The sequence below is a fragment of the Heterocephalus glaber genome, unplaced genomic scaffold (assembly GCF_053883595.1).
Source record: "Heterocephalus glaber isolate CG9 unplaced genomic scaffold, H.glaber_assembly_v1.0 deba00001504, whole genome shotgun sequence".
Taxonomy (NCBI): domain Eukaryota; kingdom Metazoa; phylum Chordata; class Mammalia; order Rodentia; family Bathyergidae; genus Heterocephalus; species Heterocephalus glaber.
Window position 1 is genome coordinate 64,989,987 of NW_028258324.1, and position 72,089 is coordinate 65,062,075.

The following is a 72,089-nucleotide window of genomic DNA, read 5'->3' on the forward strand; positions in this document are numbered from 1 at the left end:
CTATGCCATCAGAAGCACTTATAAAATACAACATATTTTTAGAGGAATGAGACTCTGGAAACCAAAAAGCTGTTTTTCAACATTAAACTCTAAGAGCTGTGGTTGATTTTAATCCAATAGTTATTTGTGTGTCTGTGTATGTGTGTACTTTTGCATGTGTATATGTAATCCATCAGCTGTTTGTGATAACACATTCACTTGTAAAGTACATATTCATCATTATATTTTAATTGAGTATAGTTGAAAATTTTAAATTTCACAGTTCTTTAAACAAGAAAAGCATATTGATTTTGATATGATAGAGGATATAATTAGATAAAGGACATAATTAGAATGTTGTGTAGTTGTATCATGCAATTCTCATCTAAGGAAATTATCTTTACTCAGGTATTTTTTTCTTAAAATGATTTCTAAGCTTAGGTCAATTTTTATCTGGGGCTATGTAAGTGGCATAAGAATTATCTAGGAACTCTGTGAAACTAAATTTTGGAGCTTTGCTGCAGAATTTTTTGTTAATCTCAATGTTGATTACAGAATGTGTTGCTTGTAAAAAAAATTCAAATTAATCCTTACAATTTGTGTGCTTTTCTGTATGTACATTATACTTAAATTTCACATAAAATATAAAGGATCTTTATACAGGAACACATAATTTAGGAGGAAATAAAGGAAAATATCAGTGGGTAGACAATTTTTTTTGAAACACGTTCTTCCCATTTTGTCCAGGCTGCTTAGTCTGCCAGACTCAAGTGATTCGCCCGCCTCAGCTTTCCAGATAGCTTGGACTACAGGTGTATACCACCAGTCCCGGGTAAGTAGAACAAAAATTTTAACCAGCACATAATAAATAATAGCCATAAAGGAAAATTATAAACTCTACTACATTAAGATAATTTGTTTCATAAGAATATCCCATTAATAGAAAGTCTTTTTCATAAACTAGAAGATATTTGCCATACATATGTCCAGTGAACACTCATTAAAATATATAAAGAATCTCCGCAAATCAATAAGAAAAAGAGAAATGATCCAAAAGTGAAAAATATAAACTGAATATAAAATTCACTAAACAAGATATACAAATGAGTAATAAACATATGAAAATATGCACGATTGCATTAGTTATTGGAAATACAAAAGTTAAAAATTAAAATTTTTTGGTTTTGTTAGCAATACACACTTGAATGGCTAAAATTTAAAAACTGAGACCATATTAGGAGCTAGGAAGGTTTCTAGGAGCTAGAATGCTCATACAGTGTTGTGCAAGTATACATTGGTACAAGCGTTTTGGAAAACTACTTGGCAGTATCCACCATATCTGAAGATATGCATATTTATGATGAAGGAATCCCACTTTATCCATTACCAATAAGATAAATTCAGCATCTGTGATACATTCATGCAATAGCATATAATACAGTTACAAAAAAAGCTAGACTACTTAAGTTTTGTACAACAATATGAATGAATCTTGAAACTCACAATGTAATGTTGAGTTAAAGAAAACAGACACAGAATACATATACAGTGGTTTAAAATCAGACAGAATGAACTGGGCGTGGTGCTGCATGCCTATTATCTCAAAACTCTGAAAATCTGAGACAGGAAGATCATAAATTTGAGTCCAACCAGGGCACCCTAACAACTAAATTAGATAGTGTCTCAAAATTATATGTAAAAAAATGTAATGAGGACGTGCCTCATTGAAAAGGCCCTGGTTCAGTGGCCCCTACCCCCGGGGTGGGTGATAGACGTAACTAATCTTAGGTGTTTGAAATCAGGACAGTGGTTACCATAGGAGGTAGGGATAACAGCTAGAAGGCAAAATCAGGAAGCTTCCTGGGGAGGGATGATCTTTTATTTGTTGGGATAATATTGACTGCATAGGTATATTTACACTGTGAGAATTAATCTGGCTATAAATTTGTACTTTGTGTATGTACTTCAGCATTAATACTCTGGTTTCAAGTTCCACCCATTCTTCTGAAAATAATATAGTTTCATTTTTCTTCGTGGCTAAATAATATTTTATTGTGTAAATACATTTTTTATCCATTCATCAGCTGATGAATGTTTAGATTGTTTCCAGAGTTCAGTTCTTGTGAATAGCACTGATATAAACATAGGTATGCATGTATTAAAATTAATGAAAAAATCCAAGAAACTCTGTGAGCCTATAATAGCATTCAAAGATGAAAATTACTAAAAATTATATATGGTACCTTTTAAACTAATAGATTGAGCATACCTTATTGCTTTATCAGGAATATCCTGACTTGATTATTAATTGCCTTCACTTTTGTTATCAAATTGTTGCAGTGTGGCTGATAAATTATATATTACAGTACTAATAAACCAGATCTTTACTCTGTATTTGTGAATTGGTAAAGAAAGAGAAAGAATTAAGCATTTATCCTACCTTTTCAAGACAACTTAGATGAAAAGGCAGAAGTTTATTTTACAGAGGAATTTCATTAGAAATGGAGATGACATAGAAATAGAAAATTATTTGTCTTACAAACCTTAATCAATGTATTGACTCCAATAGTTTATAAGTGGTTTGGACTATTATGCATATGGCTGGTGGGCAACATGATATTTCTATAGTTCCAAAACACCACCTCAATGACTACTCTTTTTTTTTTGGTACCAGGGATTGAACTCAGGACCTTGTGCCTTCATGGCAGGTGGCAGAACCACTGAGCTAAATTCCTGGCCCTGACTACTCCTTTTTGTCACTATATATATATACATATATATATATACACACATATATATATGTGTATGTATATATATGTATGTATATGTGTATATATATATATAAATATAACTGAAAAAATTGAGGTATGATTGGCATCATCCTAAGCCAAGTGACAATGTTAGCATTTAAACTAAGGGCAAATTAGTTTTCAGTTATGCTGTCGTATCCATGCTGTATATTAGAATATATTTAACCTGATTCTATGTAATTATTAGGTTTAAATTTCAATTTACTTGAAATAAAGGTATTGAGAAATAAGCTGAATTAAAGAACTAGAAAAATCTAGAAAATGGGGCAAACTGTTGGAAAATCAGGCTAGTGGGAAAATGTAGCTTGATTGGAAATAACCACCAAATGAAATGTAGAGACTAGTTTCAACAAGCCAGCTGTGGAGATTTTTAAATGCTTGAAGAAATTTACACATATACTGTGTAGTAGATGACATGAAAATTTACTGTTACCAGGAAGTGGTTTGTTAACTGAAAAAGAGAATTAGGTTACAGAGCAACAAATACGAAATGATCTCTTAAAAATGGTATGTCTGGGTGAATATCTTTGTGTTTATCTGTATAAATGAAGAATATCTAGAAGGATGTGTACACATTCAACAGTGTTGTAGAGCAGTGATGTTATAGGCAGAAAGAATATGCACTTGGATCTATAAATAAGGTATATTTTAGATGTTTGCATTTTCCAACTTTAGGCAGTGCATATATGCAATGATTATAATAGAAAGTTAATTTCAATTTAAAAATGGTATTTGTAAATAAATGATTCATAAAAGAGAGGTAAATAACACTGTCTAATTTTATATTTTCTTGTAAGTAACAGCCTTGACTAAATGATAGAACCCAGAATTTAGTAGACTATTTTAATATTTCAACCTAATAATATTTGTGATACTTACGGATTATATTTTTCTTTTTTGACCAGTTCAGCCACTATTATGGCAAGTATTATGTCTGCACTATTTAATATTTATTTCTTTGTAAATTAGTTGTTATACAAAATATGCTCCTTTCATGATCAATTTTTGATGCTTCATTACATAATAATGAATCGGAAGTAAAAAGTTCAAATAAAATACCTAAATACTGATATTTCTCCCAGGGCACACAGAATGTTTTAATTGAGAAAAATCCAAACAGTCATACATATCAGTCATAACAATAATACTCCCAAATATTCCCTTATACAATTGAAATCTTAGAAATGAAAAAAATGTAATATAATGAACTATTTAATAAATTTTTCTATTTTTTCTGAGAATTTCCAGAGGAGTGTTGGAATATATAAAACATGAAGGATAATATAATATAAAATTAAAGTAGGAATGAAATTTTTAAAAAGTCAAAGGTAAGGAAAAATACACACAAATAAGCACTAAAAATGTTAGCATATATACATATATAAATGTTACACATAATATACAGCTTTAAATGTCCACTACATAATTAACAATACCCATAAAATATATTATCCAATTGCTCTTAATTCTAAAATTACATTGGAATGGCTTCAGAGGACGTTGTTAAAAAGAAACTTAAGTCGTGAAGAACAATCTCCATGACATTAGCACACATATTCTATCCTCTCACTTTCACATTATTCTGATCTTTCTAAATTGAAAGCGCTTCCTTCGAAGTGCTCAGAATTTCACAACTTAATTTCAGTTTTTCCAAAGAGCCAATTTCTAGTTCATTCAATGTTCTTTTGAGCAACTGCAAGGTTATTAATGCTATTCATATGAATTACAAGAAATCAGAAAACTTGAAATTAAATTTTCTAGTCTATTAAAGAACTCCATGATTTAAAAAGTCCATGATGAATACAATTATAAACATGAATGAAATCCCATTAGCAATCATCAGGACTTATTTGAGTGTGTGTACATACTCTAATTTTCTAAAAAACCCCACATATTTTATGTGGAAGATTGATTTTATTCAGTACAGTTGTGGAGTTGTGAACATTTGTGCATTTCAATCAAGATATAGATATAAATATTTACTATTGTTGTTGGTATTAAATTTTGCACTATGTTTGCTATTTTGTTGCTGGGTGCTGAGGATCGGGTGGTGAGTGTGCTTTGGAACTGTTGAATCTTGATGTTTATTCAAGAAATATATTTGGATGTTCAGTCAGTGAGTGAACGCCCTAACTGTGGTATTATTGTTTTAGGCTAATAGTTTGACAACATACTGTCAAAACGGGAGTGCTGGTGAAGGAATATTCTGATGTTGTATGTTGTTAATGATGCAGAAACTCATCCCTGACTCCTACATTAATTTAGCATTTGCCTTTGACATTTAGAGTGTGAAATGGGAGCTTATCTTTAATTCCCACCAGTGGCTGGTCTATAAAGCTGACATTTACTTTTTCTGCTTTAACTAAATCAGAGCAATGCTACTCTTTGATAAACAAGTTTGAATTTGGAAGAATAATCTTCCTCAAAGTTAGGAAATAACTCACTCATTCACTGAGAGTATTAAAAAAATGAACCAAAAGACAGACAGGAAGCTAAGAGTTTGTCAGTTTTCTCAAAGCTGAGATTTTCTAACCTCTTTTAATAATTGTTTTCTATTTTGGAAGTGTCATTGTATTTTAATATTACCATGTCGTATTTTCTAACAGCCATATAGAAATAAGAAACAAACATTTCTACATTCTAGCACCCTTATCATAGAATATAGGGAAAGTGGATGTGGGAGAGAAGCAGAGAATAATGGAAAGGACAAGTGACAGTAGCATCAAACATTTGCAGTAAGCTAGCAATTTATTGGAAAAAAGTATAAATAATTGTCCCAGGATTGGACCGCTATGTTATTAACTTGAACATGTTGATTGACAGACCAATCATGTGTAAACACAGGTGGCTACATGGCCCCTTACACCCTTGTGTCAACAGCATACATTTTGGCAGTCTCTGTGCGAGGAGCCACGTAGGACTTAGCCATGGAAGCACCTGCATTTGAGTAGGGCTTCCCCATGGAATAAGGATAGCTCCTCTCAGGCCCAACATCTGAAAAAGATAAATGCCGAGAAATCAAAAGTAAGTATGACTCAATAAATTTTACAAAATTTAAGAAAAAACACAATTTGGTATGGCTTTTCCCAAAAAGGGGTGAAATAAACATTTTAAGGATTTAGGAATCCTAGAAGAAAATCTAAAATTTTCATGCTAAAGGTTATCTTTAGACTGAAAATTTATCCAAGTAACTTTTTTCTTTCTTTCTTTCTCTTTCTTTCTTTCTCTCTTTCTCTCTTTCTTTCTTTGCTGATGAGAGGAGTCATTATTGTTTTTAGAATGAAAGTTTAAGAAATTCAATATAACACATTAATTTCTTTTTTTTTTTCTTTTGGGACCGGGGATTGAACTCGGAACCTTGCGGTTACAAAGCAGGTGGTGGAACCACTGTGCTAAATCCCTGGGCCCTAAATTCTTTATTTATAACTATTTGACTGGATGTCAGTCCACTTCTCTATTTGTACCTGAATTTAGTTGGCTGGGTGAAGTTAGGTGTACAAAAAATTATGATATATCAACACCTCAACTCTCCAAATTATTGAATCTGTTGTTTCAAAATATTTTAAGATAAATACTTGTTTCATATATAATACACTTTTTTGTGTTTATTAAAAGAAAGTTTTTTGATTTTATTTGTTTGTTTCTTCTTTCTAAGAGAGAAACTTCTTTTTTTCTATGACTTGTACTCTGAATAACATTTTGGCCGTTCTTTTAAAATCTTGATACATGGTATATTAACCACTGTTATTCTCTAATTATTTTGACATGAAATTTATTTTATTTTTGACAATGAATTGGGAAAAGTATGCTTATATTTTCTTTATTAATATCTACTTGTATTACATTAAAATTAAAAAATAACTTAAATACCATTACACATTTAATATTGGACAAAATTATAGCTTTGGATTTTTTTTTTACCAGTATACCACTAACTTTGTAGTAAAATTTGAGTATCACAATTCAGTTATCTTTGACCAACTGGAATTTTTACACTTGATCTTAGCCAAAATGCTGAGAAGCAATTACCAACTGGAATTTTTAATGGCAATAGGTTGAAATTTCAATATTTTAGCATTCATCATAATGAGATGTTTTACCACTGGCCTTGATAGTGGATGCAAGGAAATGTGTTATTTTATTTTGTACTTACCTTTAAAGGGATACAAGCAACAGGTGAGGACAGCTCCAGCCAAAAAGCAACCTAGAGATCCAGCCATTCCAAGCCAGCAAGACCAACCAAACTTATATTGGATGCCAATAAATATGTTATGAAAATTCAGAGAAGTACGTTCCACATAAACATCAACAGCATACCACACAGAACCAATGATTCCTGGGACACCTGAATGAAAGAAAGGATTTTGAGGTAATATTGAAAATTTTCCAAATTTAAATCCAAGGAAACCTGCTTACTTCCCAAAATGTATCATTTAAAGAGTTAATAATGATATTATAGATTCACAGGCAACTCAATTTTTGGATAATTCTTCTATCTTTGTCTTTTATCTTTCATCTCCTGTGTTTTCCAAAGTTTGTTTCAATTTATACATAAGAGGAAATACAAAAATGAAATAATGCAGTGCTCACTGGGTTGTGTGAACCTAAAATGTTCACTAGATTTTCTTTAATTTTCCTATCTTTCCAAAGCTATATTAGTATGGATCGCTTTAATGACAAAGATATGTTTGAGAAATGTGTCTACAGGAGACTTCAGCACTGTGTGAAAGTCATGGAGTGTACGTACCCAAAACTAGGTGGGAGAGTCCACCACAAACCTATGCTATATAGCATGTGTACATGGCATAGCCTACTGCTCCTATGGCCATGATGAATACAGAAATCTAAAAATAAACCAAGCACAAGAGAAAGGCATGAAATGAAGAAATGCAGTAAACATAAACGGTATTAGGCTGCTCTCAGTGAAACATGCCATATTGTTTTGCAATGAATAAATTTTATAAGTAGAGGGAATGTACTCTAAAATAATGATAAAAAGTATAATATAGCAAATGAATAAGCCATTAGCATAGCTGTTAATTATCATTATCAAGTAGTGCAGTAGGTTTTTTTTTTTTTTTACATCGGTATCACAACAACACGTGAGGAATGCCTTGTGTTATTATGTTACCACTGCTACAGGGTCACTGGGTAATAAATTTTTAGCTTCATTATAACTATAAGGGGCCACTGTCATGGCCTGTCTTTGGGTAAAATTTTGTTATGCAGCTCATAACTGAATTGTATAAAGAAAGTATTTAAAAAATAATAAGAAGAGCAAGGTCCTGAATTCAATCCCCGGTACCTATAAATAAATAAATAAATAAATAGAAGAAAATCTGAAAGAACAAACAATCACACATAATTTAGAGCAAATATTCATTCAAGACTGATTTTTCAATATCTGAAACAAATAACTTAGTTTAATAATTCTTTATTTTTAATAAATCCTTATCTACCACTTCTACACCACATAAAAATGGACCAAGAAATGTTAATGTATTGAGTAAAATTTAATTTCCATAGGTAGCCTCTCTGGCTAGTTTGAAGTGATACCATTGGCTTCCTCTTACTTTAAGCATTTTAGTTGTATGGCAAGGCCTAAAAGCAAGAACAAAAATGGTAACATGGGATGGGGAAACAGAACCTATGGTAAAAGGTATTTCTAAAATTTATACCTTCAAAATTAAGTTTTACATATTTTTCTGGGGAGTCTGTAATGACTATGTAAATAACTATTTCTAATTGTTTAATGCAAGTAATTTAAGAACGAAACTCATGAGTCTGTAACCTTTAGAAACAGATACAAATTGCCAAACCTTTCCTATAACGCTATTACCCACTGGTTTAAGTAGGAAATTCTTGTTTGGAAACTTCAATGCAGACAGCAGACTTTTTTAAATACATTGATGTTGCGTACTCATTCTGAATAGTGATTTCAAAGCCTTCAGCATCCCGCCTGTTTAGTTAGTCATGTCTTCTGTCATTCCTACAGAAATTTGTATCAGTGACTTTCGTTTTTCCAAAAGATTGCTTTGTCATTTTATTTTAAAATGGGCTACCTGGTGATGCCTCAGACCATTCTGGAACAAAATTACAGTCTTAAACAACACTTAAATTTGATAAATAAAACAAACCGTTATATACAAAAAGATTGTGTTCTAAGGAGAATGAATATGGAAATGAATGTTTTGGAAGAATTACTAAATTCTTGTGACTTTTAAATACAACCTGAGCTCAGAGCCTAAACTCGAATTTCTGTGTAAAAACACCAGGGAAGCCCCATTCTTTTTTTTTTTTTTTTGTACCGGGGATCGAACTCCGTTCCTTGCACTTGTGCAGCAGGAGGCGAAACCACTGAGCTAAATCCCTGGCCCCAGCCTCATTCGGAGGAGGTTAAGTATGGGCCTTCTGCTAAGAGCTTCCTCTGCCTACACTGACTTTTCACAGGAGTATACCAAGGTAGACATTACTGTCCAAAATTTTGCAGATCTGGAAAAGAAACAAAGATAAAACTATATCTTCATGTATTCTTAGTTCCAAAGTCCTATCCATATTCATTAGCCCACACTGACCGGTCAATTTCTCACTTACATTTCATTGCTAAATTCTTACCATATAAGAAGATGGCTTTCTCTCTGGAGTTATGTCCTTTTGGTTTATTATCTTCCTTTACTTTGATCTCTTCAGCAGTATAATCCCTCACAATTTGCATTAAGATCCAATAATATACATTGTAATAGAGGAAGACTACTTTTTGAAGTTGAAGACTGATATGAGTGAAAAATCAATTTTGCTCTTTTACAAATAAACACCATATAAATAAAATACCTCTTGAATCACTTGTTATACTTGATTTTTGGCTTCTGAATTTTATTTCTTTATTTACTTTTTCAGTTCAGATGGTAATATCATCTGTTTTTGTTATGTTTATGATAAAATGCATTAGCATAACAGAAAACTTTATTGCATGACTTGGCTAATTTAACTTATTACTTAAAAAGAAAAAAATTTTGGTAGGGGTAAGGAAGTGACATCTTACTTTAGGATTTTACTCTAGGAATTCTCAAATAATACATAATTCTAAAAACTGAAAACATATAGCTTTTTAAGTGCCAACACAATAATGTAAGAACTTCAACCTACCCTAATCTGGTATGTTAACAAAAGACTAATTATCTCATTCTAAAGGTAAAGAAAGTAGGTTTGTTAGGAGGTGTGAACAAAATATAAGGTGGAGGTTTAAACTTTTAAAAGATTACTATAGTAAAGGGCTTTGCCATTAGTTGTCCTTAAAATCCTGTTTCACTTCAAACACACATACCTCATCTTTCTTGTCCCTTCCAGAAGAAGGTTTTGGAATTCCTCTTTTCTGTCTAATTGTGATTTCATGGCTGCTTTGATGTCCAGATTCAATTCAAAACATTTACCTTTTATGATCATTTTGACTGGTGGCAGGAGCCAGAAATCACACGGTGTCAGATCCAGTGGAAAAAGTGGATGAGCACTCACTGTAAGGTTTTTATTTAACAGCAATTCCTGTAAATGTTTTGAGTGGGTTCAGGATATGAAAGCAACCAGGAAAACACACTCACAAGAAAAGATTTTGAGAGTTGCCCCAGACAGTGGCAAGAATGAGGGATGCATGTGTTAAAAGTGAGGGGGAGCTTTTTAAGAAATATTAAGGGCAATGGGTCTTTTACTGCAATAATATTTTTTAAAATTCAAGCATTCAACGTATTGCTTGTTAATATTATGTAGATGTGCTCTTTATTTCTTTAATCTGGAAAAGCCACCTATAGCCCTCAAATGGACTTCCCTAGAACAGCATCCTTCTGTTGTACCCCAAGTCCTCAGGTGAGTATCCCCATTCTCATTACTACCCCCATTCCATACCTGCTACTAGTAATGTGGTCCCAGCAACAAAGCAGATGCGGACTTTAATGAACGGCTCGTCCGGAAGGAATTTCACGCAGTTTAGACCAAGGAGCAAGGTGACAAATCCAAAACCAGCTAAAATATCTGCAGTAATCATCAATGCTCGAGTGACCACTAGCTTCACTGTGTGATCAGGACACGTGGTTACAGCAAAGTCAGGGGAGAGAAACAGGTTAAATCCCAGAGGTGTATCAAATACAGGCAACTATGCACATAGTAACACAAACCCCTGATAAATGTCACATTTTACATTTGCATAAACTTGGATATGAATACCTCTGATTTTTTCATAAAATTCAAAACTATTACAAAGTTATTGACATCATATATTATTTGCAGAGTGATCTGGGATCTCCTTGCTTTTTAAATAATTTTTCCTCAGTAGTGAGGCAAAATTAGGACTTATTTTGGTAATACACTATTTGCAGAAATGCAGTCAATTTCCTTATTTGAAATATAAAATATCTGTATAACATATCTGAGAGAACAAATCTATGCATAAAATTCCCCCACCTTGCAAATATAATACATATGCATGTATATATTCTTATTTGTGTATATATATATTAAAATATATTTGTCCTTAACATTCAATTTGTAATATTTTAAAAGTTGGCATTGTTTCAAAAAAGTTCAATATTCTGAATATGAGTCATTTTTTTTCCTAGAAATTGAGGAAAGAGACAAATATAAAACTTATTAAGCAATAACAGTGTTCTCTATTTCAGCATACTCTCTTGATAACCAAATGGTGTACCCAACTGGGCCACCTGGTCAATTTTCCAAGCCATGAGCACCTCCTTTGGAATTTCTCATTTTCCCCTTTGGGATCTGGGACTACCCAGGCCAAGAGCACTATCAGGACAGGGTAGTCTGAATGCATCCAGATCTTCATGTGCCCTATTTCTCCTTCATGTCGAGACTCTCCCATCCTCTTCCCCACAATTAGGGGCTCTGCAGAGCTCCAAGATTCATACCTACAGGGTTGCTCAGGGGCCTGGTTCTTGGAGGGCAGCCCTGACAGGGGATTCTGTTTTCAGGATCGGATCATGTGACACTTGGCCACCAGAATGGGGTTATTAGACTGATTTGGGGAGACTCAAATTATCCTTATCAGTAGGATCCTGCAAAACTAATTCATCTGGGGACACACAGCCTAGGTCTACATGGCAGTAGAAAGAGTTCTCCAAGTGTACTTATTTGAAAGTAACAAATCCCAAAAGAAGGTTCTATTTCTTCCTAGGCAAGACCTTAACCTAGAGAATATAGATATGGGATTTCCCTAGAATACATTTTTATCCCAGTTGTCTTTAAACATGTGACATAAGTTTTAAGAAAAAGTAATGGATCTTGTATATTATTTAAATGTCATAAATGACAACAAAGGAAATAATATAAGATAGCATAGACAAAATATAAACAGTAGTTAGGCCTGTACAGGGCAATTTTATTTTGTTCTCGTATAAATGTACATAATCACATTTAAAAGTGTTAAACATTTAATCTTCTGGGATTTTTTTTTCCTTAGCTCTGGTCATGCCTTGAATCTTTGGAATAGGCAGAGTGTCCATATGAATCTCTATTCTTATTCATTAAATCATGTTTCTTTGTGAGAAGAACTAGTGTAATATAAAAAAGGAAAGGGAAAAGAATTAAGATAATTTCGTGGAAATGAAAAATTAGTGAAAGGCCTTATGAATTGTGTTAAGCTGTTTCAGACTCCTAACTCCTAAATAGTAGCTGAATGTATTTTACAGCATTCCTTGTTTAAATGAATTTCCCTAGATTGAAACAGCTCTCCAGGGGGAAAGCCACATTGTAATTACTTCTCGTACTTCTTAAGAAAAGATTTTTCTATGTGGTACCATCACCCATCATTTACCTTGAAGAGGACTAAAACCACTTTGCTTTAATAACAGGACTGTTGTTATCTCTTGGCAGAGTTGAATGTTATAAATAAATAAATAATAAATAAATAAATGATACAGAAAAGGATTGAGAGAATCAAAGATTTTAAGAGATTCTTTTATTCACAGAAGCATGGATCTTGTAAATACTTAACTAAGATTTAAAGCTACAAGTAAGTCAAGAAAGAACCTGGCTTTAATATTACTGCTAACAATGTGTTGCATGTGTTGAGTTTTTCATCCATCCATTCAATTCCCATATTCTGTGTCTGTCTTTGTTCTCCTTCTATCTCTGTCCCCCTACCTCTACCTCTCTTTTTCCTACAATCTTCAATGGAAATAACAGCAAACTTTCCATTTGAGCCAAGTCATTGCTGAGAGACATTTCAGAAAGGCCCTTCATCTTACTTGTCAATTCTAATCATAAAACCATGACACACAATGAATATATTTCAATTTTTAAAAAGTATTTACTATATGTCTACTATGCATAAGGTGCTATGTCAGGTCCTTTGGTGAATAGCTCAGAAAAGATATTTCTATTCTCAAGGAACTTACAAATATATGGGAAAAGGTAAAAATATACTAAAATATTTTTCAACTTATGTATCATAAATTCAGTTTCTAATAGAAGCATTCCCAACTGCACAAACTTAATAGAATAGTACAGAAAACAAAGCCACACGATGGAAATCTGAGGCCAGCTTCCTTGGGAATCCCCTTCCTGCAGTCGGGGAGGGCTGAGGGATACATACAGGGGTGTTCCGCATATATAGAGTCGTATTCCTCACAGGTACGAATGCCGTCAAAAGCATTGGTGACACACTCCCACCAGAGGCCTCGGCATTTTGTGCTCACCTGGGGGTTGGAAAAGAGACTGTGTGAAGCAACTCAAGCAGACACTTCAGTTCCCCTCGATCAAAGGGCCAACTTGGCTTTCCTGGTTGATAGAGGACCGTGATTACAAGAATGATCAGAATTTGATTTAAAAGTATTTTAAAAGATTTGCTCTTAAGTATTGACAAATGAAGCCTGTCCAGATGAGGGGGCAAAGAATCCATTTCTTGATGTATGTGTGTGTGTGCATGCATGCACATGCTTGTGTACATGTGAACAAATAAGTTATAGCTAAAAGGCATAAAATCAGAACTAAATACATTTGAATATCTGTATCTAGTTTCACCATCTAGCCATGGTTTAACATGGAGATAATTCATTTCACTTCCCTGTCCTGACATTTACTCATAAAAATCTATAAAGCCTTAGAAGATAACTATTAATGTCTTGAGTCTATTAGGAACATACATTAATTTTTCTTCATTATAACAGGGTTTAATGTTATTTTATATGATGTTCATAAATTTAAAGTTAGCAAAGAAAGTTAATAAATGAAAAAAATCAACAAATGACTAAAATCCCCAATTTTCCTTTCTCCCTTCTCTACTGACATACAACAAATGCTTAAGCTATGATACATACAAAAACAACTCGAGGATTAATTTCATACAATTTGGCAGCTGTAAACCATTTTTACTTGGAGATAGCATCTAGATAATAAGGGTTCACTTAGAGTTAAAAGTATCAATATATCAAACCTCCCCATTCTTTATACATAAATTGTATATAACAGTAGAATTTTTTTACAACTGCAAACATGTCAATACAAAATAGTTTTACATGTTCTTGACATAGTTCATGTATATGGAGCAGAGCATGATTCTTTCTTAAGTTTCCATGATGGATCCACATTACCTTGGCAACCTGGGAATAGTTGGGTAAAGTTTAAGAATTATACTGGAAAATTGAAAGTTAAATTTCCCACTAAGAAAGAATAAATAACAAAGAAGGCTGGGAAGAGGAATGTAGAGAAAAGGATGCTAAATTGCTGGGAATAGGAAAGGAAAAAACATAAAAACACTGTTTTACACACACATTCATACTAAGAAATACAGAGTCACGTGGAAGATGCCGAATCACCCCACTGCAGACAGGCAGGTGTGCCCACACCCTACCGAGGTCCCCAGTCCCGCGGAACATGCCCAATCAGCCCCCTGCAGACAGGCAGGTCTGTGCACGCCCTACCGAGGTCCTGAGACACACGGAAGACACCAAATCACCCTACTGCGGACAGGTAGCCACCTGATTCCACATTACCAAGGCACAGAAGACACCAGACCACCAGACCAAGGTACTGAGTCCCACTGTTCCCAGCCCAGAGGTAGGGGCTTCTGAGCTGTCGTCCCACTGCTCCTGGTCCAGAGGAAGGGGCTTCCCGGTCACCATCCCTCCTGCTGCTCCCAGCCCAGAGGAAAGAGCTTTTGGGCCACCTTCTGTACTGCTGCTCCTGGCCCAGAGGAAGGGGCTTCTGAGCCACCATCCCACTGCTCCTGGTCCAGAGGAAGGGGTTTCCCGGCCACCATCCCTCCGGCTGCTCCCAGCCCACAGGAAAGGGCTTTTGGGTCACCATTCCTACCACTGCTCCCGGCCCCTATCCCACCTCACCCAGTTCAGAGGAGGTAATCCATGCAGGCGCTAACAGCCTCCCGCCCCAGTCGAAATGAGAAAACACATAAATAAGTCTCAAAACCAGACTTCCAGATCACCTACAGCAACCCCAAAGGGAAATGAGATGGAACCCTCTGATACTCAACCACCTGCACCCACTGAACTGGCAACAAAAGGGGATCTGGAAAAAATGAAATCAGAAATAATTTCTCAGATAACAGGAGAAATTGTGCCCCTAGTGCAAGACATGACTAATAAATCTAGAGAGGACCTGAGGAACACGATGGAATCCCAACATAAGAAACAAATGGAATCCATAAAACAGATGCAAATAGATTTCCAGGACATGAAAAACTCCATTGAAAGCCTACAGAGCAGAATGAGCTAGTGTGAGGACAGAATTTCAGATATAGAAGATAAGATTGCAATTAGTGACCAGGAAAAGAAAAATTGCTTCAAAATTATAAGGGAACATGAGAAATCAATCCAGCAGCTGCTAGATGATGCAAAAAAGAATAACATAAGGCTGATTGGGCTCAATGAAGAAACAGGAGAGAGTGCAGATGACATAAAAAATCTCTTCACAGAAATAATGGCAGAAAACTTCCCAAGCAGGTAAAAAGAGCTTGACATACAGATAAGTGAGGCATATAGGACTTCAAATAGCCTTGATAAAAAAAAATCTACACATAGGCATATAATTGTTAAGATTCCAGAAACACAACAGAAGAACAAAGTTCTCCAAACAGTCAGAGAAAAGAAACAAATCACATACAAAGGAAAGCCATCAGAATCACAGCAGACTTCTCAACACAAACCACCAAGGAAAGAAGAGCTTGGAGTGACATATTCCAAGCCCTAAAAGAAAACAGCCTCCAACCCAGATTGATGTACCCTGCAAAACTATCTTTCAAAATTGATGGAGAAATAAGATACTTTCATGACAAAGAGCACCTTAGGAACTTCGTGAATACCAAACCAGCACTCCAAAGAACTTTACACAATATCTTAGGAACAGACATTGAGGATCACAACCCCAGGAAGCAAAGCAGAATGAACCCATCTGGCATGACAAGAAATTAAATGTAAAGGGGGAGAACCCAACAAAAGAAAAAGTCATGGCAATGACAAGTCAATACGTTTCAGTTATAACCATCAATGTTAATGGTCTCAATTCACCAATCAAATGAAATAGACTGGCAGAATGGGTCAAGAAGCAAAATCCAACAATATGCTGCATACAAGAAACACACTTCATTCAAAAGGAAACTCATAGACTTAAAGTTAAAGGGTGGAAAACAATACTCCATGCAACGGGAACTCGAAAAAAAGCAGGAGTAGCTATCCTCTTTGCAGATCAAGTAGATTTCAAACCAACACTGATGAAGAGAGAAGAAGAAGGACACTACATCCTTGTAAAGGGAAGAATCCAAGAGGAAGAGATGACAATCATAAATATCTATGCACCAAACACTAGTGCACCCAACTATATAAAACAAATACTAACAGACATAAACAGTCATTTATGCACTAATACAATTGTAGTGGGGGACCTCAACACCCCACTGTCACAAATAGATAGATCAACTAGACAAAAAAAAGTAATGAAATACAGAACTCAATCGAAATCTTGAACAAATGAACTTAACAGATGTTTACAGAGTCTTCCACCCCACAAAATCAGAATACACATTCTTCTCAGCTGCACATGGGTCATTCTCCAAAATAGACCACATACTCACACATAGAACATGTTTAGGTAAGTGCAAAGGAATTGAAGTTATCCCCTGTATATTATCAGACCATAGTGTGATGAAATTGGAGATCCATAGCAAAAGAAACTCAAAAAGTTTCATAAACACGTGGAAATTGAACAACACACTTCTGAATAACCAATAGTTCAATGAGGAAATTAAAGAAGAAATCAGACAGTTCCTTCAATTAAATGACAATGACAATGCAACATATCAAAATCTATGGGACACAATGAAAGCAGTCTTACGAGGGAAATTCATAGCAGTGAATATACATATTAGGAAAATGGAACGAGCCCAATTAAACAACCTGATGCTGAACCTCAAGCTTCTAGAAAAAGAAGAGCAGGACAACCCCAAAACTCATACCAGGGAGGAAATTATAAAGATCAGAGAGAAATCAATGCAATGGAGACTAAGAGAATGATACAAAAAATCAATGAAGCCAAGAGTTGGTTCTTTGAAAGAATCAACAAAATTGACAAACCCTTAGCCAATCTTGTCAGAAAAAGGAAAGAAAAGGCCCAAATCCATGCAATTAGGAATGAAAAGGGTGAAACTACAACAGACCCAGCAGAAATCCAGAGGATCATCAATACCTACTTCCAGAACCTATATGCCAATAAGATGGACAACACAGAAGAAATGGACAGATTCCTAGATACATATGAATTACCAAAGTTGAATGAAGAAGACCTAAAAATTCTGAACAACCTAATATCAACCAATGAAATTGAAAATGTAATTAAAAACTTATCAACTAAGAAAAGCCCGGGCCCTGATGGCTTCACTGCTGAATTCTACAAGACATTTAGAGAGGAACTGCTGCCACTACTGTTTAAACTCTTCAACAAAATTGAAAGGGAAACAATACTCCCCAATTCATTCCTGGAAGCAAGTATCACCTTGATCCCCAAAGCAGGGAAAGACACAACTGAAAAAGAGAACTATAGGCCAATCTCACTAATGAACATAGATGCAAAAATCCTTAATAAGATACTGGCAAACAGAATGCAGAAGATCATCAAGAAGATCATACACCCTGATCAAATGGGATTCATCCCAGGGATGCAGGGATGGTTCAATATACGAAAATCAATTAATGTAATACACTATATCAATAGAGCCAAGGACAAAAACCATATGATTATCTCCATAGATGCAGAAAAAGCATTTGACAAAATCCAACATGCATTTATGATTAAAAACCCTACAAAAAATTGGAATAGATGGTCTCTACCTCAAACTGATAGAAGCCATCTATGAAAAACCAACAGCCAATATCATACTAAATGGTCAAAAACTGAAATCCTTCACACTAAAATCAGGAACAAGACAAGGATGTCCACTATCACCACTCTTGTTCAATACAGTTCTGGAAACATTAGCCAGGGCAATTAGACAAGAGAAAGAAATAAAAGGAATAAAGATAGGAAATGAAGAAGTCAAATTGTCATTATTTGCAGATGACATGATACTCTATATAGAAGACCCCAAGAACTCCACCAAAAGTCTTCTAGACTTAATAACCAAATTCAGTCAAGTAGCTGGTTGCAAGGTCAACACAGAAAAATCAATAGCTTTCCTCTACACCAATGACAGACTCACTGAGAGAGAAATAGGGCAAATAATTCCTTTCACAATAACATCCAAAAAACTGAAATACCTAGGAATCAACCCAATGAAAGAAATCAAAGACCTCTTCTCTGAAAACTATAGCGCTCTGAAAAGAGAGATTGAAGATGATATCAGAAAATGGACAGACATCCCCTGCTCCTGGGTAAGAAGGATTAATATAGTGAAAATGGCCATACTTCCAAAACTGCTATATAGATTTAATGCAATACCAATTGAGATCCCAGCCACATACTTCACGGACCTTGAGAAAACAATCCAGAAATTCATTTGGAACAAGAAGAGACCCAGAATAGCAAAAGCAATTCTAGGTAACAGAGACATGGCAGGGGGTATCACAATCCCCAACCTGCAACTATACTACAAAGACAGCATGGTACTGGCAAAGAAACAGATCTGGGGACCAGTGGAACAAATTAGAAGATGCAGAAACAATGCCAGACACACTCAGCCATCTCATCTTCGATAAAGGAGCCAAACACCCTCACTGGAGGAAAGATAGCCTCTTTAATAAATGGTGGTGGAAAAATTGGGCTTCAACTTGCCAAAGATTAAAACTAGACCTGTATCTCTCACCATGCACTAAACTAAAATCAAAATGGATTAAAGATCTAAATATTAAAATAGAAACTCTGAACCAGTTGGAACAGAGGTTAGGTAGAACCCTTGAAGACATTGGTGTAGGAAAAGATTTTATGAACGAAACCTCAGTTGCCCGTGAACTAGCACAAACAATCAACAAATAGGATCTCTTCTTATTAAAAAGCTTCTGCACAACAAGAGAAACCACCAGCAGTGTGAAGAGACAATCCACAATGTGGGAAAAAAATCTTCACCTGCTCTTCCTCAGACAAAGGTCTACTATCTGAAATCTATAAAGAACTTAAAAAGATCAGACCTCCCAAATTTAAAGACCCAATCTGAAAATGGGCATCTGAAATGAACAGACATTTCTCAGACAAAGAAGTAGAAATAGCAAATAAATACATGGAAAAATGTTCAATATCACTGGTCATTCGAGAGATGCAAATGAAAACAACACTGAGATTCCACTTCACTCCAGAAAGAATGGCTGCTATCATGGAATCAACCAATAACAAATGCTGGTGGGGCTGTGGGGAAAGAGGAACCCTGCTCCACTGCTGGTGGGAGTGTAGACTGGTGCAAGCACTGTGGAAATCAGTATGAAGATACCTCAAAGAACTAGGACTGGAAGTCCCATTTGACCCCACTATTCCACTGCTGGGGATCTTCCCCAAAGAATTAAAAGAATCATACCACAGTGATATATGTGCACCCATGTTCATAGCAGCCGAGTTTGTAATAGCTAAAACTTGGAAACAGCCCAAATGCCCATCAACTGGAGACTGGATAAAGAAAATGTGGTTTTTTTTATAAAATGCAGTACTACTCATCCATAAAAAATGAGAAATTAGAGACATTTATAGCTAAGTGGATGCACATTCAGGCAATACTCTTAAGTGAAATAAATAGGATACTCATGTGTAAATACCAAATAGTTTCTCTGGTGTGAGAAACTGAAAGTGTAAATAGGACTAAATGTATAATAGGTCATGTGAAATAGGAAGAAAAGGGGCAAAGGGGAAGGAAGTGGGAGGGCTAGGGGAAAGGATAGAAGGGAATGGGATTAATATGAGAAAATGGAAAAATAGGAACAAAATCTTTGTAAATAGGGAGGAATGGAGGGGTTGAAGGGAGGGCTGGGCAAGGGTGAAAAACAAGAACCAAGAGAGACTATGTAAAGGTGCAAATTTCCAATGATGAATGTCATTATATTGTATACCTAAAATGTACCAATTATTAGAATGAATAATCAATAATGTAAAATAGGAATAAAAGGTCCAAAGGGGTAGGGGTAGTGGGAGGCACAGGGGAAAGGAAAGAAGGGAAAGGAAAAAATGATGAGAAATGGAAAAAATGGAAATAAAGTCTTTGTAAATAGGGAAGGGTGGAGGGCGTGAAGGGAGGGCTAGGAATGGGGAAGAAATAAGAACAAGATACGTTATATAAAGGTACAATTCCCAATGAGAAATGTAATTGTGTTGTATACCTACAATGTACCAATAAAAGAATTTAATACAAAAAAAAAAAAAAGAAATACATGCACTATGCAATTCTCAGCCCCATATTCTGCATTGAAACCACACTGGGGACCAGGTAGAATTCTCCTTGCAGCAATTCCTTTGCAGTTTTGTATGTGGTACCTTTATGTATAGAGCACTTATAACTGTTAATAATTAGTGATTCTGCATTAAGTCTGTATTTTGAAACAGTCACTACTTAGACATATAATTATTTCATTAATTATTTAAAAGATCTTATGAGATATTATTATGGTAATCCATTTTGCAAATAAGGAAATAGAGAGACAGAGTGAAGGTGGCAATGTGAATACAGAGATAGAGATTGGAGTCATGCGGCCAGAAGAAATGCCTTAAGGTATTAGAAGCTGGAAATAATGAGAAGCAAATTCTCCCCTGGAACCTTCAGAAGCAGAATAGTTTTGCTGAGATCTTGATTTCAAACTTCAGGCCTCCAGAACTATGAGAGAACAACTTCCTCTTGGACGACTCCACCCAGTTTGTAGCTCACTTGTCACAGCACGCCCAGGAAACCAATGTAGTATAGACACTAGGTATGGAGCTGTTACACCATGGAAGAGAGCAAGCCTTTTCACAGCCTATTGCTCTTGAGACCCTCAGTCAACAAAAACACTGGATCCAGTCAATCTTCACTGGAGCTCCATGCTGTGGATCTGAAATCATTCCACTATAATCATACCATTGTCTACAATTTCCCATTGCCTAAGACAGCCACTAAAACATTTTTGTTATATATAGTGATTTTTACATTATTTAGAAAGTGGCCTGAGATTATACACAAAATATCTTACTCTACATGAATAAGAGTATTTCTGCCTTGCCAAAATAATCCAGAAATGTTGTCAATTCTAAGGCTATTGATCATTTACCTGCAATGACCATATTTAGAAAAGCAATGAGATCATTAGAGGAAACAAGGAATCCAATTTCATTAGCTATTAATGCTCAGGGGCACACCATTAAGTTGTTTGGTATTCACCCTCAGTTAAGGTACGTGAGAATAGTGGTAATTAACCAAAGTTCTCCATTAATACAGCACTTACCAGAGACACCCTTAAAGGTGCCTTTGTGCACAAAAGGCAAGGTTGAAAAATTTTATATTATTATATTTAGAAAAGCCCTCCTTGCTATAATATACAGTCTCCAGTTAACCTAATCCTCTTCTATAAAATGACTTATTAGAAATTCTCTAAAAGGCAAACAAATGTAAGTTCTTCAGGTTTTAAAACAAAATTCTTAAAAAGGAGGCTGAAGTTAAAATATTATGGCTAACATTTCTAAAAGGGCAAAACATGCAAAATGTTAATTAATAACTGTTATCTTAGAGGGTCATCTGAAACTGAAGATTCCAAATTTGAGCTTCTTCCTTTTAATGTTCATTTCTGTGTTTTATAGATAACACACAAAATATTGCAAAAAGGCATTTATATATTACTAGTATATATTATTTCAATAAATATTATTCTACCAGTCTTTCCATTCTCTCAACCTGGAATTAATCTCTGCCTACCCTGAGATTCCACAACAATTTGTCTATCTATCATTTTACAATAATTATTGTATTATATTTTGGAGTCCATTTAATACTTCTGTCCATCATATTGGAAACTACATTAATTGAATGCTTTTCATGTACTAATGGACATGCCAACTAAATGGTGTGAACTGAGACAAACTTGGACCTTGCTTCAATAATCCTGTATGCACAGTTTATTTAAGAAAAAAACTTATCAGTTTTTTTTCTAATTCACAAACACGCATATTAACTCTCATTTGAGCTTTGGAGAAGAAAACGGGTACTGATAATGGTTATTAATATACTGTAGGCACAATTGTTGCTTCTTATGTCCTTTCAACTAGAACAGCTACATCCAGGAGTTAAAAAAACTACTCAGACTGAAGAGCATAGGCTAATTTGGTGTTATCGTGGACCCAGTCTAACTGTTTGGCTCTGGAAAGCACTTTCTACAGCACTAAGGAGTAGCAGGATAATGTTAAAAAGCTGTAGGACATCACATTGATGATGACTGTTCCCAGTTGAGTTACAGTGTCATAAATCCCTTCCTTGATCCTGGGACTTACTATTCTGAACTCCTCGGCAGTCTCCCAAAGACTTCTCCAAGTGATGGACCTTATGTTAAGTGAAATACGGCAGGCACCGAAAGACATATACTGGATGATCTCAAGAGACAAGTACATTTTTCTTTTCTCAATCATGTGTGGAATCTACAGAGCAGGTCTCATTGAAGTGGAGTGTAGCATGGTGGTTATCAGAGTCTGGGGAGAAGTGGCTGGGGAGGAGGGACATGGAAGGGCTTATCAATGGATACTGAGTAACACCTAGATAGGCACAAGAAGTTCCAGTGTGCTGCTGCATGGTTGGGCCATTATAGGCTGTGATAATGTACTGAACAACTCAAAAAGCGAGGAGAGAGGATCTTGACTGCTTCATCAAAAAGAACTGCAGGGAAGGTTATGTTTAACCTGATATAAACATTGCACAATGTATACATGTACCCAAACAGCATAGGGAATCTTATTCATATGTATGCTTTTTATGTTTTTGTATCATTTAAAGTTGATTTAATATAAATGAAATAAGTGCATAAAAGGAGTTCTTTTTTCTATTTTTGGAGAGTTTTTCTTTTGTCGTCACTTCTGAAATACAAGCACCAATGCACAATTTGCCTGCCTTGTCTTTTTATATATCTTTTGAGAATTAGAGACACTCAAAAATATTTCATAAATATCACTTTTCCAGTTATACTGAAGTTTTATGTGTATTTCTTACATATTTACATGTAAGTAGAGATATATAAATAAATGTAATAAATGTAAATATATGTAATGTATATATGTACACACTGATATATAGATGTAAAAGAATGTATAAATTATACAAGTAATATAATTATGCATATGATATAATACATGCAGGTCTATAAATATATTAAATGTACACGGTTGCATATTTATATATAATTACATGTAAATGTATAATATAATATAAAGTATACACAATAAAGGCAGTAAATATTTATTGTTAGTTGACAAGTATCAAGCAAGAGTTTCTTTATAAATATGCATTAGGTTATAAATGTGTAACTATGAATAATGCACAAACCTAAAATAAATGTACTAAGCCATTAAGATACATTATTTTAAAAAGCACTTTGCTTGTACATATTAATACTTATAATTTTTACAAGACTTTACCATCCTTGTACTAACATATTTTCACATTGAAATAATTGTGGATACACAATTTATGTGTAGCCAGTACTTACTCATACACATTTATTACGATGCAAATGTTTTAGTGACATATTGGTAAATAGTATGCTTTTACTACTAAAAATGGAAATATTTTAATTTTAAAGTACATTTGAATTTTTATAATCTGGATTCTGAAATTTTTATTTTTGTATTTTTATTTTATGGTTTTACCATCTCATGCTCTAAAATAACTCAAGACAGGACATAGTGTAGATTAGAGACCAAGACTAAAATAATCACAATAGAAATTCTCTTATCCTATATTTATAAGACAGGAAAGATAGTCATGAGTTTATTTACTAAAATTTATTTGTTTTAGTTCTGCTTGGTTACTTAGGGTGAAGATATAAGGAATGGGGTAATTCAGAGAATAAAGTATAATTTTTGTGACCTTTGCAGTTGTATGACCTGATTTATGCATCCGAGCTATCTAAATATTTCAATTTTAGTTTTTCTTTTTTAATTTATCTGAGTTACCTACATTAGAGTTCTTTCCTATAAAATTATGGCATCACAACTTGGAATGATATTTTTCCAGTGGCAGAGATCACATTTATGTTGAGTGACTGATTGTAAAAAATTATGTTATTTTTCCTTTCCTTTCCAAAATTTCTTTCTCTTTAAAGCGCCAATCAGAAAAGCCCTATTATCTAGATATATTAACACCTTTCGTCAACCTGATTAGACATCTCCTGAGATGACGTCTTTACTCCTGTGTCATTAAAAAGATGAGCCAAGTACATATATTGAAAACTGTTACATCTTATCAAGGCATAAGATCTTGCTTTTACAAAAAGGAAGTATTTGTTTCTCTACAGATATATTTTTCATTTAGGGTTGAACGTGAAACTTTTAAAGATCATCTTATTCCAGATTTCATTCATTCATTCTTGCAATGATATTGGAAGTATACGAATGGTGCTCCGTCAGTCTCTAAGCACAATGCATCATGAACACCTGCAGTGTGAACACCAGTGCTAGAGCTGCAGGAAATCAGAAGCTGAGTGTGAGAGTATGTGCATTCTTAAATGTCTGCCAGAAAGGAAAACTGGTATATGAATAATCAGGGCGCATCCCAGGTATAATAACTTTAATATGTACTTTATGTCTGAAAGAATTATAACATCATTAATGCAAATAGAAGTTCTAAGAGAGAACCTGATTAGGAGGATAAAATAAATTCCAATGTGAGCAACCTTCTTTTGAAGTAATAAAATTTTAATTACAACAGTGTTGGAAGTGTAGCAGTTTCACTGGAGATAATTAAGAAAAAAATTAACTTAAAATGGAATCATTTTTGTCCAATACTTTTTCCTTCCAATAATGGAAATACCAGCAACTTTGTGAAGAAAATGTTTTGTCTATCCCAGTGTGGATAATTAAGAATTACATGTCTTTTTTTTTTTTTTTTTGGTACCAGGGATTGAACTTGGGTCCCTGCGTTTGTGCAGCAGGCAGCGAAACCACTGAGCTAAATCCCCGGCCCAAGAATTATATATCTTATAATATATTTAACACTTTAACAATGCTATTCGTTATTTTTTGTTGCTGTTAAACACAAGTTTTTGACAGCTAAGGTTTGCTGTTGGACTCTATTGTGTGCCTAATTCCCCTGGCTTTAAAAAAAAAAAAAATGTCATAAATGAAGGACAGGCAAATCACAGTGCAACAAACTAACCAAAATTTCTCCAAGAAGATCAATAGTGAAAATAGGAAAAGAACTTAAATCTGATATCTCTTTGTTCAGTGAAGAACACTAAACAAAATGATATCCCCCACTCCAGAAGAAACACAAAACAATGATCTGTAAACCAATCATAATATATCTGACCTTTATTGGCCCATTTGTATTTATCTGGTGCTGTGGTAAATGCTCTAGATATACAAGCACATTTAATCCTCAGGAGAAATTTATGATGTATGTATTATTATTCTCCCTCTGCAGAAGAGGAAATGTGGTAAGATAGCAATTGAAAAGTCTGCCTAAATCACACAGCTACTACCTGCCAGGGCAGGACTTAACCACAGCTCACTCTGACATCAAATCTAAGCTGTGTACCTTCCCACTGGAAAGAACTGTGTACTGCTCTGGGTGTTGTATAATAAGCAAAGCCAGGAAAAATGCAAAAATCCACAGTGAAATGATCGAGGGATGTTGTTCCACGATGACCTCACTATGAAAGCTAATATTCCCCCATTTATACTCAAGGTTTGGGATTCCACCATCCATCCAGTTGCCCCACAATGGAAAGGCAGATTTCAACCCTGTCATCTGCATTGTCATCCTCTTTTTTCCCACAAGTGGTTAATTATCAACCTCATCAATTAGAGTTCTTCATATCCTTACATATACTTTCTGCCACTATACTTCAAAATACCATTGTTTTCCCCCTGGTCTATGGCAAACATCTCCTAACTGGTCTCCTTGTACTTCATTGTATGCTTTCCAAACATGTTTCACAAAGCAGCCATAATGACTAATATTTGTAAAATGCAAGTGGGTGTTTGCTTAAAGTAAAGCATCCATGCTCATGGAATAAGATCTGCATTTTATATGATGCCCAACACCCTTGAGTACATAGATCCTTTATTCTCCATTAGAAACCCTTACTAGAGTGAAATATATACAGTGTCACACATATACAGTGTTTTCACATCAGCATCTCTGTCCATACCATTTCTTTCGCCAATGATACTCTACCTCTCCTGACATACTTTTCTGGTTTCAAGTCTTAGTTTACATACCCCTTCTTTCTGAGTATAGTTCTCTGATGATCAGGAACTGAGCAAGCTTCCCTTGCAAGGGCTATTCATCAGCATAGCATTGGCTGCACCATACTTTAACTATCAGTTCACCATCTGTGTCCTTCACTATCTGGGACTAAGGATGCTCCAGGTCTCATTACCTTGTCCCTGCTGTAGTGTGAAGCCTATTGCAGATACTAAATGGTATTTATTAGATGAAAGAGGATATAAAGAATGCAAGGAGAAAGTAAATAGGGAGGAATATAACGAGATGAAGGAGAAAGGAGAAGAGGATTAGAAAGGAGAGGGAAGGATAGAAAGGAAGAGAAAAAAGAAAGCAGAAGGACTTAAAAGAGAAAGGAAGAGAGGCACTATAAAATGGAACACGAATAGGAGGGATGGTGGAAAGAAGAAAGAATAAATGGAGCAATGGCAAAATAAATAATATACACACTCAACTCCTAACAGTAGTTTCTGGGGAAGCTCTGGATACTATTGGTCTCTTATTCATCTATGTGGGGTTGTAGATGTTAAAGAAATCAAAAATTAGTAAAGACCATAGAAACAATTGAGTTCCACTCTATTTAGAATTGGAGGGAAGTAAGCAGAAGATAAAGGACACAATTTCCTCCATAAAAGTCAGCTCATATGGGTTACAATGTGAACACATGCTTGGGAAATCACAAAGCAATTTCTCTTCGCCCACGTTGAGTCAGTGACAACAAGAGCACTGGGTGGCTTCAGGTCTGTGATTCTTGATTTAGGGCTCAACACAAAGCATTTCTTTTTGTCCTAAAAGTTTTATTTAATACAAAGAACTTTACTCTTCAAGGCAAGTATACTGTAGTAAGATCAAAGAATACTCATGTTCTTTCTCCAGTTTGTTTTGTGTTATTTATCTTAATCTGCTACGAAGCCCTGAGTTTTTTCCCTTAGTATATATTTTTGACACATTTTCCTCTCATCTGGAAGGGTCCTACTGTCATTTCTACCCCCAGAAATCCATTGTATTATTTGGAAGCTTTGTTCCAATATCTTTCTTTTCAGGAGACCTGCTTCAGTGTCCCTAACGGGAAATAAATTGTCTTACTCCCCCTTATCCCAGTGCATTTTTTTCTCAGAACTGATGGATGTCTTCCATTATAAGACTATGTCTTTTTATTTTCTCATTCCACTCACATTTCTGAAAGTAGGACATATTCTTACTTTATCTTTGCTCCCCTAGTAAGATTATCACAACATATTTTATGACATATTTAAGTTGAATTGAACCATAAAATACATTTCCACCTCACATGTTTATGTCATCTTAAAATATTGTTAGAGCTATAAATCCATAACCTCTTCTACATTTTCCAATTTTCATGAATTTGCTTTTTTAAAAAACACTTTTGCTGTGCTTACTTTTGGCCAACGTTTGTTAAAAATGAGCTGATAACAGGGTCAAAACTGATATATAAGGGGAGAAAGCAATTTAATTGTGTCAGTGAGTCTCAGACCCTTCAACTTTATGGGTAAAAGGATGACTTTGTATCCTAGCTAACTGAAGGACCAATCACAAGGAGTGCTCAACATATACAGTGAATGTTTAAAGTTTTAAAAATGATCACAATAAAAGGCACATTGCCATTAACACCACTCAAAATACCTCTTGCTTTGAATTGTTGTTGTCGTCACTTTCTGTTGCAGTTGTGGAAGTCTTCATTCTTGTCTTTATGAATTGTGATTAAAAAAATATGGTCAATACTCACCTGAGTGTCATCTAACAGAAAGGCAGAAAAACATCACAGTGCATCCTCATCTACTTTATTCACTGTATATGGCTCCGTGAGACTGTGGCTCTTCTTCAAACTCAAAATAACCATGACAAGTAAATGTTTAAAATTGATTCAGGACATCAAGGCAGCCACGACAACACAACCAAAGACACACACACACAAAATAATTTCCAAAACTGCTTCAAAAAAGGAAGAGAAAAATGGGATATGTGTTGGAAGTGAGGGGGCGTAGTTTGAAGAGAATTAATGGCAGTGGTCTTTGGCTGCCAAACAACAATATATTGCTAAAGTTTAAACATTTTATGTTTATTTGTCTATTTTTTGATCTCTCCTCATATTATGAATAATTCCTTTCCCTTAAAAATATTAGCAAAGAAATTGCTGAAAGAGAAGAGGGCATCCCTTGATACAGGGTTCCTTTTTCATATGGTACTTACGTGGAGGATGCATTTCAATTATGGGAATCAAGAAAGAGCTAAGATTAACTCGTGTCCAAGGTTAGCAAAGATTAATTAAGGTGAATAACCTGGACTGATTATTCCCATTCATTTTAACTAGGTGTGTTCTTTACAAGGCATATGGCAAATTGTGTGAAAGAAAGCACTTTAAATGCCAGGGCTCCTGATCTCTCTCTCAACATGTGTTGACCGACCCTTCCTCAAACTCTATTTTTGACCAAGTGAAGTTAGAAATTCCATCGTCTTGGTCAGAAAGACTTTAAAATTGTTGCAGAAAATAATTTTATTGATGACTTTGGTTCAGACTTTAAATTTTTTAAATACAATTTTAACATGCTCCAGTCCATCGTCTTGTTCATTGAGGTCACCTACTCCTGGAAGACTGGAAAACACCAACCAAATGGCAGAAGAATTTTGTCTGCACTTTTCCCTGAGGTCTGTTTGAGAGGCATTTTTCTTGTCATTCACTGCTCATATGCGTAGCCAGATAAAGTACATCACTGGACTCAATTTAAAGCAGACCTTCTTTACAATAGTTCAATTCCTTCACAGTTGTTAGAAATATAATTTTATAACATTAAGAAGGTATTTTTAACTCCACTGGTTTTGGAATGTCAAGTAAAAGTCAGAAGAGACTTGAAAAGCAAGGAAAAATAAACAGCAAAAGTCATGAACAGCATAGTAGAAAGATTATTACTTTCCATTTTTAAGTTCAACTAGAGAGTCTAGTAAATAAAATTAGATGAAAAATATGTAAGTTTGTTTTTTAGTAACTTTTCCAAACTTCATAAACATGACATTATAGCATTTGTTAGAATAAATTGTTCCCTTCCAGATATACATAAAATTGTGTTGTTACAACTCTTTATATAGAGTTCTTGACATATTGTTTCTTTTTCTTACCTACATTTTCCTAAACTTTACTAATGAATTGTAGCTGATTGTTAAAAATTGATTTTTTTTGCTTAATTTAAACTTCCTCAGATTTCTGTGGCCACATGAAATACTTTTGTACTGCAAATACACTTTTTTTATCTAGTTCAATGAGAAAAATAAAATTCTCCACTGTGAACATACTCACTCATCCCTTGCATAGCAATTCCCAAGTGTAACTCATTTTTAATAGAAAATTTCTTAAATCTATGTCTGTCCCCTATACACTGGTATGAAGTGGAGTTTTCTTCTGAATGTATTCTTCTGTTGGAAGTTCATTAAAATGACACTGTTCTGTTGCATACTAATTGGATAGGTTTTATATGTCTTGAGATCAGTTACTCAGTGTCTTGGATTATGAGCACTCCTTTTGGAAAGTCTATCGCAGTAAGATTAAAAATTTATCTTAGAAAAAGTTGTTATTGGAATAGTGTTCAGTTTGGTATGTGTAATGACGGAAGAGGTGAATTAATGGATAATTATATAATAACCCTTGTGTAAACTTATTCTTAAAAAAGAAGGAATATTCAGTTACCTCATCTGAAAAGTGGAGTGTATGGTTAGTTATTGATTAGTGTGAGGATTAAATAAGCTGAGGGTGTAAAGATTCATGAGTAGTAGATTGGCCCATATTGGCTACCTTTCTATCATTTATCCTAGGAAGCATGCTAACTGAAAAATGCCTTATAGCAGTGGGGCTGAGAGAAAATTTAGACTGGGTCCAAAAAGGAGAGGTATTATTAATTTCTTACCTCCAGGGAGTCATCAGCATTCACCATCCAGCAGTCTGTCCAAGTGGCCAAAATCAAAAACCCAGTGGAGAAAAAGGCAAAGAAGCAGGCAGCATACGGCAGAAGGTCCCTTACGGTGGGAAGCAGCCTGTCCAGAAGGGACACACGGGCAGTCAACAGGCCTGGGCCCACACTGGCAGCTGTAATGCTATGGGTGCTTCTGGTACCTGGAGATGAGAAAGTACAGGTCTTTTATTTTTCCTCACACCCCACTGCATGCTCCTAAGTAGCAGTAAGAATAATAAACAGGCTATCACCCACAGAGGATCCTGGAAGTCATTATTCAAAACAATCAGTGTCCGATCAGAATCCTGGTCAGTGAAAGAACTGCATACAGTTTGGGTCGGGGAGAGAAAGAACCTGGTAACCTTTGCTGCCCAGACTGGGGAGTTGTGTGAGAGGATGGGCAGCAGAGGCATGGGCAGTGCCAAGGTGGAGGGAAGGAGGGAGTGCCCCACCTCAGCAAGAGCCTGTGAATGATCCTTGCTGTGCCCTCAGGGAAAGGGAGCTGTTCTCCTCCCCTTCAGAAGAAGGCTTCCCGGTTGGCTGGGTGCTAGCTTATTGTTAGGGCTATTTTAATATTTGCTGACCAACTTAGACGGACAGACCACAGGTGAAATTATGCTAAGCAGGTACTGGCTCAAGGGAGTTTGCATTCCAAAGTGTGGGGCAGAGCCGCTCCACCAAGGACTTCTAGCACCTGCTCAGGAGGCAGCAGGGAGGGTCAAGGACCTTAACTTTTTAGCATCAGAGACTGGGAATGAGAACGTGTTTAAAAAATAATTTTATTTTTGCTTTGTGCAGTAGTACACACGTGTAATCCCAGAAACAAGGAAGACCGCTGCAGGAGTATTGCTGGTTCCAGGCCAGGCTGGGGCAATTAGAGAGATTCTGTCTTAAAATAAAAAATATAAAGGACTGGGGGGATATAGCTCAGTTGTAGAAAGCCCCTGGGTCCCATTCTCTAGTACCAAAAATAATTAAATTTCTTTGTAATTAAAATTAAAAAGCACACACACACACACACACACACACACACACCACATGCAACAAACAAAACAACATAAAACAAAACCCCAACATTTTTCAACAATTCAGTCATTCTATAACAGATACAAAATTTAGAGTATTTTACAATGCTTCTTTTCTTAATACGGATATAAATGCTTTTCTTGGGTGTCTGTGTGCATATTTTCAGTGGGTTATTAATGCCTTATTTTACAATATATTTGTAAAACTTTTCTAAATGGTTTATAGATATGATATCATTTAATCTTCATAAGCATCAAAAGGAGATATTAATTTCCCATTTTACAGAAACTGCAGCCCAAAGGTACTCTGCCTATAAACTTCAGAAGGAGAGTTTACATCCAGTGTTGTTGGGATAAAAAGGTTCACTTATAAATTACTACAGTTTTCAGGAGAACTAAAAATAAAACTAATTATTCTGGCAATCTCACTGCTGAGTATATATTTAACAGAAATAAAATCAGTATGTACAAGAGACATCTAAGCACCCTTGTTTATTGCAGTGCGGTTCACAATAGGCAAGACATGGAAACAGCTATGTCCACCCGCTGATGTATGGATAAAGGAAACATGGTATCTATATACAATGGAATACGACTCAGTCAGGAACGTGATGAGATCCTATCATTTGCACAACATGAATAAAATTGAAGGACATAACATAATGTGAAATGTATCAGGCCCAGAAAAGACAAATGACCTCACTGCACACATTTTAGTAGAATCTATGAAAAGTTGATCGTGAAGAATTATAAAGTAGAATGGTGTTTAGCCGGGGCTGGGAAATGTAAGGGGTGTGGGGTAGGGAAGAGTTTAGGCAATGAGTACAAACTTACAGATTGTAGTACCAGTCTGGAATTCAATCACATAGGTGACTAGAATTAACAGTCATGTGTTGCTGCTTTGATGACTCATAGTGACTCTTTCCTTGTTCCCTAAAGTCTAAAATGCTAACAGGGGAGCAGACCAATTCCAAAACACAAGCCCATTACAGGAAAGTCCCAGGTTGAGCTGCTAGGTTACTCCCCAAGGGCCTTTCTCAGAGTACTCTTTTCACTAACTGTGCACCCTAGGGTGGTGGTTCTTAATCCTGAGTGCACACTGGAATTGCCAAGGTTTACAAATACAGACCGGAGAATTCCACATCCAGAGAACTGGATTCAGGAAACTGGGAGTGAAGGCCAAGAATTCATATTTTATACATATTAGACATAAACTTCTTTTTCTGAGACAGATGGCCAAGTTTTGAGATACTAGTTCAAAAAAAAGAAGTGAAAAAACAGCACAGTACTACAAATAAAGCTGTAAGAAAGGAGATATTAATATTGCATCTTGAACGCTGACTTTTCCCTAACGAGTATTGTTAATAAATATAAAGTTTCTCTCAAAGGTTTCTGGATGAAGAACTTGATCCTCAATGCTGAAATGTTGAGAGGCGGGGTCTAGAAAGAAAACTGGATCATGAAGGCACTGTCCTCATCAATCGATTAATTCATTGATGAGTTCACAGTTGAATGAGCTTATTATGGGTTGGGCCAGTTGGAGGAAGTAGTTCACTGGGAACATATCTTTGAAGAGTATATTCTTTCTCCAGCCCCTTCTCTGTTTTCTGGCTTCTGCCTCTGCTTTATGTCTTCCAGACACCAGCAATGGAGTAATTTTCTTCCACCATGTCCTTCTATCATGATGTTTCTGCCTTGGAACCAGCCAGACATAGACTGAGCCAAAATATATGTTTCTTCTTTCTTTCTTTTTTTTTTTTTTTGCTTAAATTCTTTTATTGGTACATTTTAGGTATACAGTATGTTTACATTTATCATTGGGTGCTTGTACCTGTACATGATGTACCTTGGTTCTTATTTTTTTCCCCATTACCTATGCACCCTTCACCGGCTCCACCTTCCCTATTTACATAGACTTCGTTTCCATTTATTTTTCTTTTCTCATAATTTTTCCTTTCCCCATCTCCTCCCACCACCCCTACCCCTTTGAACCTTTTCCTATTTCAAAGTATCAGTTATTAGTTATTAATCCTTTTAATCCTTATTTACATTCTCAGTTTCTCACACTAGAGAAACTATTCGGTATTTACACACGTGTGTCCTATTTATTTCACTTAAGAGTATAGCCTCTATGTGCATCCATTTAGGTATAAATGACTCTAGTTTCTCATTCTTTATGGCTGAGTAGTACGCCATTTCATAAAAAAACCACATCTTCTTTATCCAGTTTCCAGTTGATGGGCACTTGGGCTGTTTCCAAGTGTTAGCTATTACGAACTGTGCCCCTATAAACATAGGTGCACATATATCTCTGTGGTATGATTCTTTTAATTCTTTGGGGAAGAAAGCCAGCAGGGGAATAGCTGGGTCAAATGGGACCTCCAGCCCTAGTTCTTTGAGGTATCTCCATACTGATTTCCACAGTGGTTGCACCAGTCTACACTCCCACCAACAATGGAGAAGGATTCCTTTCTCTCCACACCCCCGCCAGCATTTGTTATTGGTTGATTTCTTCATAGCAGCCACTCTTTCTGGGGGGAGGTGGAATTGCAGTGTTGTTTTCATCTGCATCTCTCGAATGACCAGGGATGTTGAACATTTTTTCATATATTTATTTGGTGTTTTTACTTCTCTCTCTGAGAAATGTCTATTCATTTCAGATGCCCATTTTTGAATTGGGTCTTTGAATTTGGGGGGGTCTGATTTTTTTCAATTCTTTCTATATTCTAGATAGTAGTCCTTTTTCTGAGGTACAGCTGCTAAAAATTTTTTCCCACATTATAGGTTGTCTGTTAGCTCTGTCGGTGGTTTCTCTGGCAGTGCAGAAGCTTTTTAATAAGATGAAATCCCAGTTGTTAATTCTTTCTGCTAGTTCCTGTGCTATTGAGGTTTTGTTCATAAAGTCTTTTCCTATGCCAATATCTTCAAGAGGTCTAACTAACTTATCTTCCAGCAAGTTTAGTGTTTCTGTCTTAATATTTAAATCTTTAATCCACTTCAATCTTAGTTTAGTGCATGGTGATACATATGTCTTTTCTTGTAATTCATGTCAGGTATTTTGTCCCCGCAATGGAAAGATAACTAATATAAGTACCAATAGCAGGTCTTTAATCCAAATGTCAGAACCTAATAGATAGGAGTAAGGAAGGGAAAAACATTGAAGATTCCCATATACAAATGCATACATGGATACATGTATTTCAGGAAATCAGAGAGTTTGACATTAAAAAGGTTAGACTCTCCAGTATTTTGCTCCTGGTATTTACTCAGGATTGTGTTCTAGAACTACCACTGAACTCAAGGGCCAATTCCTGAATTTAAATTTATCATGCTTAGAGCAAAAGATAAAATGGTCATGCTTACATGTTAATTTCTGTAGTCAAGTCCTCTGAATGGAGAGTCATGCAGAATGACGTAGGAGCAAAGACTTTCTGTCTGGGACATGAGCGCAATTTTAAGGAAGAGAGAAATGAGCGGCGAGCTGTGAGGATGGAGGGTGTAGATGCAGAGTAAGTCCTGAATCTGTCGTGACAAGTTGTTCTCTCACTCTGCCCTGCTCTAGACTCGATTATCTAGCCTTATGAGCTCAATCGCAGTTCAGTTTCATTTCACCCAGCAGGCAATGATGGACAACCTGCTCTGACACTGGGGCTGTGCTAGATCCTGGGGACATGGAGACTGTAAAAGATGGGGGCCTGGTTTTGGTCTTTGAGAAGTTTACTCATCAGTGGGTGGACCAGACCTAGGCACTGAGAGGAAGTGAAGAGTTCCATTCAGGTAACTCTGACAGCAGCTTTAAGCACTAGAAAAACCCTCGGAAACAGTAAGTAGTCACATTAGAGGGAAAGATGCAGTTTTCCAGTTTATTGCAAGCACTAAATATAATTATCACTAAGTGCATGGCACAATAGGGTTTACAAAATATTTTCAAATCCATTATCTCATGCTCTACAAAGGCAGACATCTTTGTTTTGTTCAGCAGTCGATCCCATATGCTTAAAAATCTACCTGGCAATGGAAAACTCTCAACAGATATATATTTAGTTTAATCCTCAGAACCCCTGAATTTTACAGAAGATACAGCAATATTATATTCTAATTTTACATCCAAGTTCCCCAGAATACACACTAGACTGGCAGAATTGCCCTGATTATATTTGCAACTTCAGAGCTGTATATTCTACAAGATCTTGAAGACAAACATTTTAGTCAGTCTACTATGTTCACACTTGCCCAGTATTTGCATGATTCCTGGCTGAGGTTTTAGAGCCAGCTGGTGATCAGGTGAAGGACACCATCAGCCTTACCACCCTGAACCACTAGGAAAGAAGTAATTGTAGAACTGGAAATGCTGCAATTGTCTTTTCAGCCTGCAGGTGGAAGCAGCCCTGCAGTTTCAGTTGGGCAAAGCAACACTGCTCTTCTGTGTGAGAGAGCGCTATTTTTGCTGGTCTCAAAAAACGTTTCTTCTATATTCATTACAATAATGCAGGTCCTTAGAAAGAGAAAACTAATTTAAATTGCATCATAAATAATCTTCTTTTTGAAATGCCCAAGGATCATTGGAAAAATCTACACAATAAAATCAGTGGCTGTTGTCAAAGCCCATGCTGGCTATGACAAATGGCAAAATAAATCACTGGTTAAAGGTTTAGACCTCAGAGTCAGAGAGATCTGAGTTCAGGCTAGGGCAGTTATTACATGTCAGATTTAAAGAAGCCATTTAATATTACTGAGGCAGCTTCCTTGTCAATAAAACGAGAATTATGTACTTTGTCTCCTGACAGCTGTGAGAAATAACTAACATTTTAATGGTTTTAATACAGTGCATAGAATATAATGAACAATCAATAAGTTATAGCTATTGTAATTTGAATATTATAACCTTGTTCTTTCACATATGCGTCTGAAAAGGTATGTAGTATATATGTATCTCTATCCGCTCTAACAACAGTAAAATTGAACACTTAGGAAACAAAAGGTACAATTACAAAGCTAATTTAGTTTTTATCTCTATGGTTCTTTTAAATCTCTTTGCTTTTGTCTAAGCCTTCTCCCGACTGTATATAAAATCTATGATATGCTTTGTGATACTTATATCATTTTCAGGTAATATAAAATCTCTTAATGATTTCAAGACACAAGACATGGTGTTGTTCCAGAGACCTAGATATTTATATTTGTGTGTTCAGGTCAATCACTCCGTGGCCACTCCCCGGTGGTGTGGGCCTCAGAGCAGTGCATCCACCACCATGATCTCAATCCATATCTCTCCGAATCCAAGGACACAATGCCAGGCTTTTAGAGTAGATGAGTTGAAATCTTTTGGCTGCAGCTTTTTTTTAAAGCCAAACATTTATTGATATATTTTTAGATATACACAATGATAACACGCTCCTCATAGGGAATTTGTACCTGTACATGACCTATCTTGCTTCTTCTTTCTTTCCTATTCTCCTCCCTCCCTTCAACCCCTCTTCCCCTCCTTATTTACAAAAGCTTTGTTTTCATTTTTTCCTTCCAATCTTTCTTATTTCTTTGTCCCTTCTTTCCTTTCTCCCTCCCCCCTCCTTTGCTCCCCTTCTCATTTGAACATTTTCTTTCCATTTCCCAATATCTATAATATATTTTAGTCCTTATTTTCACTTTTAGTTTGTTACACCAGAGAAACAACGTGGTATTCAAACATGTGTGTCTGATTTATTTCACTTAAGGGCATGGTCTCAAGGTGCATCCATTTAGCTAGGCATGTCTTGAGCTTATTCTTCTTTACGGCAGAGTAGCACTCCATTGTTTAAAACAAACACATCTTCTTTATTCCTTTTTATGGGCATTTGGGCTGGTTCCAAGATTTAGCTATTACAAACTGTGCTGCTATAAACATGGGTGTGCATATGTTGCTGTCATATGATGTTTTTAATTCTTTTGGGAAGATACCAAAAAGGGAAATAGTTGGGTTGAATGAAACCTCTAGTTTTAGTTTTTTGAGGAATCTCCACTCTGATTTCCACAGTGGCTACACCAGTCTACACTCCCACCAACAGTTGAGAAGGGTTCATTTCTCCCCAAAGCCCTAGCAGCATTTGCTATTGGTTTATTTCTTGACAGCAGTCATTCTTTCTGGAGTGAGGTGGAATCTCAGATTTCTTTTAATATACATCTCTTGCATGGCCAGTGATGTTGAACATTTTTTCATATATTTATTTTCTGTTTCTACTTTTTTATCTGACAAGTGTCTATTCATTTCAGATGTCCCTTTTTAGATAGGGTCTTTAAACTTGGGGAAGTCCGATTTTTTTGAGTCCTTTATATATTATAGATAGTAGTCCTTTGTCTGAAGAACAGCTGGCAAAAATATTTTCCCACACTGTGAGTTGTCTCTTAATTCTGCTGGTGGTTTCTCTTGCTGTGCAAAAGGTTTTTTTATAAGATGAGATCCCAGTTATTAATTCTTTGTGATAGCTCCTGTGTGATAGGGGTTTGTTCATAAAGTCTTTGCCTGTACCAGTGTCTTCGAGAGTTCTATCTATTCTCTCTTCAAGTAGATTTGGTGTTTCTGTTTTAATATTTATGCCTTTGATCCATTTTGATTTTAGTTTAGTGCACGGTGAAAGATATGTTTCTTATTTTAATCCTTGGCAAGTGGAAACCTAGTTTTTCCAGAAACACTTATCACAGAGGCTTTCTTCCAGTGAAGACATTTGGCTCCTTTGTCAAAAATAAGGTGGCTGAGTACGTCTGGAGTTGTTTCTGCATCTTCTAATTTGTTCCATTGATACTTCGGTTTGTTTTTTCACCAATATCATGCTGTTTTTATCACTGTAGGCTTGTAGTTTAATTTCAAGTCAGGGATTATGATGCCCCCTGCTTTGCCTTTGTTGCCCAGAATTGCCTTTGTTATTCTAGGTCTCTTCTGGTTCCAAATGAATTTTAAGATTTTTTCTTTAATTCTGTGAGATATGCTGTTGGAATTTTGATCAGGATTGCATTAAATCTGTATGACAACTTTGGAAATATGGCATTTTCACTGTATTGGTTCTTCCTAACAAAGAACAAGTGATATCTTTCCATTTTCTGATATCCCCTCTTTCAGAGTACTCTAGTTTTCAATGTAGAGGTCTATTACTTCATTAGATTGATTTCTAGGTATTTTATTTTTTTGGATGCCATTGTGAAAGGTGTTATTTCCCTAATTTCTCTCTCAGTGAGTTTGTTATTTGTGTACAAGAAGGCTATTGATTTTTGAGTGTTGACTTTGTATCCTGCTACACTACTGAATTTAGTTATTAAATCTAGAAGTCTTTTGGAGGAGTTTTTGGGGTCTTCTATGATATCTGGAAATAATAATTCAACTCCTTCCTTTCCTTTCCTTATTTCTTTTATTTATTTCTCTTTTAGAATTGCTCTGCCTGATATTTCCAGAACTATATTAAATAAGAGTGGTGACAGTGGACACCATTGTCTTGTTCCTAGTTTTAGAGTGAAAGCTTTCCTTTTTTGTTCATTTCGTATGATGTTGGCTGTTGGTTTGTGTTAGATGGCTTTTTTAAGATTGAGATAAAGACCATCTATTTCAATTTTCTGTAGGATTTTTATCATGAATGGGTGTTGGACTATGCCAATGGCTTATTTTGCATCTATTCACATGATCATATAGTTTTTGTCCTTAGCTCTGTTAATATAATGTATTACATTTATTTATTTGCTCATGTTGAACCAACCTTGTATCCCTGGAATGAATCCCACTTGGTCATGGTTTATAATCTTGATGATTTGCTGCATTCTGTTTGCCAGTATCTTATTGAGGATTTTGGTGTCTATGTTCATTAGGGAGATTGGCCTGTAGTCCTCTTTTCTGGTTGGATCCTTCTCTGGTTTTGGTATCAGGGTAATGCTTGCTTCCAGAAATGAATTTGGTAGTATCGCGCCCCTTTCAATTTAATTAACAAGTTTGAGAAGTAATGACATTAGATCATCTCTAAGTTTTTTGTAGAATTCAGTGTGAATTTGTCAGGACCTAGGCTTTTCTTTGTTGGTAGGTTTTCAATTACACCTTCAATTTAATTGACTGATTGGTTTATTTAGAATTTTATATCTTCTTGGTTCAGCTTTGGTAATTCATATGTATCCAAGAAGTGGTCCATTTCTTCTGTGTTTTCCATCTTATAAAAATGCAGGTTCTCAAAATAGGTATTGACAGTTTTCTGGATTTCTGCAAGATCTGTTGTGACTTTACCCTTTTCATTCCTAATTGCATGGATTTGAGTCTTAGTTTTCCTTTTTTTTGATAAAGTTGGCTAAGGGTTTGTCAGTGTTATTTAATCTTTCAAAGAACCAACTCCATTCACTGATTCTTTGTCTTGTTTTCTTAATCTCCATTCATTAATTTCTGCTCTGATCTTTATGATTTCCTCCCTCATACAAGCTTTGAGCTTGACTTGCTCTTCTTTTTCTAGAAGGTTGAGTTTCAACATTAAGTTGCTCATTCCCGCTCTTTCTGATATGGGTATTCACCTCTATAAATTTCCTTTGTTGGACTGCTTTCATTGCATCTCATAAGTTCTGTTATGTTGTATTGGCATTATTGTTTGATTATAGAAACTGTCTACTCTCTTTTTATTTCATCTGTGACACACTAGTTGTTAAGAAAGGTGTTATTTAATTTCCATGTGTTTATGAAGTTCCTGTGGTTTATTTTGCCATTAATTTCCAATGTCATTGTGCTATGGTCTGATAATATGTGTTGGTTAATTTAAATTCCTTTGCATTTACTTATGCATGATCTCTGTGCAAATATGTGGGCTATTTTGTAGAACACCCCATGTAAAGCAGAGAAGAATGTGTATTCTGATGTGGGGTGAAACACTCTTACTAAGTCCATTTGTTAAAGTTTGGATCAGTTCTAATATTTCATTGTTGGTTTTTTTCAAATGGATCTATTAGTGACAGTGAGATATTAATGTCAACCTTTACAATTTTTTGTATTACTGCTTATTTGATTTTTCATGTCTGGTAATATTTGTTTTATATAGTTGGGTGCACTGGTATTTAGTAGACATATATTTGTAATTGTTATCGCTTCCTCTTGGATTGTTCTCTTTAGAAAGATATAATGACCTCCTTTGTTTCTCTTAATTGGTATTGGCTTAAAATCCACTTTGTCCGCAAATGAAATAACCCTTGCTTTTTTCCGGGTTCCTCTTGGATCCAGTATTATTTTCCATCTTTCGACTTTTAGTATATGAATTTTTTAATTAAATGTTTTTTTTATATGCAGCATATTGTTGAATCTTGGTTCTAAATCCATTCTGCTTGTCTGTTGCTTTTGATTGGTAAACTAAGACTAGTAACATTGATGGTTATAACTGAAATGTATTAACTTGTCCTTATCATATTATTTTCCTGTTGTTGTCTTCCTCTTCTTATTCCTGTGTTTAATTTCTTGCCTTGCCTGGGACATTCTTTCTGTTGGGGTTCATGAAGTTGTAATCTTTGTTATCACTTTCTAGAATATCCTTCAGAATACTTGGAAGTGCTAGTTAGGAGATCATGAATTTCTTCAGGTGTTCTTTGTCCTGGAAATATTTTATTCCTCCATCGATATTTTTGTTTTGTTTTTTATTTTAAATTTTATTTTATTGATACATTGTAGGTATACAATATAATGACATTCATCGTTGGAAATTTGCACCTTTACATGATATATCTTGGTTCTTATTATTTCCCCATTCCCCTGCCCTCCCTTCAACCCCTCCATCCCTCCCTATGTACAAAGACTTTGTTTCCATTTTTTCATTTTCTCATATTAATTCCATCCCCTTCTTTCCTTTCCCCTACCCCTCCCACTTCCTGTTCCCCTTTTCCCCTTTTCTTCCTATTTCACATTATCTATTACACCTTTTAGTCCTTGTTTACACTTTCAGTTTCTCACACTAGAGAAGCTATTCAGTATTTACACGTGTGCCCTATTTATTTCAATTCAGAGTATTGCCTCAATGTGGATTCATTTAGCTATAAATGTCTATAATTTCTCATCTTTTATGGCTGAGTAGTACTCCATTTTATAAAAACAAAACAAAACACATTTTCTTTATCCAGTCTCCAGTTGATGGGCATTTGGGCTGTGTCCAGGTTTTAGCTATTACAAACTGTGCTGCTATGAACATGGGTCCACATATATCACTGTGGTATGATTCTTTTAATTCTTTGGAGAAGATACCCAGCAGGGGAATAGCTGGGTCAAATGGGACTTCCAATCCTAGTTCTTTGAGGTATCTCCATATTGATTTCCACAGTGGTCGCACCAGTCCACACTCCCACCAGCAGTGGAGCAGTGTTCCTCTTTCCCCACAGCCCCACCAGCATTTGTTATTGGTTGATTTCTTCATAGCAGCCACTCTTTCTGGGGTGAGGTAGAATCTCAGCATTGTTTTCATTTGCAACTCTTGAATGACCAGTGAAGCTGAACATTTTTTCATATGTTTATTTGCTATTTCTACTTCTTTGTCAGAGAAATGTCTGTTCATTTCAGATGCCCATTTTCAGATTGGATCTTTAAATTTGGGAGGTGTGATTTTTTTAAGTTCTTTATAGATTCGAGATAGTAGACCTTTGTCTGAGGAACAGCAGGTGAAGATTTTTTCCCACATTGTGGGTTGTCTCTTCACTTTGTTGGTGGTTTCTCTTGCTGTGCAGAAGCTTTTTAGTAAGAAGAGATCCCACTTGTTGATTGTTTGTGCTAGTTCACGGGCAACTGAGGTTTCATTCATAAAATCTTTTCCTACACCAATGTCTCCAAGAGTTCTACCTAACCTCTATTCCAGCTGGTTCAGCGTTTCTGTTTTAATATTTAGATCTTTAATCCATTTCAATTTTATTTTAGTGCATGGTGAGAGATATAGGTCTAGTCTTAATCTTTGGCAAGTTGAAGCCCAATTTTTCTAGCACCATTTATTGAAGAGCCTATCTTTCCTCCAGAGAGGGTATTTGGCTCCTTTGTTGAAGATGAGGTAGCTGAATGTGTCTGAAGTTGTTTCTGCATCTACTAATCTGTTCCACTGGTCCTCAGATCTGTTTCTTTGGCAGTACCATGCTGTTTTTATCACAGTAGCTTTGTAGTATACTTTCAAGTTGGGGGTTGTGATACCCCCTGACACGTCTTTGTTACCTAGAATTGCTTTTGCTATTCTGGGTCTCTTTTTGTTCCAAATGAATTTTTGGATTGTTTTCTCAAGGTCCATGAAGTATGGTCCTGGGATTTAAATTAGGATTGCATTGAATCTATATAACATTTTTGGGAGTATGGCCATTTTCACTATGTTGAACCTTCCTACCCAGGATCAGGGGATGTCTGTCCATTTTCTGATATCATCTGCAATCTCTCTTTTCAGAGTGTTATAATTTTCAAAGAAGAGGTGTTTGATTTCTTTTGTTAGGTTGATTCCTAGGTATTTCAGTTTTTTGGATCCTATTGTGAAAGGAATTATTTGATCTATTTCTCTCTCAGTAAGTCTGTCATTCATGTAGAGAAAAGCTATTGATTTTTATGTGTTGACCTTGTATCCAGGTACTTTATTGAATTTGGTTATTAAGTCTAGAAGACTTTTGGTGGAGTTCTTGGGGTCTTCTATATAGAGTATCATGTCATCTGCAAATGACAATTTGACTTCTTCATTTCCTATCTTTATTCCTTTTATTTCTTTCTCTTGTCTAATTGCCGTGGCTAAAGTTTCCAGAACTATATTGAACAAGAGTGGTGATAGTGGACATCCTTGTCTTGTTCTTGATTTTAGTGTGAAGGATTTCAGTTTTTGACTATTTAGTGTGATATCGGCTATTGGTTTTTCATAGATGGCTTTTATCAGATTGAGGTAGAGGCTGTCTATTCCAAATTTTGTAGCGTTTTTATCATAAATGCCTGCTGGATTTTGTCAAATGCTTTTTCTGCATCTCTGGGGATGATCATGTGGTTTTTGTCCTTGGCTCTATTGATATAGTGTATTGCATTGATTGATTTGAGTATGTTGAACCATTCCTGCATCCCTGGGATGAATCCCACTTGATCAGGGTGTATGATCTTCTTGATGATCTTCTGCATTCTATTTGCCAGTATCTTATTAAGGATTTTTGCATCTATGTTCATTAATGAGATTGGCCTATAGTTCTCTTTTTTGGTTGGATCTTTCTCTGCTTTGTGGATCAAGGTGATGCTTGCTTCCAAGAACGAATTCAGGAGTATTGCTTCTCTTTCAATTTCACTGAAAAGTTTAAACAGTAGTGGCAGCAGTTCCTCTCTAAATGTCTTGTAGAATTCAGCAGTGAAGCCATCAGGACCCGGGCTTTTCTTAGTTGATAAGTTTTTAATTACATTTTCAATTTCATTGATTGATATTGGGTTGTTTAGAATTTGTAGATGTTCTTCGTTCAACTTTGGTAATTCATATGTATCTAGGAATCTGTCCATTTCTTCTGTGTTGTCCATCTTATTGGCATATAGGTTCTTGAAGTAGGTACTGACGATCCTCTGGATTTCTGCTGGGTCCGTTGTAATTTCATTCTTTTCATTTGTAATTGTATGGATTTGGACCTTTTCTTTCCTTTTTCTGGTAAGGTTGGTTAAGGGTTTGTCAATTTTGTTTATTCTTTTGAAGAACCAACTCTTGGCTTCATTGATTTTGTGTATCATTTTCTTAGTCTCCATTGCATGGATTTCTCCTCTGATCTTTATAATTTCCTCCCTTGTATGAGCTCTGAGGTTGTCCTGCTCTTCTTTTTCTAGAAGCTTGAGGTTCAGCATCAGGTTGTTTAATTGGGCTCGTTTTGTTTTCCTAATATATGTATTCACTGCTATAAATTTCCCCAAAAGACTGTTTTCATTGTGTCCCATAGATTCCAATATCTTGTACTGTCATTGTCATTTAATTGTAGGAACTGCCTGATTTCTTCTTTAATTTCCTCATTGAACTATTGGTTATTCAAATATGTGTTGTTCAATTTCCATGTGTCTATGAAATTTTCTGTGGTTTCTTTTGCTATTGATCTCCAATTTCATTGCACTATGTTCTTATAATATACAGGGGATAATTTAAATTCCTTTGCACTTACTTAAACATGTTCTATGAATGCGTATGTGGTCTATTTTGGAGAATGACCTGGGTGAAGCTGAAAAGAATGTGTATTCTAGTTTTGTGGGGTGGAACACTCTGTAAACAGCTGTTAAGTTCATTTGTTCAAGAATTTGAGTTCTAGTATTTTGTTGCTTATTTTTTGTCTAGTTGATCTATCTCTTTGTGACAGTGGGTTATTGAGGTCCCCCACTACTATTGTATTAGTGCTTATATGATTTTTCATGTCCATTAGTATTTGTTTTATATAGTTGGATGCACTAGTGTTTGATGCATAGGTATTTATGATTGTCATCTCTTCCTGTTGGATTGTTCCCTTTACAAGGATATAATATCCTTCTTTGTCTGTCTTAATCAGTGTTGGTTTGAAATCTACTTGATCTGCAAAGAGGATAGCTACTACTGCTTTTTTTCGGATTCCCATCACATGGAGTATTGTTTTCTACCCTTTAACTTTCAGTCTATGAGTTTCCTTTTGAATTAAGTGTGTTTCCTATATGCAGCATATTGTTGGATTTTGCTTCTTAACCCATTCTGCCAGTCTATTTCTTTTGTTTGGTGAATTGAGACCATTAACATTGATGATTATAACTGATACATATGAGTTATGATTGTCATGACTTTTTCTTTTTGTTGGATTCTCCCCCTTTACAGTTAATTTTTTGTCACGCCCCATGGGTTCATCCTGCTGGGCTTCCTGGGGTTGTGATCCTCAGTGTCTCTTCCTAGGATATTGTCTAAAATTTTTTGGAGTGCTGGTTTGATATTCATAAAGTTCCTCAGGTGCTCTTTGTCATGAAAGTATCTTATTTCTCCATCGATTTTGAAAGATAGTTTTGCAGGGTACATCAATCTGGGTTGGAGGCTGTTTTCCTTTAGCAGTTAGAATATATCACTCCAAGCTCTTGCCTTTGCTGTTTGCCTTGAGAAGTCTGCTGTAATTCTAATGGGCGTTCCTTTCAATGTTACTTGTTTCTTTTCTCTAACTGCTTGTATAACTTTGTTCTTCTGTTGGGTTTCTGGAATCTTAACAATTATATGCTTATGTGTACTTTTTTTTTATCAAATGAGGCATACAGATATGTCTCACTTATCTGTATGTCAAGTTCCTTTCCCCTGCTTGGGAAGTTTTCTGCCATCACTTCTGTGAACAGTTTTTTTTAATGTCATCTGCCCTCTCTCCTGTTTCTTCATTGACTCCAATCAGTCTTATGTTATTCTTCTTTGCACCATCTAGCAGCTGCTAGATTGATTTCTCATGGTCCCTTACAGTTTTGAAGCAATTTTCTTTTCCTGGTCACTAATTGCAATCTTATCTTCTATATCTGACATTCTGTCCTCACATTGGCTCATTCTGCTGTGTAGACTTCCAATGGAATTTTTATCTCCTAGATATTTGTTTGAATCTGTTTCTTGGATTCCATTTCTTTCCTATGCTGCATGTTCAGGGTTTCCATCATTTTCCTGAGGTCCTCTATTTTTCTTTATTTGTATCTGGTCTAGAGTCAGTAAGTATGTCCTACTTTATGGTCACCACCTCTGTAGTTATCTGAGGAATTATTTCTGCTTTAATTTTTTTCTAGAGCCTTGTTCATCAGCTTTTTTACTTCCACTGTTACCACTTCAGAGAATCAAGGTGGATTTGGATTCTTCCACCTCATTGCCCCCTGGGTTTGCCTTTGGTAATCTGAAAGACTGGGGGTGGAGTTGCATCTTGTTTAAGTGTCTTCTCATTTTCTGTTTTTTTTTTGTTTAATTCCTGGGTTGATGGTTGTAAATTGCTTATGGTGAGTAGCTTTATTGCTAGTATTTAGAACCCTTAGGAAATAACTTCTCAGAGGTGTCTTCCAGGTGTAGCTGGATTTTGGGTTTTGGGTCTGTTGCAAGATCCTACCTCTTCAATTTATTGGGGATGAGAAGTTTCTGCCTACTTGACCCAGCCTGGCTCTTTAGCACTGACCGATAGAATTTTTAAGACCCTTAGGTAATCTCAGTCTTGGTATACCATGAAGAACATCTGCTTAGCACAATTATGTCATCTTGCCCATAGTACAATAAGCAATAATAATAGCATCAAACACAGCCTAGAAAATTACAAACTGAAGGAAATGTTAATTTGCCACCTTTAACCATATGAACTACAATTGTAGTTATATAATAAAATCTAAAGCTAACCAGAAAATTGTATGCAGTAAATAAGCCCTCAGTATGGTGATTTTTCCTTTAGGGTAGAAGATTTAAAAGGGATTAGGGAGAAAAAATAGAGAAAAGGAAGAAGAGGAAGAGATTAGAAGAAAGGCTGGAGGACAAAGGAAGATCATGCAAACTCTGGGAAACTTGTGAAGAAGAAAGAAGGGAAAGAAAAGATAGAAAAAAAAACAAGAACAGAACAGAAAAACAAAAAACTAGAAACTGTGTTCACACTCATATAAAAACAAGACAAACAAGAAAAGAACAAATAAAAACAAAAAGCTGAAAAGAGGAAAAAGAAGTCCAATTCAAGGCATGTCTCTGGTAGACTACATGGGGAGGCAGAGTCCAGGCCTGAGTTGATTCATCACAGCAAGCCAGGCATAGCTTTATGGTGGGATATTGGATAATCTCAGCAAGCCTATACCTTTATTTCCACTGAAGTTCAGACCATTTTCTGGCTATGAGGCTGGAACTGGATTTGTTGAGCCTGCAACAGTCTATGTGCCTCCTGCTAGTCAGCACCCTGCTGGCTTGAACTCAGCTCCCTGACTTCCTGTTGACTTGAACTTGACACCCTCACCATGACACTAGGAGCCACTAGATGGAGCCAGCCCACACTTGTGCATTTGACCCCTCTCTAAGGTGACTACTGGCCAATTGCTCTCTCCTGGGGGATGTCTGAACCTGAATAACTCACCAGCCACTGTATTCTGGTGCATCTATTGTAAGACCATGGGCCTCACCAACTGCTCCAAAGAGCTGACTACAGTGAGGATCACCCAGGAGGGAACACACCAGACAAATTGAGAAAGTAAAACAGACCTTTATTAGTCTGGCCAGATGGCACCCTCCAAGCACCAAGCTTAGAGAGGCACCCGGCTTAGAGTCTGAGGTCCTTTTATAGGGGGTCACAAGAGGGAACTTGGCAAGCAGCTGTACAGAAGTGAGACATTGGTGGTTAGGGGAGTGTAGCAACCAGTACAGAAGCGAGATGTTCTGCTGTTAGAACATTTGTAAAACAATAGTTGATCAATTGTTGTTTCTAAGAGACTCTCTAAGGGGAGGAGGTTTTTAAGCTTCCTCCTTCTGAGTTCATCTAAAGGTCAGGCAGGTGGGTCAAGCAGCAATATGGAGTCTGTCTTGCTAACAAGGGTCCTTCACTATTGCTCTGTTCCTGTGGTACATTTCTCTACAGAGGCTTCTGGGGTCACCAGTGGTGACTGCATCTGCAGGTTTGAGCTGCCTTTCCCATGCAGTGAGTCTGGGCTCAGGGAGCAAGAGGAGCCTGCCACCTCCCTCCTCTTCCTTGAACTCTCTCTCTTTGCTCTTCCTGTGGGATTCAATTCTCAATTTAGATCCTTCCTGGGTCCTGAAGACCCACTTTTCTTCTTCTCTTCCTCACACTGCTATATTCCAGTGTCAGGACCCCAAATCTCAGAGAGGCTCTTTCTCTACTGCTCACTGCTCCCTGCCTAGGCTTTTTTTTTTTTTTTTTTTTTTGCCAGGCAACAACCCCAGTTCTTTTCCATAGTTACAGGGATGTTGTACACTATATATACCAATTGCTTTTTCTAAACTTTCTTTCCTATATTTTATTTCTTTCTTGGAGTTTTTTTTTTTTCTTGGAGTAGCTCATTCACTAAACCTGGTTTTCTGATAGTCCCTGGAATTTTTGCAACTCCTGACTATAGGTCTCTTACTTCATTTTAAAAGGTAGCATTTATCAAAACTGGAATGAAAATAGTTTCATCCCTTTAAAAAAACATGGGTTTATATAACATTATGTTGAAACTCTTGTGTTTATTCTGGCCAACCTACAATTAGATTTGTTGAATTTACTCCTGGGTAGTGCTGTATGTGATGAACTGTAGTCCATCTAGAAGACAGGGTTCCAGTTAGTGAGACTAGTGAGTAGATTGACAACCATCTTCCATGAGGCATGGCCAAAGGAAGTTAGGATAAAAAGAGTATTTTGGGTTTTTGAAAGGAAACTAAATAAATATGACAATGTGTTGTCAATAAAAGGAGGATGGTCCAAGGGAATGGTCTTTCTAGAAAACTTCAGAGACTATAACTAGATAATATTGTATAAGCAGAGAGAAGCAACTTTGTATTCAATGAATGAAAAACTTTCCCAAAATTAAAAGTGTCTGAAAATTTGATGGGTTTCCTGACACTGAAAAAAAAGTAGAGGTTGAATCACCATTGGTGGAGATGTTATCTAGAGAGATCATGTATGTCTGTGAGGTTAATAACTGACCTCAGCAATTTGGGGAATGTTTGGGAGATAATGGGGCCTGGGAGTATTTATGATCTTAGTTTATCTCTTCCATAGAATTCAAGTTTTACTTAAGCCAAATCTTAATGATGAATCATTCATCAAAATTCACATCTCAAATTCAGCAACAATGCATATGTCATTACTCATTCTGTAATTTATATTATCTAGAAAAACAAGACATTCATCCTGGTGCAGCATAGTGCAGCCATCAAGGGTGCTTTTAGAGAACCAAGATGGAATTAACCTGGTGTTGTGAAATGTCAACTTTTCATTCTCTTTCAGTTGAGAAGTAACTCACAAAACTGTTCTGGCATGAAAATTTTCTCTCAAATACCCTAAATTGTTCTAAATACATCCTTATGCTCATTATTACATTGGAGCTGAAATGAATCCATAGGGCTTACTTTGCATTTTAAGTTGAATTTTTTCATTTGACTCAAACATTCAACTGACAATTATTAAATATTTTTCACCAATTTACATTTCCTTTCTCTTGATTCTCTCCTAATATTTAAGCATTCTCTTATAAAGTCATTGTCAACTTTTCTTTTAAATCATGAAAGTGTAGAGAAGACCAAACTTCTGAATTTTTAATAACTGAGTCTGCTGAAGTAAACTGACAATAACCAATTAACAAACAAAAAGACATATCATATTTATTTGATCATAGTTTTACACGGGAGGCCTTAGAGTCACCACCAAAAGCCTCAGGGAGAGCCATCCATTTTTACCCTTAGGTTAAGGAAGAATGGATACCAGGATGGAAACATGATTGAAAAATCAACAGATGCATGGATAAACAAAATATGACACTTATACACAGTGGAATACTATTCAGCCTCAAAAGAGAAAAAAATCTTGTCATCAGCAGAAAAATAAATGGATCCAGAGATCATTATGTTGAGTGAAATAATCCAGACTCAGTCAAATATGGTATGTTCTCCTCAATATGTAGAATCAGAGATGACAAGAAAGTTGTATTATGGACTGCCAAGTTAGGTAGAAATATTACAGGCAGTCAGATAGGGCTAGGTCCTTGAAGGAGTCAATGCAGATGATCAGAATGCATTACAGCTGTGGTTGGAGGTGCATTTGTGGAAGGTCAGGCCTCAAGAAAAAGATAGAATGACCAGGTCTACATGCTCCAAGGGATAAACAATATGCCACAATTGGTTTTATCTTGCCCAATAAAATCTAGATAGGCATCAGTCACCCAAGTGGGTGACCAGGACTTCCTGACTCAGCTCTTCCAAAAAAGATCCTTATTCTTTGCATATACACCTGCTGTATGACTTGCCTCCTCACTGAATAATTTTACCTAAGTGACTATACTTTTAATCTTATTGGGTGATCATAGCTTTGTCCTATGTTGTACTTACTTCATGATTTTGTACCCACCTCATGGTTTTGCTCTATAAATCTTCTTCTATAAAGTGAGGTCCATGGAAATCCATTTTTCAGGTTCTCTTCTGCCTTTCAGAAGCTATCTCTCTCAATAAATATTTCCTACTCAATCTCCATTGTTCCTCAGAGTTCACTCTTCAATTTTGGGAATACGAACTAGGTGTATCAGACATCTAGCAGGTTAGGAGTTACATTATTTCTGCTATATTATTTGGAAGTCCCCCTGAGATAATTGGGAGGGGTTTGCTTTTATTTCATGGATTCTGAATTGTCACTCATTTAGATAATCAAAACGGTCATATTTTTTGTCAATTATTTAAGAAAGGCATAAAAATTATTCTTTTGTACACATTATTTTTTGTTAAAATGATTATAAATTTAATTGAAATCATGGGAAGATTATGATGTTTCTTTTATGGGGCATTTTTCTTTTGCAGTCAAAGTTTTGTATTCCTGTTTTGTATATGCTGCATTTAGACTTACTAGTTGCTGAATTTATTGGTGTCCCTTGCTTGACCTGTTTGACTTGTTAGAAAATAGCACTAAGGAAAAGTAATGTTAAAGTGTTCCCTAGAGGACTTTTATACTAACCAAAATGTAAATTTATGAAATGCTGTAAAATGGGTCTTTTTATAAACTCTAGTTTATATTTAGGAAATATATGTGCCTATCAATAAATCATGGGATGCCATCTGCCCGTAAAAGACAATAGGTCAGTAGCTATTCTTAAGACATGAGGACAGGGTTCTCTGGGACAGTCTGGCCCAATTCTCCTCTATGCTTCAGAGGGAATGTCGAGCCTGTTCTGCCTCAGTTTCCTTTATGGTCTGATCTGCTAGTGAGGAGGCAAACTTAGCTGTGAGATTCCCCACTCTCAACTTTCCATGCTGAGGGCGATGACTTATGCAGAAGTTGTCTCAATAACTCTTTATGAGTATGAGAAGAAAATATTTCCTTTTACTGATCTCATTTCTGATCATTTCCTGTCACTTGGCACTTTCTAGTTTTTTGAGGCATGTTTTTGCTAAAGATTAGAGAAGGAGGAACCCTGAACTGTCTCAGTCTTTCCCTCCTAACAAAAAACTAAGAACCTTTAAGATGAGCCCATAGAAAATGAGTGTTTGTTAACATCAAAGACAGATAAGTCATCTTAGATGAGGAGCTCATACCTTGTCTCTAGGTCAGAAGAAACATTGGAATTTTGCCCATCCAGGAGAACACACACGAAATCCATGTTCAGTTTAAGCGTTCTGAGTAACAGTTTTTCTCAGGAAACTGAACCTGAGATCCCATGGGAAGAACAAACTTCTGGGTGAGATTAGAAGGATCTATTTTCCCAAGCATAACATTTAAGCGATGAAAACACATTTAGTTTAAGGGAGAATCCTCAAACTTCTGGCTCTCTCCATCTCCCTTCCTAGGTCTGGTTCTCATCATTTATGTGTTTAGGGGAGGGAAATACTTTCACAAATATTTGTGGTTGCTGGACAATGGGTGTAAGTTTTAACCTGAGTGCTTCATGTGTGTGTTGGAGATATAGAGTAATAGAAACTTTAGAACAGAGTTTGAGTAAAACTTAGCCTTGTCTTGCTGCTAAGGAAAATTGCCTAGGTGGTTAGGTAGATAGCACAAACATCTTAGAATTGTCTTCACCCTAGGGGTCAGGGAAAGTCAAGTTTATTATCCAGTTAGCCTCAGATATTAAGAAAAAGGGATAAAAAAATGGCTTTTGATCAAGATAGTTCACTTGGTACTTTAGTGAGAATTGTCTCCTTATTATTTTATAATTGAAGTCAGGAGGCCAAAGGGAGAAAGCAAAGAGACCAAGAGAAAGCAGCATATTTGGTTGCAAACTTAAAAAGAATAGACCCTAAATCTGATTCTTGGGGCTTCAAGAAGAGCTTGATGGCTAAACTCACCTGCTACCACTGTGGAAAGCCAGGCCACCTTAGGAGGGATGGTGATAAAAACTATCAGGACAAGGAGTAAATAAAGTCTAGAGAGGCATCAGTCACCGGATAGGTGAATAGGACCTCCTGACTCAACTCTTCCAAAAAAAGTCCTTGTTCTTTCCATATACACCTGCTATATGACTTGGTTCCACACTGGATCAAAATTACTTAAGCGGCTATATGTGTAATCTTATTGGGTGATCATAATTTTGTCCCATGTTGTATCCTCCTAGTGATTTTGTGCCAACCTCATGGTTTTGCTTTATAAATCATCTTCTGTAAGGTGAGGTCTGTGGCAATCTATTTTCTGGGTTCCCTCTTGCCTCTCAGGAGCTATCTCTCTCAATAAATATTTCCTACTCTTAACCTCCATTGTTCCTCAGAATTCATTCTTCAATTTTGGGAACACAAACTAGGTATATCAAACATCTGGTGGACTGGGAGTTATATCATTTCTCTTATATCATTTGGAGGTCCTATATCAGTTGAAAGGAGACTGTTGTAAGACAAGAGGAAGGGAAGAAGGGGAAGTAGGATAGGGTGTAAAGGTGGGTTGTAGGGATTAGATATAACCAAAATATATTATAATCATTTAGCTCCCCACAGCAAATGTGAAACCAGGGCAAAGGAGGTGAAGAAAGGGTGAAATTGATCAACATATGTTATGCAGTTACAAGTCTGCCAAAAAGAAACTCATTCACCTGTAAAATCCAATATAAATAAGTAAAATAAAAACATTTTTTAAAGTGTAAGATCTACTACTAAAGCTATGAAATGAGGAGATGGGACACAGGAAGGTCTCTGTGCAGCATTCCTTCCTTTTGAGTAAGGGTCACAACTCTTTCTGGAATGGAAGTGTTACGATCTATAACCCAACAAGGTAGGTCAGAGAATTTATGGCCAACTATTACAAAGAAAGGCAGAGAAAATTTAGAGAAATATATTTATGTTTTATGACTAGCTTTAGGCAAGAAGGATTCTGGATGAATAACTGATAATTTGAAATAGGAAGAAAAGGTCCAAAGGAGTAGGGGTGTTGGGAGGGGAAGGGGAAAGGAAAGGAGGGAAAGGAAAAATTACGAGAAAAGAAAAAAAATGGAAACAAAGTCTATGTAAATAGTTAAGGGTGGAGGGGGTGAAGGGCGCACAGGTGATGGGGAAGAAAACAAGAACCAAGATACATCATGTACAGGTACAAGCACCCAATGATAAATGTAAATGTATTATTTTCCTAAAATGTACCAATAAAAGAATTTAAGGGGAAAAAAAAGAAGGATTCTGGATTCCATGACTTCAGAGAAGAGGAATTGTAGCTTCTAGAGTTTGCCTTAGGCAACAGTGAAAGGTAAAAGACAAAAAGGTGGGAGAACATCAGAGAGAAATTTTATTTCTACAGCTGCTGCTGAGACCTTCCCTTGGAAGTATTGATTTCTGGGCACCAACAGAGACTATTTGATTGGTGAATGCTCAGGATATTTTAATTCAGTTGGAAAAAGAAACACTAAAATTGTCAGGATTCACTCTTATAGACTCTTGCATTGTGTCCTTATCACTACACTCATTTCCACTGCAGTCAACTTAACTTAGGCATTCTTAGCTGGTCTGCTCCCATCCAAACACTCTGGAATGACAGGTATGCAAAGACAGTTTCCACCAAAGACAGAGACTGTCTTTTCATTTCTAATTTGTGGAAATAGTATCAAGGGTACAAAAAAATGTTATCAAGAGCCTAGAGGCTGGAGGACAACATATGAGATTATAATGCAATGAAGGATCTGGAATATACAGACTTTAAAATATGTTTAAGATAGAGGAGGATGAAACTATAATAGCAGGTTATGGTGATCTTGAGGAAGTTCCTCAGTCCCAGACGGAATTAACTTGAAGTTTTCACTGGGAGCCCCTGAAGGTTTTAGACAAGAGAAAAATAGTAATCAAAGAGCAGCAGACCAGGTACCATGCTTGTTTACTGGTACCCACAAACATAACTCCTATTTTTCCTAATGTTTAGTTTTTACAACAAGTGACCACACACCAATGAGATGTGGAAAAGTATTAAAAAAACTAGTAAGTCCATTGCACTCAAGTTAAAATGGTTTGACATATCACTTTTCATTTTACAATAGTGTGCAAGAAGTTTTCATTTAGTGGAAACTTACTTCAGGTTTTGGATTTTGATCATTGAAATAGTCTCTCACAATGTTAGGTAGAAGCAGTATGGAGCTGAGTTCCCACTCAACCAAATGAATACAAAGATAAACCATTGATACTGACAATTTACAGTGTACTATGTTGCTAAGTTATACTCTTCTTCAGGTTGGGTATATTAAATGCATTTTTAACTTACAATATTTTCAACATATAATATGGAATCTGCCAAACAATGCGTACACACTTAGTAAAGAAAGCCCTGTACAAATATTTTAGTACTAAATTTATTGAGTCATTATAAGATCAATACAAGTTACCTTTGGACTCTACCATTACAAGAGATGCTCAAAGTGGTGGTCATTAGCTTCCAGACATTTATTAGTGCAGCCAACTTTTGCTTGGGTAACCTTGGTCATTGAGATTGTTGCACATGCACTTTGAATTTCTTCTCTAAGGGCTGGCAATGTGATGGGCTTTCTGTGAAATACCACATCACCTAGGGTCCTCCATGTGAGGCTAATGCCATCTGTTGAAAAGATATCATACTATTTTTTTTAAAGTAGGAAGATATTTATTGATAGGCAAGCTCCTGAGGGGCAGAAGGGGTCTTAAGCTGGTAGCCAAAGACCCCACTTTACAGAGAAGTTTTGTAGGGTGAAACCCACATGGGTACAATGTGGGCCACAGCCATGAACATCCAAAAAGGTTACAACTATAGTCACTTAGGTAATGGCACTCCAATAGGGAAGCAAGTCACATAGCAAGCATTCAAGGATTTTCAGTAAGGGTGGGGGTCAAGGTCTTAACCCAGCCTCTCCAGGAGATATCCCTGACCCCCCCCCCAGGTGATTGATACCTATTTAAAATATCAATCACTGCTATTTATTCCCAGGGAAAGCACAAGGGTGTGTAGTTTCTCTCCTTTTACAATTCTGGCCTTCAATGAATGTGCCTTGGGCCACAATTGTCCTCTGTGGGGAAGGCCCAGCCCTGTATAACTGGCTGTAATATTTATAACTAACTTAGCTGTGTACAATAGCAAGAGCCCCCAGTAACCTTCCAGCAAATCCCCTTGGCTTACATTGGTCTGTCCCCTTTTGTGTGTACAGCCTGGAAGTCTAATTGACGTGGTGCTGTAGTTTGTTTCACCTTTGTCCTGGCCTTCTCGAGGACTTAGCACTATCTGACTGCCTATAATATTTCAACCTAGCTCATCTATCTATAATATTTCTCCTCTGAAGAAGTATCCCAAACTGCCATGAGGGGACAAGAGGTGATGACCGCTTGAGCTATTTCAGGCTGAAGGTAGTCGTAGATGTGGTTGGCAGTCGGGGATACCCTTCAGAAGGTCTATCTAAAGGTTCTCGATAGGCATCACGCATTTCCATCATGGGTAGGTGCATAGCTTTGAATCTGGAGGAGACAAGGCCAGAAAGACAGTTAAGTATACATGGGCCAAACAATAAGATCAACAGAAATATTATGAGTATAGCCAACAGATATTTCCACCAGGAAGAGCTAGTAATAGCCTTCCACAGGGAGGATAAGGAGAAGTCCCAGGGAACTTCAGAATCCATCATAGAAGTAATTTAGCAGTTAGTCCCTACGGGCCGAAAGACAGATGAATCTAGACTAAAACTTTTACATTTATTTCTTGAGAGTTTCAGAATTAAACCTAGGTGAGTTTTCTATATGGTCCAGAGATAAATGAAGGTCAGCTTTACTCTGGAAGGATTCCAGGGAGGGGAGACTCACCATTCTGGAAGCTTTGTCTTGAAATCCAGCAGCCATAGAAGAGGGAAGTGCCTTGAACCAAACACTGTTGAGATCTGTTATTTCTCAGGGTCAGGGGAGTGGAAAAGGGACAGAAGGGTGCCTTTAAGTATGGCACAAGAACTAAACTTTAACCATCTCAGGTGCAGAAGGACATTTAGGATCAGGAGCTTTTCCAGAGTGGATCTGCGATCCTTAGCAAAACATGTCTCCAGAGACAAAAGCTATGATGGACTCCAACTGAATTATCAAGCAGAAAAATCAAACCAATAATCAAAGAACCCAAATGGCTGCTTTTTGCCTCTTGAAAGAGAATAAAGGTGTTTCAATTATATTGTTTAGGGCTTTTTAAAATAAATTATTTTTAATCTATAATATCTAATTCATGACTTAAATACCCTAAAGGCTGTTGAGCAGCTCCCTGATCTTGTAGAAACACTCCCAAAGCCATGTCTCACCTTTTATTACCATACAAACTGAAATGGCATCCTATAGTTAGGCACTTAGAAGTGCTTGTTTGAATTTCTGGAATGTGGTCTAGAAACCAGGTTCCCAGATTAAAATGTGGGTGTCTGTCTTTTGGGTTTCTCTATAAGCTAATAGAGGGGTCATGCAATCTCATTATATCCTGCTATCTGAAGGCCACAAAAGCCTGTAATTTTTAGGAATGTCCTTAGCTGTTTTAGAGTCTTGGGCTGTGGATAGGAAAGAACTGGTTTAATTCTTTCTTCCCCTAGTCTTTGAGTTCCCTTAGATATAATAAGGCCTAAATATTTTACCTCAAGGCTGCAAAGTTGTGCCTTAGATCTAGAAACATTATAACCCCTGTCTATTAGAAACTTTAGCAGAGCCAAAGTCTTGGCTAGAAAGCTCTTCTGAGGAGACACTTAACGTTATACTACCTGCATATTATAAGACTATGACTTTGGAAATAAACTATAGTATTTTCTTTTATCAAATCAGGATCTAGGGATGTCCTCACCTTTTTCTTGATAAATAGTTGACAATTTAAAATAATTGAAGGCCTTAGTTCTCATCTTTCTTAGATCTTCCAGAATACATGCCAGAAAATGTCTTCTATTTTAATCTATCTGATTGACAGGCCAGCAGGGCGTTGTATAGAAATTGTTCATGTTCCAGTAGGAACAAGTTGTTCCCTTGGATGCCTGTCTTTTGAGCTTCCAAAATTAAGATAATATTTGTCTCTATATGTAGTAGCAGCTTGTAATACTACTTGTCTCTCAAGGTTTGATTTAAGAGCAACATTACATCTTTCTAATCTAGTCCATAGGTCTGAGTAAGTTCCTCAATGTACATATCAGGATCATCTGAAAACTTTTAGATCTCATTTGACCTGTCTTAGATCACTGAGAGAAAAAGACACATGAACATAGGTGGTCCCATATTTGCCATTTACTTCTGGGAAGGGATATTGTCTTTCAGGGGTTTGAACAAAATTAGCTATGGGTTCTTTAGAGGTTTTAATTATTGCTGGCATGGAAATTTTACCCTTAGATTTTAAAGGATAAGGGGGAGGGATCTCAGGCTCTAAAGGGCAAGTGGGGAAAAACTTCAAGTTTGCCAGTAGGTGGAGCTTTCACTGGGATTGTCTCAGAAACACAGGGTCCAAAAGTCGAGGGCAGGTTTAATGATAAGGATCTGGGGAGTCTGATCTTCCTGCAGCTTATATTTAAACTTTGGACAGGATTATCTCAATGCAAAAAAAAGATCTGGAGATAAGGTAATTCTGACCATCTTCCCTCTTTTTTACAGTATAATTCTAGTTGTGAAATGGCATCATAATTAATACTTTCTTCTGCATTCCATCCTGGCTCTAGAGGATAGGCAGGCTGTATATGGGTGCAGAAGAATGTTAGGCTGTTCTTCCTCAGTATGTGAGGCTTGCACTTCTGCCAGTGTTTAAGAATATATTCCAAAGCAGTAAGAGACTTTGACTTGGCATTCCCACATTCCGGAAAAAACAAACAGAAACAAGGCATCCCTATGATTCTGATTGATTCTTATGCTCCTAGAGCATCCTCTAGGATCACAGCTCCATGGCAGGTGGCTGCCAACTGGAGAGAGCCCAGAAGGTAAACTGGACTGGAGTAGCCACCCTTTACCAGTGCACAATCTTACCTTCCCCAGGAAACTTGTGTTTTTACTCCCTTACAAATTTCAAAAGCCCAAAATACAATTGATTTTAGTTGTAAAATCATGTCTTTTTGAAGGAAACATTCTTAGCCAAACCAATAATCAAAAGTATCTAAGTCACTGTTTTCTAAATCTTTGAGAGAGAATGAAGCAGATAGATTAAAGGGCTGTGCCTTTTTCCTGCAAAAGAGATCGCTTTTAGAGACAGAAGCAGACCAAAGCCTCAGGGGATCTTCATCCCTGAAGAAAATCGCCAAGACAGCTGTGCTATCTGATCACCTAGGTAACCTCCAGCAGCAAAGCAAAGACTACACATTGTTCAAAGTTCACAAGGCACATTCATCAGGTTTCCACAAGCACATAGAAGAAGAGAAAGGCTAGTTGAGATCCCTTTTATTCCTAGGTAGCAAAGCACAGATGAAAACCATTTCTCTGTCAGCTGTTCCATGTAAGGCCTCCTAGAGAGGTGTGGTCTAGTAGTAAAGCAGCCAAAGAGTTCTAAAGTTGATTCCCAAGAGCTTTGGAGTTTCTAGCCTATTAAAGATTTGTCAGAAAACCTCTACCAAGTTACTGTTCTATCTGTGCCTATCTTACCAGCAGAGAGAGAACAGTCCCGTCCTGTAGCACAACTCTTAATGCAGGCTTGAGAAAGGGCCCTACCAGCATCACTTCAGGTCACTCTGAGACAGAGGATATCTGATGATCACTGAAAGGGTTACCTTTCACCTCGCTGAGGAGTCCAGTTAGGGGACAATAGCTATGTGGAGATTTTTCTACTGATTACCCATTGGGGCTGTCGGGAGCGTTTCCACTGAGGGACCTTCAAGCATCTGTCAGAGAGTAGCCCTGGCCACAACCTCTCAGTTGTGACTCCAGTTTTCACTAGTTCCACACAATCAGAGATCTGTCTCTGGAACGGAATCTAGCCACCTGTTTTGCCAGCATTTAGTCTACAATTTAATAGCCAAAGTGTTTTCTGATACATAGATGATAAGAGCCAGACCTATAGAGAGAGAAAGATTCTCCTTTAAACTAAATGTGTTTTGGTCCCTTAAGTGTTGTGCTTATGGAAATAGTTCCTTCTGGTTTCAACCAGAAGTCGGTTCTTTCCATGGGGCCTCAGCTGCAGTCTCCTGAGGAAGACTGTTGACCAGAGCACTAAGCAGGGACATTGCGTTCGTGTGCTCTCCTGGACAGACAAAACCTTGATGTCTCATCTAACCCAGAGACGGGGTATGTTTCCTGATCTAAAATAACTTCCCTATCTTTGGCATTGGCAAGAACACTTATTTTCTAAGGACTTAACTTAAAGGTTCTTAGGAGAAAGACATTGAGTACTTGAGAGGTCCTTTCTCACTTTACACGCCTTTTTAGGGGAGAGAATAAGATTGGCAGGAGAGATTGGAAATGCGACTGATAGGTCTTCCACTACCTCAGCAGCCATTATGTATAGTAGCTGCCCTCTTCCTATGGTGCCTTGCCCCCTCCCCTGTGTGACGTCGTGCCAAGATGGTTGCTCCCACCAAAGAACAAACCCTTCTTCCCAGCATGCCCCTGGTCCCACCTAGAGAGTAACCTAATACTCGCTCACCTCCTACCACCTAGTGACATCACCAGCTCCTCCACTCCCTGATCACTACCTCACTCAACCCTGCCTCAGCCCCTACAAACCCCACCCCTGTCTCTATAAAAGACTCTCCCTGCCCCGGCCATGTTGCTTTTATCTCTCCTTTGTTCAGAGACAGCCCGGCAGATCTATTCCCCTAATAAAGGCTTGTTGTGGTCTGGTCTTGGTCTTCGGCCCTTTTACCTGACATTTCTGGTGCCGTGACTCAGATGGTAGATGGTCCATTAACGGACGATCCCCCACAGGATGGGGTTGATTGGCTTTTTTGGCCATCTCCATTGGACCAACCCTATCTGCCGTTGCCAGGACCTGCCAGGGCTTTCTATCTTTGCCACTGCTGACACTACACATCCACACTGGTCACCAATCTCTGGGTGAGTAGGCAGTTCAGCCTCCCTCTCGTTGGGTTCTCTGTCTCATTTTCTCTCCCTCTGGGGACTTCTCAGAAATCCAAGTGCTTGGTCAGAGAAACCCCCATGGCCTCTGGGCCCAGGACTGTGCCCCTGAGAGACGTTCCATCGGCCTGGCTCCTCTCGTTCTCTCCCTCTGGGAGACTAACTCGGAGATTGTCAAAGGAGACAAGGATGCTTCTCCCCTTTGCCCCTCTCCCAGGGGGCTGTCTCCTCCTCACCCACCCTAACATGGGAGCCCAACAATCCAAACCCCTTCCCTCAACGCCTCTGGGCTGCCTCCTGGCACAACTTAAACCCCTCGGATTGTTGGGACCAGACTTTAAGCCAAAAAGACTTGTTTTCTATTGTAATCAGGTTTGGCCTCAGTATAAATTAGATAATGGGTTTCAATGGCCTGAAAATGGCACTTTTGATTTTAATATACTGCACAATTTACACAACTTCTGTCAGCGCAATGGCAAATGGTCAGAAATCCCCTACATATAAGCCTTTTTCTACCTATGCTCTCGACCCTCCCTCTGTCAATCCTGTTCTCCTTCTCAAGTACTCCTAGCCCAAGCTTCACAGTCCATCCTTCCCGATTCCACTCTTTCTGATTCTGACTCATTTGATCCAGCTGATCACTCACCATTAACAGTTCCCCCACCTTATAACCCCCCAAATTCTTCTTATGCCTCATCCCGTGCTTCTCCTCCTCCGCCATCTTGTACCTCTCCTTTGTCTCCTTCCTCTCCCCCGCCATCTTGTGACCCTCCTCTGCCATCTTGTGACCCTCCTTTACCTCCTCCTACCCCATCCCCTATACCTCACATCTCCCTGCCCCACACCCGTTCTCACTATCCCACCCTTCCACCATTAGCCCTGGCCACACAGATGCCCCTCCGAGAGGTAGCCGGGACTGAGGGCATTGTTAGAGTACATGTTCCCTTCTCTTTCTCTGACCTTTCTCAAACTGAAAAACGTCTCGGCTCCTTTTTCTCTAATCCCGATGTTTATATCAAAGAATTTTGCTACCTTACTCAGTCTTATGATATGACCTGGTGAGATATTTATACAATTCTTTCAACTACTCTCTCCCCAGAGGAATGCCAGAGGGTCTGGAGGGCAGCCCAGGCAGCAGTGGATGATTTTCTTGCCACAGATCCAACTAAACTAGTGGGTACCTAGGCAGTGCCAGATACTCAACCTGATTGGACTTACCAGGATGGAGACCCAGGCAGAGATCTCCAAGACTACATGATTGTTTGTCTCGGAGAAGGCTTGAAGAGAATTTCACAAAAGACCGTTAATTTTGATAAAATTAGGGAAATAACTCAGGGACCCCAAGAAAATCCAGCACAGTTTCTTTCTAGGTTGGCTGATGCTCTTCAAAAATATACCAAAATTAATCCCACCTCTCAGGCAGGCACGATTGTCATTAACACCCATTTTATTTCACAGTCTGCCCCTGACATCAGGAGAAAACTAAAAAGGGTTGAGGAGGGCCCCCAGGCCACACAAACTGAGCTCCTCAATGTTGCTTTTAAGGTGTTCAGTCACCGTGAGGAACAAGCAAAACAACAAAAAGTGGCCAATTACCAGATGCTGGCAGCAGCCCTACAGGGTAAACCACTGTCCTGCAAAAGGACGTTTACTCGTGATGGGCCTCCTGGGGCCTGTTTTAAGTGTAATCAGACTGGACACTGGGCTAGAGAATGTCCCAATCCCAAGCCACAGCCTGGCCCTTGTCCCGACTGCAAGCAGACGGGTCACTGGAGGGTTGACTGTCCCCTTCGCCAAAGAGGTAAGAGGCCACCCCCTCCTCAAACCCAGTCAGCAGGTGCAGAGATGTCTCTGTCAGAGCTCATTGGCCTGGCGATGGAGGATTGATGGTGCCCAGGGTCATCTACAGCCCCCACGGCCATCACTCTCAATGAGCCCAGGGTAACTGTCAGCATCTCAGGTAGGCCTATTTCATTTTTACTTGATACGGGGGCTAACTATTCGGCCTTACCACAGTACTCAGGCCCTACATGTCCCTCCACGGTAACTATCGTGGGAGTTCAAGGAATACACTCAAGCCCACTAAGTACACCACCCCTAGCTTGTTCTCTGCTGGGCAGTACATTTTCACATAGTTTCTTGGTTATTCCTAGCTGCCCTACCCCCATCTTGGGGAGAGATATTTTAACTAAATTTAGGGCTTCACTCACCCTTCACTCAGCCAATTCAGACCCTACCAGTATTCTGCTGCTCCTGGCTGCCCCCCTGACAGATTCAACTCCCAATCTAACTTCACCCTCTCCTAGGGAGCTTTATATTGACCCCTCAGTCTGGGACACCTCTACCCCTTCTGTGGCTAAACATCACCCTCCCATTCAGATCTCTCTCAAAGATATCACTCAATTTCCAAATGTTCCCCAATACCCTTTAGCCTTAAAACATTTAAAAGGATTAAAGTCTGTAAGTACCAGTCTACTCAACAAGGGACTTCTCAGACCAACTCACTCCCCCTACAACACTCCTATCCTTCCAGTTTTAAAAACAAATGGTTCCTACAGATTAGTACAAGACTTAAGAGCCATCAATTCTGCTGTACTTCCTTTACACCCTGTTGTTCCCAACCCCTACACATTATTGTCCCATATCCCCTCCTCTTCACGTTATTTCACAGTTCTAGACCTCAAAGATGCCTTTTTCACCATCCCCCTACACCCCAGGTCACAAAATCTTTTTGCTTTCACATGGACTGACCCTGATATGGGACACTCTCAACAACTTACTTAGACAGTTCTTCCACAGGGTTTCCGGGATAGTCCACACCTCTTTGGACAGGCCTTGGCTACTGACCTCTTAAAGTTAAACCTGTCTCCCTCTAAGCTGCTCCAATATGTAGATGACTTACTTTTGTGCAGCCCCACCTTCACACTCTCTCAACAACATATGGCCTCATTACTTAATTTCTTATATAAAAAGGGGTACCAAGTCTCTAGGGACAAGGCCCAACTCTCCCAACTCACAGTACAATACCTTGGGGTTAAGATCTCATATCAGCAATGAGAGATCACCTTGGACCATAAACAACTTATTCGGGACCTCCCCATCCCCTCCTCCAAGGCTGAGATCCTGTCTTTCCTGGGGCTCGCAGGCTTTCTCCACTTATGGATAGCAAACTTCAGTCTACTTGCTAAACCCCTGTATGATGCTTCCAAGGGAGACCCAAATGAACCTATAAATAATAGTTCTATCAAGGGACCATTTCTCAGGCTTCAGGCTGCTATCCTTTCTGCCCCAGCACTGGCTCTCCCAGGTATTCAAAAGCCATTCATTCTGTATGTCACTGAATGAACAGGATTGGCTTTGGGAGTTCTGGGACAAAACATAGGATCACACTTTGTTCCAGTTGCCTACCTGTCTAAACAGGTTGATTACACAGTCCGAGGCTGGCCTACATGTTTATGTGCTCTGGCAGCTGCTTCCCTCTTAGCCCAAGAAAGTTCCAAACTTACCTTTGGCCAACCAATGACAGTAAAGTCACCCCATCGCTTACAGGACTTATTCACTCATTATAGCCTCTCACACCTATCCCCCTCTAGGCTACAGCTCTTCCATACCACTTTTATAGAAAACCCGTCTTTCTCTCTTCAGTCCTGCCCCTCCCTTAACCCAGCCACTCTCCTTCCTGAGGCTGTTCAGACACTCTCCCACTCGTGCACAGAAACAATTGAAAACCTCCTTCCCTCCCTCCCTAATGTCTCCTCAGAGGCTATCTCAGACCCAGAATTCACATGGTTTATTGATGGCAGCTCAATTTCCACCCATGTGCCCGGCCAGAAGGGGTCAGGATATGCAATAGTTTCTTTCACACAGACCATTGAGGCTAACACACTCCCACACAACACTACCTCTCAACAAGCAGCATTAATTGCACTCATCCGAGCTCTTACTCTAGCTCACAACAGGTGAGGCAATATTTATACTGACTCCAAATATGCATACCACATCCTACACTCTCATAACTCCACTTGGAGAGAAAGAGGCTTTATGACCACAAAAGGGACACCCATTATTAATGGACGTCTAATACATGCCCTTCTCCAAGCAGCCACCCTCCCAACACAAGTGGGGGTCATTCATTGTAAAGGACATCAATCATCTTCCTCTCCTATAGCTCAGGGAAACAACAGAGCAGATCAAACTGCCCGCAATATGGCACAACAATGTGTTCCCCAAAGCCAAAACCAGTTGTTAATCATTCCACCCTTAAAACCTAACTATTCTCCTCAGGAAAAGTCCAAATACATGGAAAAGGGTGCTACACTAAGAAACGATTGGCTTCTATATCGGGGACGCCATGTCATACCTGATGATCAAATAATTCCTCTCCTCACTGACATACATAACTCACTCCATATAGGAACCCAACCCCTCCTGCACCTTCTCAGGCCTTTACTATACCACCCATCCTTAGAGTCACACACACAGACAATAACACAGGCCTGTCCCATTTGCTCAACCACCAGTCCCCAAGGTGGCTTTCAAACATGCACAAAGACTCACCAGTCCAGGGGACAACTACCAGGGGAAGATTGGCAAATTGATTTCACACATATGCCACCTATAAAAAAGGTTAAATATCTCCTAACCTTGGTAGATACTTTCACGGGGTGGATAGATGGCTTTCGCTGCAGGTCGGAAGGAGCAGCTGCTGTAGTTCATGTGCTCCTAACAGAAATCATTCCTCGATTTGGCCTTCCACATTCCATTCAATCAGACAATGAACCTGCCTTCATCTCTCAGATCACCCGACAGGTAACAGAGACACTCAATATACAGTGGAAACTACACATCCCATATCGACCTCAATCATCAGGCAAGGTAGAACGAGCCAATGGGTTAATTAAAACTCAACTAACTAAACTCTCAATAGAGCTCAAACAAAATTGGATTACCCTCCTCCCTTTAGCTCTCATGAGGCTTCACTCTCGACACCACGAAAACCATTAAATTTGAACCCCTTTGAGTTGAAGTATGGATGACCTCTCTTGTTTTCTAACTTACCAGACCCATCACCAGCACTTGCTGATTGTATCCCAACACTTAATTATGCCCGTCATCTCCTTCAAACCCTGGCTAACCAGACTCTCCCCTTTTCGGACTTGTCAGGTATTCTACATCCTCCTCCTCTTTCTCCAGGTGACCAGGTATATCTCAAGACCCTGTCCCCAAGACCCCTCCAGCCACATTGGGAGGGACCTTTCACTGTTTCATTAATAACTCCTACCGTGGTAAAACTCCAGGAAAGAGTCCCCTGGTTCCATCTTTCCAGGATAAAAAAGGCTCCTCCAGATTCCCAGATGAAACAGCCTGAACAACAATCTAGCACTGCCAGATACTCCTCCATTTTCACAGGACCTACTAAACTCAGATTATTCCATACTCTCACACAGATTCCAGAGGAAAGTTAACCTCTCTCTCTCTCATTGACATCTCTAACCTTATCGGCTCAAAATCCAATTGACTTTCCTAGGTAATACGGATGCACATCCTCTTACAGCAGCAGTTTCGGGCCTTCCTTGAGTGTGCTCTGGAAAACGTCGCTTGGTGCTGCCCACAGGACGACATCCCTGAGACAATCCTCCAGTGGGTAACAGACCTCTGGTTACAGGGAGCACTAGCTGATTTTTCATGTTTTGAGATAGAGCTCTTTTCTTTTCTCCTCATTTGCTGTTTGTACACACACCTTCATCTGCCTCAAGACATTCCCCTTTGTTAAGGGACCCATGGGGTATTGTGATTCCATATACACAGGGTCACCTACAGATATCCTCAGCCTTCTCTTATTAATTCTTTTGGGCCTTCTCTTTGGGATCGGGCTCACTGCCACTGCCCCAAGAGACTGGAAAACCATAGACAAATGTATTCTGGCAGCAATATACTACCTCATCATTACCCTCATTAGTATTATTGGTTGTCTACAGTAATTTATCAAGGGTGACTGACAGCCATCATTAGGGCTCCCTCACAAGTTTTTTCTCATGGTAACCTATTACCTAATTATCGCCCTTCCCAGTATTCTTGTCTTCACAAATACACAAAAATGTTTCTTCACTCCTCTCTTCTTCCCTTTGACAAGACTCTTCACCATTCCATCATACACTACGGGGTCCACATCACAATTCTCCTAAGTGCCCTCATCTCCATCTTCCTCTTTCCTCTACATGCAGTTTCCATGGCCCCACCCTTACCCGTCAACCCTACACACATATACAATGACCTCCAATTGACTCACTCCTCACTTCCACACTATCTAGATAACATGCTCCAGCTAACCCACTCCCTATTAAATCAATTCAACCCATCACTAGCCAGTAACTGTTGGCTCTGTATGTCCCTATCCACTGCTTCTTATACAGCCATCCTGGTACCTACAAAAGTCTGGGCTACAACCAATCTTACTTACCATCCTCAATATAAGATGGGAAGCCCTTTACAGTTATTTAATAAACAGTCCTTCACCAACTTTCACATCACTGATATGACAAGAAGAACACAAACAGGTCGTGCAGCCCAACTCCTTCAATCTTACATGGCTAACCTGTCTCTATATGAGAGTAAGGAAAAGCCTATACTCAGACCTATAGCTGATAACATCATCTTGAGCTTTCAGGCCCCACTTTGCTTTCAGCGTAACTTGTCCATGGGCTCCATGTTGGGACATCTTTTTTCTTGGAAGTGTAATTACATATTACAATTACAGGCCTCATCAGGTCATACTAACTACAAGGTCACCCAAAATGCCCCCTTTGTTCAGCCTGTCCGCTTCACTGGAGCTCCAAAAATTATGACACAGGGTCTTCTCAACAAAGATTCTGGGTTTTGCAATGGTCGGCATATGCCCTGCATGATTATACATCCCTGGACTCCTTGCAACACAGCCCCCTCAGTCTCAGAATGCCTCCTTATTCCAACATTTAACCATTCTCCAGAATGGCTTCTGGTAGATACCAGGAGATTCTTCCTCCAATGGGAAAATAAGACCAACAATGCCCAACAAATCTCATGCCAAAGACCTTTTCAACCCTTAACAGGCGCTGTGCTGGCAGGAACACTAGGAATATGGGAAATGGAGAATAACAAACTCACACATCTTTTCAACATACACAACCAATTCTGTTTACCCAGTCAAGGGATCTTCTTCCTTTGTGGAACTTCAGCCCACCTGTGCCTGCCAACTAACTGGACAGGGACTTGCACTCTAGTTTACCTCAGCCCTAACATTGATATAGCCCCCAACAATCAAACTTTATCAGTGCCAACAAAAACACGGGTCAGACATAAACGAGCTGTCCAATTAATACCCTTACTTGTAGGACTAGGCATCACTGCTGCTTTAGGGACAGGAGTAGGGGGCCTAGCTACCTCACTAACTCAATTCCAAACTCTCTCTAAAGAGCTAAGTGACAGCCTAAAAGAAACAGCTAGATCAATCACAACTTTACAAAACCAAATAGATTCCTTAGCAGCTGTCACTCTCCAAAATAGGAGGGGACTAGATCTCCTTACAGCAGAGAAGGGCGGTATATGTCTTTTCTTAGGAGAGGAATGTTGTTTTTATACAAATCAATCGGGTATAGTACGAGATGCAGCAAAAAGGCTCACTGAAAGGGCCTCAAACATTGATCAACGCATGAACAATTGGGTAAATGAAAATCTCTTTTCCCTAAACAGTTGGCTGCCCTGGCTCCTTCCTCTGATAGGACCATTGGTCACCATCGGCCTTATCTTACTCTTTGGACCCTGTCTGGTTTGCTGTTTTCAAAATTTCTTGCAGGAAGGAATGAGGCCATTCACCAACCAGACAGTCACGGAATTCATCATGGCAGGGTACCAGCCAGTACAACAAATAGAAGAGGTCCCCACTTGCCATAGGCCTCATTAGATCCAGGTCTAGCCCCAATCTTCACCCCTGGTCAGCAAGAAGCAGCTCCAGAAGAAGAGACCTTCGCCCAACTGCCATAAAACAAAAGCCTGGAATGATAGGTCTTCCACTACCTCAGCAGCCATTATGTATAGTAGCTGCCCTCTTCCTATGGTGCCTTGCCCCCTCCCCTGTGTGACATCATGCCAAGATGGTTGCTCCCACCAAAAAACAAACCCTTCTTCCCAGCATGCCCCTGGTCCCACCTAGAGAGTAACCTAATACTCGCTCACCTCCTACCACCTAGTGACATCACCAGCTCCTCCACTCCCTGATCACTACCTCACTCAACCCTGCCTCAGCCCCTACAAACCCCACCCCTGTCTCTATAAAAGACTCTCCCTGCCCCGGCCATGTTGCTTTTGTCTCTCCTTTGTTCAGAGACAGCCTGGCAGATCTATTCCCCTAATAAAGGCTTGTTGTGGCCTGGTCTGGTCTTGGTCTTCGGCCCTTTTACCTGACAGAGACCAGGAAAGGAGGTCTTTTCTTCTCATGCTCTTGGTCAGTTATTGAGACAACTTGTCCCTGAGTTGTCACTCTCAGCCTGGAAAGGCGAGAGTGGGGAATCTCAAGAGCTAAGATTGCCTCCCCACCAGTGGAAGATCATATCAGAAAGGAAACTGAGGCAGAGCTGGCTCAATATTTTCTCTAGAGTATACAGAAGGATTGGGCCAGACTGCTCAGTGAAACCTGTCCCCCAAGTCTTAAGAGTGGCTGCCGGCCTAGTGCCTTATTAATTCACAGCTGGCGTCCTGCATTTTATCAATAAGCACATATATTTTTCAACTATAAACTAGATTTTACAGAGAGACCAATTTTTACTACATTTTCTAATTTACTAATAATTATTGGTAAAGGCCTTCAGATGATGATCTAACATTACTTTTCCTCAGCATTGTCTAACAAGTCAATCAAGCAATCAATATAAAACAGAAACATAAAACCTTGTCTACAAAAGTAAAATATCCCTTTAAAGAAACATCATCATTTTAACAAAATGACAATGTATAAGAACTCAAAGGACAAAGTATTTACAAGAGGCACAAGCAGTGACAAACAAGAAGGACAATTTTGGTTACTTAATATAATTTAGCAATCAATAAAAGTAAATCCTTACCTCCTATCAATTATTATCTCAGTGGGACCTCCAATAATGTCATGGGAAATATGAAATATGAAATGTTATATCTCCCAACCTGTTAACTGTATGATACACCGAGTTCTTATTCTCTAGAAATTGAAGAATGAGTCCTAGGAATGACGGAGGTCAAATGTAGGAAGATGTTTATTGTTAGGAAAGCTCCTAGGGGCAAGAGGGGTCTGAGCCAGTAGCCCCATGCTGGTTTTCTTTTCCTGAAGTGTTCATACATTTTTTGGTGAACTCTGTATATAGGTTTATCAAAATGTAACCATATTGCAAGTGTAATAGCATCTTTATTTTAGGAAATTATGTTCAGTTCTTTTCCTTTACTTTTTCCTGTGCTTTTTGCCCTATGTCACCCCACACCACTGTTGTGTTTTCCAATGGCTTTCATTATTAGGAGCCTTTGGAGTTTGTCATTTGATTTACAGGGATAACCCTTTGACTTGAAAATTGACTTTAGGTGTTCTAGCTCTTACCTCTAGTATTCCCTGGAATACAACTTGCACGCACCCTCCTGACTCATCCAAGAACTTCCATCTCTTCCTACTCAGCAATGTCCCTGGGACCCTATCTTCTATTATTTAATGTGAAAAAAATTGTTTCCTTTTGCCCACTAAATAAGAAGCAATTCCAGGTATTGATTATCATTCTGATTCTCTGGCACATGACTAAATATTCTATTAATCTAGAAATAAATCCTTCAGTCTATATTTTTAATTGTTTTTGTAAATTTCCATACCTTATCTAGATCACAATATTTTCATGGTCAGCTTTGAACTAGAAAATTGTTAATGAAGGAGATTTGGGGTAGGGTGACATTTTGTCACTTCCTCTCTATGTCTTATGCTGTACTAAATGTAGGTGAACATTTTTAGAACCACAGATACCCTGTCTATTCATAACTTACATCTTTGTTCATGTTTCACTGTCATTAGGAATGACCCCATTCAAATTTCAAATCCATGTATCCCAACTGTGCATATCCTTCATGGTAGTTTTTTTTTTTTTTTTGGTACTGGGGATTGAACTCTGGTCCTTGCACTTGTGCAGAAGGCGGTGAAACCACTGAGCTAAATCCCCGGCACCCCTACTTTTTTTAGAAAAAACATTTTACTAATACTATAGGAATTTAATATTTTTAAATACTTTTTTATAGATCTTGTGATGGTTAATAGTATGTGTCAACTTGACTGGCCATGGCCACAATGTGCCAGATATTTGGTCAAACATTTCTCTGAGTGTTTTTGTGAGACTGTTTTGGAATGAAATTAATACTTGAATTGGTAGACTAAGTGAAGCAGATTGTCCTCTTTAATGTGAATGGGCCTTATCTGATCAATTGAAGGCCAAAATAAAATAAACTAAATGGCCGACCTACCCCAAAGTAAGATAAAATTTCTTTTTAGTGCTTTTGATCTGGGACATTGATTTTTTTCCTACTTTTGGAATTGAATGGAAACATGGTCTCTTCCTGGGACTCCAGCCTGCTGGACTACACAGAGCAACACTATTAGCTCTCCTGGAACTCTAGTGTTTGGATTGGGACTAGATGGAAACTGTTGGCTCTTCTGGTTGCCAACTTAGCCTGTAGATTTTAGGAGTCACTCACTTCCTAATTAGGGGGCCTTATAGTGAATCTCTCTCCTTCTCTATTAGTTCTGTTTCTCTGGAGGATCTTGGATAACACACATCATAACACAGTTATACAAGATACGGTAAAAATAATATGACAAACATTTAAATTTTAAACATGTATTACATTAAAGGATATCTTGCCATTAATGCCCCTCAAAAGAGTCCCTCTTGCTTGAAACACACTTAATCTATATTGTTGCCACTTTCTGAAGCAGTTCTTAAGGTTCTTTTTCTGCGATTGTCTTCAGTTGTGCTGTCCCAGCTACCTTGTTTTTCTGAATCAATTAAAAACATTTACCCTTTGTGATAATTTTGACTTTAGGAAAGAGCCAGAAGTTGTATAGTGCCACATCTGGTGAATAAAGTGGATGAGGACAAACTATATATAAAAAAAGATTTTACAAGTAGAAAGTATATGGTACACACAAGATGAGGTACTTTATGTCGTCCATACATGTAAAAAAATTCAAAAAGTTTGCAATTCAATGGGAGAACAGATTTAGATAGATATATTTATTTATCTATCTATACATAGTGTTGAAATATATGTTTCTACAAAATGGTATAGGTGTATAAATGATTAAATACCTTCTGGGAAATCATTACCTAAATCTT

General features: G+C 37.7%; 1 protein-coding gene across 2 annotated transcripts; it reads right to left on the reverse strand.

The window, feature by feature from the left end:
* Positions 1-5,518: 5,518 nt before the first annotated feature.
* On the reverse strand, positions 5,519-31,197 carry Cldn16 (claudin 16). 2 transcript variants are annotated; one of them, XM_087186708.1, is made up of 7 exons: positions 31,091-31,197; positions 30,594-30,799; positions 28,321-28,383; positions 13,390-13,492; positions 10,686-10,850; positions 6,943-7,134; positions 5,519-5,783 (listed from the first exon to the last, which is right to left on the reverse strand). In XM_087186708.1, the coding sequence occupies exons 2-7, from the start codon at positions 30,618-30,620 to the stop codon at positions 5,650-5,652; spliced, it is 684 nt and encodes a 227-aa protein (XP_087042834.1). In that variant the 5' UTR covers positions 30,621-30,799; positions 31,091-31,197; the 3' UTR covers positions 5,519-5,649. The 2 variants fall into 2 exon arrangements, with proteins under 2 accessions (XP_087042834.1, XP_087042833.1); XM_087186707.1 differs by lacking the exon at positions 31,091-31,197 and adding an exon at positions 30,894-31,081.
* Positions 31,198-72,089: the final 40,892 nt, after the last annotated feature.

What these genes read in the sequence shown, in the direction of transcription:
- Cldn16 (XM_087186707.1), bottom strand. An exon ending in ACAACAATTCAAAGCAAGAG is followed by an intron (nt 13,493 to 28,320) that starts GTATTTTGAGTG and finishes TCCAACCCCCAG; the next exon opens with GTGAGCACAAAATGCCGAGG. An exon ending in TATATATGCGGAACACCCCT is followed by an intron (nt 10,851 to 13,389) that starts GTATGTATCCCT and finishes CTGATCACACAG; the next exon opens with TGAAGCTAGTGGTCACTCGA.